Raw genomic sequence first — 60309 nt, 5'->3', positions numbered from 1 at the left:
TTTGGTCTTTATTTTTTATATACAAAAATAATTGATACTTTATTATGTTTAAAGTACGAGAGTGAGCTTAAGCAGAGAACATCATGTTTCTCCCCTTTATCCTTTTTCTTTTTGTTCTCTGGTGATGCATAACCGCCCCTACTATTATGCCACATGATTTTGTCACTCAAACCCGTACGTACGAACGTGTCAGCGTATTCTTTGTCAGGTAGCCATTTACTTCTTCGGTGCGCATGTTGACCTACTCTCTTACTTCTTGTTCTGTTATTAGACTAGACTATTGGTTAGTTCGGCCTGCTTCACGTCACCGGAATGGAATGCACGATGTTGAGCTGCTTGAGAGCTGCCTGATGGGTTTTGGATTTATATTTTTTTTAGAGTTCGGCCTCAACTCAAAACGTAAAAAATTCTGCAGTTATCACTTTAATTTTTACAATAATTATTTAACTCTTAAAAATTTAAAATGCGTGACATTCCCGAATTGAATTAAATAGTTATTAAAAATTAACGTGTATCAATTGATTATATATATATATATATATATATATATATATATATATATATATATATAATTAATCATGTATTAATTAGAGAACGTTTATAATACTTAGGTCTTTTTTTATATATAAATTTTAGATTCAATTGTGAACTAATTGGAAAATAAATGTTATAAGCATTTTTTCACTGAAATTAAATTGATAATTTTTTAACTGAAAATCACAGTGACTAAATTTTAGGTCCCTTTCATTAGATTTTCAGTTAAGTAACCGTTAGTCTAAAAATAAAAAAAAAAAAAGAAACGCGGCAGATATTGACTGATCGTACACATGGCAGATATTGTAGTGTACGAACAAACGAGGAAACAGAAGGAAGAAACGCCATGGTTCTGATCAAATGCATGCAGTTTGCTGCTAATTACATTTGCATCAGAAACACCACAAACACAGTTAGAAAGAGATGAATCCAAAGGCGGTGATGGCGATGATGGGACTTTGCCTTGCAGTGTACATTGTAGGCCCCTCATTTACTAGCACCTCTATGATATTTTAGTAGCAGCTCTTCCTTCTTCTTCCTCCTCCTTGTATTGCCCTCCCTGCTCCTGCGATTATTCTTCTCAACCCCTCCTCTCTCTCACTGACGGTACTGTATAGTGTATACAGACTTACATCTATGCGATGTATTTTTTTAGTGGTAAATCAGATGTTTTTATATTTATTGATAACCCTTAATTTTTTTGATTTTTAGACTAACGAGTGATTTAACTGAAAATCTAACGGGAGGAATCAATGGCATAGTTTTTAAAACTCATTGTGACTAAATTGACGATTTTTTAAAATAAAGGGACGAAAAATTATATTTTACTAAATTAGAGAGACTAAATTGCAGTTTATCCATATTTACATTTTATCTAAAAATTTTATTTTTTGATAAATTGAAAGTAAATTTATTAATAAATTTATATTTTTTATTATAAAAAAATTTTATAGTGATTGACATTCGAATAATGCGAATATTGATTTAAAGATTAAAAAAAGTACATAATTTGAATAAAGACAATATGGAAAAGGGTAAATAAATAGTCGTTAAATTAAAAGTGCATGTCCAATCATCAAGTACAAATGGAATTTATCATCATAATCCCAACAATTAACTGTAACCAATCAGGCTAACTTAAAATTTAAATTGAAATTTTCTTTTGAATGTAGATTTTTGTTTTGTTTTCTTTTATTATGGTTATTTATGTTCATATCGACCTTTGATACATGCATGGAAGAGATAGTTTTTTTGTTATAGGAAGGTCTCTCACTTTGTAGATTTTATTTCTTTGTATATGCTTTTTAAATGAATTCTCATCCTTTTTAATTGCGAAAGAGTTGATCATTTTATCTGATGTCGAGTTTTTTTCGGAATTATAGTACCGATATTCCTCTAAAGGTGAAAGATTCTAAAAACACGATGTTTACTGGGAGTTCTATATAGGGGTGAGCACTATTCGGTTCAAACCGAAAAAATCAATCGAATCGAATTAATTTTAAAATTCGATTTGTTTTTTATTCAATTCGGTTTGGTTCAATTTTAAGTTTCAAAAATTTCGGTTATTTTGATTCGGTTCAGTTTTAATCAGAAAAAAATTAAAAAAAATTGAACCGAACCGATTAGTGATAATAATATATTATTTTTAATAATATAGAGAAATTAAATTATATTAAAATTAAAATATTTTAATTAAATTTTAAAAAATTAAAAATAAATTCTAAAAAATAAAAAATTTATTAAAAATTAAAATTAATTAAATTAAATCGATCCGAACCGACCGAATAATCAGCCCTCGTTTAAGCGACATCCCCTTCTCCGATCCAAACGAAGGTTGAATTTTACTTTATATAGTTGGCTTATGTGGTCTTGTTCTCGAGGAGTCTCTCTTTTAGTCTCTTTGATTTTTTTTTATTGTCATTTTCCAAGCGATTGCAGGGAACACTGCTACTGTTTCTCGGCCTCGAGCGGCAATAGCATTCCAAAAGACTCCAAACTGCAAGCTACGATTTCTTGTATCGATGGGCTGGACTTCTGCATAAGCTTTAGATTGTGTTTTTCTTTTTTACTTGCTTTATTTTCTTGGACCATGAAGCTTTTCTGTTTATAAGTCAAAAGTTATATTGGACCTTGATTTTTTTTTTTTAATGAAGATCCTACCTATTAACAAAAAAAAAATTGTGGGTAAAAGCTTAAAACTGAATTTTGAAAAAACATCAATTATTTTTTATTATATTTCAGTTGTTCAATTCATTATTTTTTTATAGTTTATTATCGGTTTAAAATTCAGATTTTTATAAAAATTTAATTTTTTAAAAAAATTACTATTTAACATATATAATATGAAAAAACTTATTAGTTGATCTCTTAATTTTAAAAAATATACTAAAAAATCTAATAGTTAGTTCCTCCATCAATTTTAACTATTAAATATTTTACAATTTAATCTCTATAATTTAAAAAAAAATTATCAGTTAATTACTCAAGTTTGTAAAAAGTTAATTAATTAGTGTCTCCGTACCAATGACATTTTAAACTATTTTTATAATATTTAACTGTTAAAATTAACGAAATGACTAACTAATAGATTTTTTAAAATGCCATGGATATTTTAGTATATTTTTCAATACTGATGGATCAACTAATGTTTTTCTCCATACCGTAGGGATTAAATAGTAAATTTTTTTAATTTTTATTTTTTAACAATTTTTAGAAAATTTACTATTTCATCCTTATGTATTAATAAAACTCATTAGTTAATCCCTCAGTTTTAAAAAATATATTAAAATATCCCTCATATTTTAAACAGTTTACTAAGTACTCCCTTCATTAATTTCATTAATTATAATTATTAATTATCATAAAAAAGTTTTAAATGCTTTTGATATTTAAATTACAAGAATTAACTAGTTAAATGCTTGATGGTTAAAATTAATAAAGGGACTAATTTTAATAGATTTTTTAAAATACCAAAGACATTTTAATATATTTTTTAAAATTAAAAGACTAATTAATAGTTTTCTATAATATAAGAGTTAAATAGTCATTTATATTTTTTTATTTAAACGAAACAATTTTATTATTTTTAGAATAAATTATATTTTAGTTTTTAAATTTTAATATAATTAATGGATCGGTTCTTATATTTCTAAATTTAAATACTTAACTTTCTATATAATCAACTGTCCAAATTAAAAATCCTTCCACTCATAATTCCATTAGTGAACCGATTAAGAGGAGAATAAACATTTCAAATACCTAAAATACCCACTTTTCGATATAGGAGAAAATTTTTATATTATATAAATTATACTTTTGTCTTTAAGTTTTAGCAAAATTGACAGATCAGTCATTGTATTTTTTAAAGTAAATCCTTAAATTTCTCTATATTTAATCCGTATAAAATTATAGTTTTTCTATTCATTATAAATATCAGTTCAAATCTCCATTTCAAAAAGAAAATATTAGTTCAAATCTATAAACATTAGTTCAAATTTTCATTTCAGAAAAAAATATATTAGTTCAAATCTAGTAGATGGTCAAACTTTTTCTAAAAGTACAATTTCTTCTTAAAATATTTTTTATAAAAATTTATAATCTACATTACTTAATACCACTTAAAAATAGTTGAAATTGTAAGTATCCTTTGAAAGTTTTGAAGTATTTTAATGAATGAAAATCGAAGAAAAAAAAGTGTTAAAAATTAATTAAATGAAATATTATAAACAAAAGTTAATGGGATTTAAGTGTTTTTTCAAATAAAAAAGAATGAAGGATCAAATATTTAAATTATAATATATGAAGACATATTGATTATAAAGGGATTTAAGTGTACGATTTAAAAAATATAATGATTGATCTATTAATTATGCTAAAATTTAAGGACTCAATAGTAGTTTATCAACTTAAAAAGATAATAAAGATATTTTTATATTTTTAATAATAAAAATGGATGAAGAGACCTATAATTTGGATATACTGATTATAGAGAATTTAAATGTTCGGTTTTCAAAATATAAAAATTAATTTATTAATTATACTAAAATTTAAGGATTAAAATATAATTTATTCTTATTTTTTAACTTAAAAAATTCATTTTAAAAAAATTAAAATTTTATGTAATAATTTATTTAAATTATTTTATTTTAAAAAGAACCATGAAATATATGATATTTTGCTTTTATTTATTGGAAAAAAATTTATATTGTACCCATTAAATGAATTTGATTGCCATTTGCTATCCTTGCAGTATAGCTTAGCTTAATGATTTTATTTGGAATTCCAATCAAAAGTATTAAAAAAACAAGATATAGCATATTTAATATAAACCAAAAAATTTTTGAGCAAGAATTTTATTTTATATACTAACATGAGAAAATGATAGCAAATAAGACAAAAACAACGATTGGGCCAATAAATTAAAAGTAAAATCCAAAGAACTTAAAAAAAAAAAAAAAGAAAATAAAAAGAAAAGATGAGAAAAGTTTTAAAAAGATAGGAATGAAAGGGGAAAAAAAGGCCAAGGAGAATATTAGAGGAATTATTTTAGTGACTCATAAAGAATGTTCAATACAAAAATTTATCTTTTTAAATTATAAAAATATAATTTTAATTAATTTTTTTAAATTATCAATTAAATTTTAATTTAAAAATATAAAAATTTAAAATAATATTTAAATAAAACTTTTATGCGTAACGGCCATTTAATTCTCTCTCAGTGTGTATGCGGATAGACCCACCGGACGGACGGGTTGGCCACCTTCTTTCTTCCGGGCTGGGCTGATAGAGGAGATCAAGACTGAATCCAGAGGAGATATGATCATTGGGCTGAAAAGGCTGGACCGGTCTGATTGAGATATCTAGGTGGATCCCGGTCTTAAGGTTGAGCGGGCTGGACTTGGTTCATGCTAGAGACTTGAGGACCTCTAAGTAATGGGCTGTCGTCATGGGCCTGGCTTCAGACCGAAATGAAAAAATTCAGCGGTTATCAACAACCAATTAATTTTGATACTTAAATTTTAATTTTAATATACGTATTCAAAATTATTTAAGAAGTAATTAAAATTTTTGAGGGGTTAATTACTAAAAATTTTAAAATTTAGTATAGTTATTAAGAAATTTTTATAATTTTTTGAAGGATCAACATAATATTTAAAAAACAAATTAATTAAAAAATTTACTATTTATAAATAAAAAAAATTATTAAATCTCATAGCATAACCAGATTAATATATTTATTCTATATATTAAATCTAAACCTAAATTATTAAAGTGACAAAAACGTAATATAAATAAATCAAATCACATTATAAAACATAAAAAGCTCCAAAGCTTTATATTTTTCATCATCGTTTCTCATTATCTCTATGTTTTTTTTTCTATATCTCTATTTAATAGTTTTTGCTAAAGTGTCATAAATAGATATTCACACTTTATAATATTTATATACATATTTAATTTAATTAGTTTTTTATATTTTTAATTATCATAAAATTATCAATTTTAATATTTTTAAATAAATATGACAAAAATAGTAAAAAAATAGTAATAAACTATATATGAATATACTCTATTGTTGGATAAATTTTATCTATTTTATTTTTTATATATATTTAAAAAATAAAAAAAATTATTTTTATTTATTTTTTTACTTTAATTCATAATTTAATTCATGATATTTATTTAATTTTATATTTAAAAAGTACTTTTTGTTATTGTGTTATTCGTAAATAATAATAATTTTTAGATCCAATATTAACCTACATTCATACCACGGAAGTGGAGAATGGTTTTTTACTTGATATTATGTCATTCATAATATTACTATATTTTTCTTATTCATTGCAGGTTGGTTATTCGTCGATATGAATTTAGCTTATAGTGTATTTGGAAGTTCTCGTCTAAATGAATATTTTATCAAAAGCCGATAAGAAATTTCATTAATAATTAGCTATTTTGATTCTTTGAAACAACTCGATAAATTTAATAAATCTTTTTAGGAGGATCAATGATCATATATTTAAACTATCTTGTATTTGAAAGTTCTCATCCAAATAAGTATTTTATCGAAAGCCGACAAAAAATTTCATTAACAATTAGCCGTTTTAATTCTTTAAAACAACTCGATAAATTTAATAAATTTTTTTTATGAGGTCCAATGACCATAAATTTAACCTATTCAATTTTTACAGTAAGATAATTGATTGTTCACGAAAATTATTATTTTAACATAAAATTAAACTACATATTATAAAATAAATCATATATTATAGAGTGAAAAATTATTAAATCTTAAGATATTTTTTATATTAAAAAATAATTTTTTATTAATTTTTTAATTATATTCATATTAAAGATATTAATATTAAAAGATATTTAAAAAAATTTAAAAATAAAATAAAATATAATTATAATAATAAATTTATACTAAGGGTATAAAATAAAAATAAATAATAATTTTAAGATAATTAAAAAAAATAACAAACAGGATGAGTGAGTATTATACAATTCTCACTTTTTTTAAACTAATTTCATAAAAAGTAAATGGCTCAAAAAATCTATATTTCTAATTTTATTATAATTACATCCTTAATTTTTTTGTCAATTAAAATATAAAATTAAAATTATTCTAATCTTATCATATCATTATTTGTATCATTAAAAAATTAATAAAATTAATACATCACTTGTCATCTCCGCTATATTATCACGGCACATCAATAAAATTTAGAATTAATTATTAAAAAAATTATATATTTTATTTTTATTATAATTTCACCCTTTATTTTTATTTTTTTATCAATTACACTCTATTTTTTAAATATCTAATCAAATATATTCTATTGTTATTTGTATACTTACAAAATTATCAAAGTTATTTTTTATTATTAAATATATTTAAAAATTACTATTTATATTATTATTTAATTATTTAATTTTTATCAATAATTTTATAATAATAATTTATCTTGATATTATTTTGACTAAAATCATTATTAATCAATTTTTCTATGCTTACTATTTTAGTATTATTTTTAAAACTATAGTTAAAAATAATCTTATTAAATATATTAATTATTAAGTATTAAAAATTAATTTAAAATAATATTTAACATAATTCAATTTAAAATTATTAAAATAATTTTTTAAAATATATTAAATTATTTTTTAACTCTCAGATATAATATTAATATATTATTTTTTAAATTATACTAAAATTTAAAATAAAATTAAAAAATTAATAATATATAAATTAAATATTTAATTTTCTAATCTAACTCGGTTAAGTGTAATTCATATCAAATTATAAATTTAATTTTTATTTCTTCATATCTAAAAAAAAATATTAATAAAATAAATAATTATAAAAAATTTGTATATTTTTAATTTTGTTATAATTTTATCTTAAATTTTTAAATTATTATCAATTTTAATTTAAAATTTGTTAATGTGAGTATTAATTTTATTAATTTTTTATGGTATAAATAATAATAAAGTATAATTAGAATAATTTTAAAAATTAAATTTTAATTAATAAAAAAATAATATATAATTACAATAAAATTAAAATTACTAATGTTTTTGACAATTAACTCAATCATAAATGATTAACTAGAAAAAGAAAAAAATATAAAAAACTATATCCAATCAAACAGAGCCAGGGTTAAAAATGAAGGGGGGAAAAATCATATATGTCGCACGTAACGTGCAAGTCCTGCACTCTCTTTCTCTCGAAGTCTCAAAGTCTCAACACGTACAAACGAGGGCAAAGGCACGGGCGCGGGCACCACCATCTCTCCTCCATCACCACCACCACCACCTCTATAGATACACACCATTTCCTTTGCTTTCCTCTGTAAAACCCTAATTGTCGATTCCTCTTTTTCTCTTCCTAAATTTCCCGCTTCTCTCTCTCTCTCGCTCTCGGTTCACTTCTCGATTCTCTCGCCTGTCGATCCACTTTCATTACTATTCCCAAATCCTCACTTTCGTTGTTTAGTTCTTAGCCCTCTCTCTTTCTGAAATCAGTTGCTTATGCGCTCTTGATTACAAGATCTGTGTTGATTATTTTATTGGGTGCTTCTCTTAATCGATGTATTTTAGGGTTTCGGAATAGCATTGTTGGAGGTCCGGTCAAGGCTGGCGGGTATTCGGGTCAAGTAAATGGCGGATCCGCCGAGTATCCGCCCACTGTCAATTGCTGCGTTTTCTCATCTCTTTTATGTGGAGGAGTTGGAGTTGATAGGGTTGCATAGTGCTGAGGAGAAAGAAGAGTGAAAAAGCATGCTGAGCGTGCTACGTGTGCACCTCCCGTCGGATATACCTATTGTAGGCTGTGAGTTAACGCCGTACGTCCTTCTACGGCGACCTGACAAGACCGTCACAACTGACGATGTCCCTGAGTCGGCCCCTCTTGACGGTCATTTCTTGAGATATAAGTGGTAAGCAGCTATACTCGCTATTTAGGATTGTCATTTACCCGCAGATATTTGTTTTTAATTTTGCGAAATTCGGTGTTTTCAGTGGTTTGGGATTTTAGTGAAGATAGGAACTATTGTAGCCTGTCTTCTGTTTAGACCCTGTGGTAAGGGTTGTGGGTGTTTATCTTATTCGGGTTGTACACAGTTATAAAGAAGGGGAGCTTGTGGACATTATCGGTTGTGAGTTGTGCTCGAGTTAAATTATTAAGATCTTCTATGTAGAGCTGGTTTAGTTGCTTGCCTATTGATAGTGAATTTTGTTGATAAGTAGTGTTAGCGTTATTAATTTGTGGGGTTGCTTTACTGTGATGGCCACGAAATTTCTATGGAATGAACGATTGCAGCATTAGTAAACTTAGATGTACAAATTGGTGACGATTACTGATTATTCTTTCTTTTCTGTATTTTTTAAAGGGAAATTTACTATTTAGTCCCTTGTGGCATGGGAAAGTCATTAGTTGGTCACTTGGTTTTGAAATGTTTATAACATATCAAATTATATGTATATATTATATCAAGAAAATGGCAATCAAACCCATTTCTTGAATAATAGAAGGCCAAAGAGGAGAGTAGAATAGGGTCCCAAATAAGGACACACATATATATATATATATATGTCAAAACAGGTCTTGTTGCGCCTATTGGTTTTAAAACATCTACTAATTAGTCTTTCCATTACTTTTAGGCATCAAGTTTTACTATTCTATCCCTGCGATATGTGAAAACTCATCAGTTAATCTCTTAGATTTATAAAAATGTCTACTAATTAGTCATTCTGTATTGAGTGCATTTTAAACTTTTTTGTAACACTTAGCCGAGATTAGTTAGCAGACTTTTTAAAATTTCAGCGGTGTTTTAATATATTTTTTTAAACTGCGGGACTAACTAAAGAGTTTCTTATTGTGTCGTTGGTTTCAAATGGAGCTGAATGATGAAAAAGGATCCATATAGTTTACCCCAACTAGTCTTGAATTAAGGCTTATTATTATATTTTGACTACAATATTATTCAAAGTTAATTACAGGAATTGCCAACAGCCTATCCAGTTTTAATATTGTGTCTAGAATAATCGATGCCATACATTAATTTCTGATATGAAGACATCAAAAACATTGAACAAAATATATGAATTATTATTCCCTTGTATGCTTAAGAGTCATGAGGTCCCCAAACATGTATATGAGGAAATTAAAATGTATGGTACAAAAAGAACTTTATTTTTTAAAAAAATTGGGCTTCATTATGTTATTCGTGCTAATTTTGCAATTTACACATGAATAAGAAATAAGTTGGACAAATAAACATTTGAACTGGTGGAAAAAAATGCTAGTAATTACTATCCAACTGATCTGTGTTTTCAATCATGTATTTGGGAAGAGTAAACTTTTGTGAAATTCAAAAGTAATACTATTTAAGGTTTTATGTTTCATGTTGGATTGAATTTATGCTCATAGCAAGGGAGGTGCCAAGGACGTGGAAAATTGAGATAATAATTCATTTTGTCAGGATTTACTTGTGCATTTTTAGTCATCTCGGAGTGGCTTCTAAATTGATGAGCTTGTATATTTTGTAGAAAATGTTCTCTTGACCCTGTTATATATATCGATTGAGAGAAGTGGTCTTGCATTATTTATGGTAAAAAGCACAGCAACTAACATGATACTTTACTGTACTGTGTGTGCTACTTAATACTATCTTCTCCCTATGTCTGTTCAACTTTTGATACTGTACTGATTTGTCATGGGTAATAAATGTTAAAAAGCATCCTCATTGCCTGTTTATAAGTCGGTTCTATTTGTTAGTCGGAAGAGAAAAATTGTATATAACGTTGGCAGGAACTTTTGAAAAAATAAAAATTGTGATTTGAAGAATCTTGTCAAGCGCTTGTATGTATAATGAGTTCTGGTGCCAATTCCTGCTTCTGGGTGATATAATTGGAATAGGCAAATAGCTAATTTGCTGTAATGTTGATGCGTTAAGTTCCTATTTGATATCATATTTATAACCTAGCAGGTGCTAAGTACTCATTTATCTTATATCTAAAAATAGTTGAAGTGGTATGTTTTTGCCTACCCAATTTACGGTTGTTTGTGTAGTCCTGGAAAGTTTTCCTTAGTTGGGGTGTTTTCTACAGTTTGTTTCTGTAGTTTGAGTACCCTTTATTTTTTTTAGGTTAATGAGTGATAATTTGTTGGACATCCAAATATCTTTTAAAAGTAACATTATTACTTTAGGATGGAAACTGTTCTTTGTGCAATATAATGGAAGAAATAAGCAGGTTTGACGAGAATGATGGAGGGCAATGAAAAATGAAAGCGCTAGATGAAGTTATGAGCATACTTTGTCACATATCACGTGATAAATGCTATGAGAATAGATTGGTATTTTAGATTCTTTGTCGAAGTCCTAAGTGATTGACTGGATTGTGAAAATAAAATTGTTTTCTTCTTTCTTATGATTTATTTAAGATTGTGTTTGTAAATTCAACACAGGGAAAGTAACCTAAATAAAAGTCTGAGTATTAATTTAATATATAATACGTTAATACCTAATATATATAGTAAATATATATATATTATATTATATTTATTTAGCTTCTATTTCATATAATTGTTCTTATTATTTTATATTACCTCTGACATTGATGGTGTTGGCGTATTTTCATATCTTTTGAGGGGCTATCTACCTCTATTTCTATTATCACCATGCCCTAGCCTTGACCAGGGAAATGGACATGGTGACATATAAGGGCATGGGCATTGGCAGCCCTGTTTCTGTGCTCTGTCTTATGGGTGGCTGTCTTCACCATGTGATGTGGGCATCTTCCCTGTTAACAGCCATATAAATAGAGTAGAATAATGCTAGTTATTGCCCAATATAATGTGTAATTAGTCCTCTTACACCTAAGTTCCAGAGCACATTATATGTAAGATTTGTAATATGTTGCAATGCCCAATATGTGCTGAGATTTTTTTGCCAACATCTTAAATATGTAACTGTCAAATGATTTTGTTAGAGTTTCCTTGAAAGACTAACAACCTGGTGAATGGGAAAAGATATGTTAAAGCTACCCATTAAATACAAAAATTTATAAAAGCATAGATAAGGCATAGTCTCATATAAAATTTGCCTCATCCGTTGAATAAGAAGCTTGAATCATATTACATAAAAGTTTTTTCAGTTCCAACCGTTCTTTGCTGCTAGAGAATAGATATTTAATATGAGCAGATTGGGATCTTTTGAGGACCTTGAGTAAAAAATCAAGAATATAAATTCATAATAGGAACTTCAGACTTGCTGATTTGGAAAAAATTTGTATTCAGCGACTTGGTCTTGATAATTGGCTATGTACTTTTGGTCTTTGGATATGCTTGCACTGTTGGAACTTGTTATGTGAAACATGTTTGCTAATGGGGGGGTTTCTGTGGTTATGCAATCCAATACACTTGGAAATGGTATAATTGGGTGCATTGGTAGCGAGCTGTGTGGAACTTTATGCCTTAACATACTATGATCTTCTGAACTGTCCTGTAATGTCTGTTTAACATGCACAAGTGATTAATACAATTATGGGAGAATAGTTGTTTTGATTATTGCAAATTTGCTGCAGTCCTTAAGGTTCATACAAATTCCGTAAAAGTAATAAAACAGAGTGCAGTTCTATGAGATAAAGATTGTAACAAGATTGACTTGGATCTATTTGATTTTACAAGTGATTTTATTGTTAGTGGTAGAGTTTCACTGTTTACTATATGAATGGAAGTTGGCGCTTGGGCCTAGCCTGCTGAAAACTTGGTTGCCCTAAAATTTCATCATGAACATTTTGATGATATTGGCCTTGTGCAAGGGCTATGATTTTTTTCTTTTTTATTGTTGTTTGCTGTATGTTAATCAAAACAGTTTGAATTCTAGCCTTCAGATGGAACTTGGAAGAGTTGCCTTACGATATAATTATTTAACATATAAGTTGGTTGTTGATTTTTTTTTTTTTCCTTTTGGGGTCATTCATTTGATAGTCTCTGATTTGGCATAATGCTGCATGTCTTAATTGGTGAAATTTAGTCCATATTTGCTTATGCAGTGTGCGTGTTCTTCATTCTTGTGCTTGTTTTGCAGGTACCGGATACAAAGTGATAGAAAAGTTGCTGTATGCAGTGTACATCCATCTGAGCAAGCCACATTGCAGTGCCTAGGTTGTGTGAAAGCAAAAATACCTGTTGCCAAAAGTTATCATTGCTCTCCCAAGTGCTTCTCTGATGCATGGCAGCATCACCGAGTTCTACATGACCGTGCTGCTAGTGCTGTAAATGAAAATGGAAATGAGGAGGAAGAGTTATTTGGGCGTTTCAATAGCTCTGGATCTGGAGTTATTAATACTGGTTTGTCTGGTTCTGCATCAAGCGCTAGCTTGACTAATGGTTCTGCACCTTTATACCCTGCAGCAGTTGCACAAAGGAATGGTGGTGAAACTTGGTTTGAAGTTGGACGGTCTAAAACATATACACCATCAGCTGATGATATAGGCCATGTTCTTAAGTTTGAATGTGTTGTCGTAGATGTTGAAACTAAATCACCTATAGGACATGTGAACACCATGCTGACTTCTCGTGTCATTCCTGCTCCTTCACCTACTCCCCGTCACTTGATCCCAGTCAGTGGAGTTGATATGATGGGGCATTTAGATTCAGATGGACGTATTTCGTCATCTGGAACTTTTACTGTTCTTTCTTACAACATTTTGTCTGATGTTTACGCAACAAGTGAGACATACAGTTATTGTCCTTCATGGGCTCTTTCTTGGCCATATCGAAGGCAGAATTTGCTGCGGGAAATAGTTGGATATCGTGCAGACATTGTTTGTCTTCAGGAGGTAAAACAGGATATTTAGTATTATTTAATTTATTTACGTGGTGTTTCCAGTAAGGAGTTTCAGTGAGATCCTTTTTTTTTTCTATATATTGTACCTTAAAAATTATAGAAATTCCAGCACAAGAAAACAGTTGGAGGATTCATTATTTTTATTTTTGCTGCTACCACTGGTAGTTTTGTTTTTTTTAGTGCAACAAAGTGAAAAATGTAACTAACTCTTGCTAGTTTTATATCCTAGCGATGTTGTGAACTAAATTAACGTTAGCATTCTTATACTTCCTATTTTATGTTTTGGCCTTTTATGTTAAGCTCAAAATGATCTTCTGTATCATGGTCTTTTGAATATTATAAAGAGTTCACTACCAGTAATAAATTGCTTTGTGGTTTCAGGTTCAAAGTGATCATTATGAGGAATTTTTTGCCCCTGAGTTGGATAAACATGGTTATCAAGCTCTTTATAAGAGAAAAACCAATGAGGTTTTAGAATGTCTTGTGCCTTTGTCATAGTTAGCTATTTGCTCACTGTTGTATATATTTTTAATTCATGTTATAATTGCAGGTTTACAGTGGAAATACCCATACTATTGATGGCTGTGCTACATTTTTCCGTAGAGATAGGTTTTCACATGTCAAGAAATACGAGGTTGGAAGGCATTCTGGATGTCGAGCATATTTTTATATAATTCTCTCATGTATTAAGTTGCTGACTTGCTGTACACTTGCATGCAGGTTGAGTTTAATAAAGCTGCTCAGTCCTTGACTGAAGCTGTTGTTCCAAGTGCTCAGAGAAAAACTGCTTTAAATCGTTTGGTCAAGGTAAGTTTGCAGTTGAGCCTGTTAACATTTTGGGTTGTAGATAAGTTCTATAATGTATAGTCTCATGTAAGTTCTCTTATGTTTATAGGATAATGTTGCATTAATTGTGGTTTTGGAAGCAAAATTCAGTAATCAAGGAGCTGATAATCTCGGGAAACGACAACTTCTTTGTGTTGTGAGTGATCATGTTCTAAATATTCTGTTATTATATTGAAATTGCCTGTTTGTCTTAGTGCCCATTTCATCTCACATGAACTTGAATACTAATTCTCAAAATCCATGAGGAATTTATTGCTCTGGGGAATGACCCTCTGATGTCACTATTCCCAAGCATGTAGGCTTGAAATGAACCATAGGTCCAATGGTCATGTTAACTGTGGCTTGTTTTTCTGATAAGTATATCTGTGCTAATGATATATTTGAGATGCAATTTTTTACTGTCTGATCACTGATGGGAGTTTGCACCCCATTTACTGATGTACTTTTCACATTGTCTCTCTAGTCTCCACAATTTGATAAAGGGTGTGGATTCTGTCATAATTTGTTAATGAGGCCTGTCTTTAGGATGCTTATTCCCTGGGTTGGTTGCTATAAGTTTCTTGTGGTCATATAAATTAAATTCTTTTCTCCTTTTCAAGATAGTTTGTAAGCATGCATGGATGTCCTTTCCTTTTATTTTCTCCTAAGAACTTCCAATGTAAGTGCAAAGAATGTGGTGCTCAAGTGCCTTGGATGTATATGGTTCTACACTTAATAGTTATCTTTACCATGTTTTTATTGGTTTTCGAATGCAGGCAAACACACACGTGAATGTCCATCAAGATTTAAAGGATGTGAAGCTGTGGCAGGTTCTTATTATTCCTGAGCCTTCTGATATAAACCTATGCCTTTTCATTTGGTGAAGATTTTTATTTTTTTTATTGGTTTATTCTTTGTGAAATTAGGTTCTTACTCTTTTGAAAGGATTGGAGAAAATAGCTGCCAGTGCAGATATTCCAATGTTGGTTTGTGGAGATTTCAATTCTGTCCCTGGGAGGTCTGCTTTCTGTTCCATATTTTTAGCATAATTAGTAGATAAATAACCTTGTACCAGTATTGTTGTATTGCTTGGTTAAAGGTATTGTTGAACTTTGTTCCAGTGCTCCTCATGCTCTGCTTGCTATGGGAAAGGTGGATACATTGCATCCAGATTTGGTGGTAGATCCTCTTGGAATCTTACGTCCTCACAGCAAGCTTACACATCAGCTACCTCTGGTAACTATCTTTTGAAAATGGCAAGCCCATGATATTGTGGGCAGTGCATTCTCTCTGTGGAGGTTTTTTTTTATCCTCTTTTTTCTTATTTCCCCTTGGTAGTGGAAGTTTAAATGATATTAAAAGAAATGGACTGGGCTAGAGTGTTTTTTTTTGGCAGTAGGCTGTTTTGGGATTTCATGTTTGCTCTGGCTTTCTGTGAATTCTGCTGGTTGTGACATGCTTAGTGTTGCAGGTCAGTGCATATTCTTCCTTTGCGAGACTGGGTGTTGGTCTTGGTTTGGAACAGCAGAGGAGGAGAATGGACCCTACAACTAACGAACCCTTGTTTACAAACTGCACTAGAGATTTTATTGGCAGCCTAGATTATATATTTTACACAGGTGTTTCTCGGACTTCTTTTTTCTCATCTCTTTTCATCCATGGTTGTTTTCTTTGTCCCAGTGGTCCATGCCACGTGCTGTGCAATTCAAAATTTATTGGCAAGTGTTGGTAATTTTGAAATTGAAAATGTTTCTTGTGTTTTCAGCGGACTCTTTGACAGTTGAGTCCTTGTTAGAACTCTTGGACGAGGAAAGCTTAAGGAAAGACACAGCCCTTCCTTCTCCAGAGTGGTCCTCTGATCATATAGCACTTTTAGCGGAATTTCGTTGCAAGCCTAGACCAAGGCGTTGATAATCCTGGGTAGGCAGTAATTTTACTCTCTTCACCTGTTCGCGCACACTTTGCCCTTAACGTTTAAAATTATGTCACTTTTTTGTAACACTGGAATTTTCTAGTGTTACAAAATGGATCATGTTTGTTCATGACTGTCAAATCATTTTGGTCTTGTCATGTCAGCGCCAAATAGTGAAAGTTAGTCTTGTGCTATAGTCCAAGACTGAAAAAAGAAAGAGAGAGAGAGAGAGGAAACCACTCAGTTCCACTAAAGCATTGCAAAAAGATATTCCTTTTTAATATTATGATTTCGAATTTGAGTCTCCTTGTCTACTTATTTTGAGATATTCACCTCTATGGTGAGAAAGTGAGGAGTTGCTACCTTCTATTGTTCAGCATATTAGATGTTCTTGGTCATTGTGTGTCCATATTTAAAATTTGAAAAAAACAAAAACGGATGCATCTGAAAATGCATTTAGTTCAATAGAGATATAACACCGGAAATTCCTGTGCAGTGTTTTCCTTTAAGAGTTTTTGTTTTATGGGAGTTTCTGTTTGAATTCATAGAAGACTGGAGGAATGTTTCTTTTGCATGACGAAGGATTTGAAAGTTGGGCATTCGTTAGTTGATTGCTTGTGCTTTTTATAAGAAGTTTTGAATGTGTCCTCTCTCATGCATCACATTAGGTGGTTGTTTAATTAAGCATTATTGGAAGAATTTTGATTGTTTTAATCAATAATCATTAAATTTTGGGGCAGGTCTAATGATGCTCAAGATGATATCTGGAGAAATCAAAGGAATTTAAAGTAAAACGCAAGGAAGGGTAGATCATGGTCCATGTGTCATTTTGCAGGCATCTCATAGTAGGATCCTTTGCTATGATCTGCTTTATAGCATGCCATGTCATCTTTGTCTCATAGAAAAGATATGTTATTCAATCGCTTTAAATATATATATTTCTTTTTTTTTTTTTTTCGGCTGATAGAAAAGCCCACGGGCTTCTTGTATGTCATTTATCCTTGTACTTTAAGCTCCCCTGCTGCTATGGCAAGTGGTTAGTGGCATGCTAATGAATGTGCCTCTCTCTTAGATTTGGGTTCCAATGATCCCTTTCTTTCGCTGTTTTCTTTACCCACATTTTCTTGCTGCTCAAAAGGAATAAAAGTTTCACTAGTGTTTTAGCACTGCTTTCCAGGATGATGGAGGTCCGTAAATGCTATGAAAACGCTATAGAATCTCTGCTTGACACATAAACAAATAAATACTGGATTTTTTTTTCTTCAAATTGCGAGGTGAATGTGCAAAAAATTAATTATGAAGTAAGCTCTTCATCTGAAATAATGCAAATATATTAAAAATAATGTTCTGAAAGCGTCTAAAAAGTAAAGGTTCATTCTATTTTTCTATATTTATAATGACGTATATAATACAATATTTCTGTTAATAAGTTATTTTTTAATTAATAAAAGTGGTTCCTCTTCAGTGGAGGAAATTTAAATTAGGAATCAATCTTTGATTCAACACTGTAAATCATTAGTGGCTCCTATTACTCGGTGTAGCTGGCATTCAATGAAGTCTAAATAAAAGCTAACATGGGCACGGAAAGGAAACTACCCACTAGCAGAAGTCCTAATTTCTTTCACCCATGTTGTGGTGGTAAACGGATTGAATTTGGTGAGTTATTTGAATTCTATTACTTTATTTATATATATATACTACCAATTAAAGTATTATTAATTGTTGACATTTGTTTTTTATACATCGGAGGGGCAATCCTTTAGGCATTGGTAATCTGACGAGAATAAAATATATCTTACAAATTAATTTGTATTAATTTTGTAATAATTCTATATGGATTCGAAAATTGTCTCAAACTACTTGATCATCTAGTTCATTCACAACACAATTTGCTTGTTTATATATATGTCTAAACCTTATTTGTCAATTGAGATATAACAATTGACGATATTGATACAAAATATTAGCATAGTATAAATTTTTACATATGTCAGCTTCCATCAGAGCAAGACCAATTGTAGAGTCCATTTCAATCATTAATCGTTTGATCCCTATATTCCATCTACTCGAAAACCAAATAATACAGCATGCAACTCCACATCCATTGAGAAACAAACACCAAGACGAATGTAATAACTCTTCAATCATGCTCCACACTAATTGCGCAAGACTCTCCCCACGCACCTCCATTTCCTGGGTTCCCTTTAATTGTCTCATCTATGTTTAGTTTAACCAAATCAGGCAAGGGAGGTTGCTAAGCAATATTTACCAACATTCGGGTATGGTCTAGAGTCCTATTCTGGAACACCAAACCAGAGATTTTGTGCTAACAGCAACTTAAAACAACTGATTTGTTGGCTTAAACAGCAGCGAATGCCACAAAATACATCTTCATTCCTCCATTTCTATAGCCACCACAAACCTAAAAATAGGACCTATGCAGAAGATGAATAAAAAAATAACCTACATTCAAAATTCTGTAACCGAAAAAACCAAATAAGAATATCTATAGATAAGAAAACATGAAGAGAATCAACCCTCCAAATGCAAGACCAAAATTATTGAGTCGTCGGATAATTTCGAAAAATGTGGGATATGTCCTCTACTATTGCATCACAGAAGGTACAACTCATGTCTTGTAAAAACCCCTATTTATTTCTATTTTGGTCATAAGTTTTTCATGAATTAAAATCCAAACGAAACACCGAATATATTGATAAATCGAAATACTCCAAATTATCTTTCAAATCGAATTGGGAGCGGAGGAGGATTCATCGTACCATAAAGCATATGTCGTTTTAACGGTGAAATGACCATTACATGTGAGCTTCCATACTGTTTGATCCATAGCACAAACATCAACTATAAAAAACTTACCTTCCACCAAATTACATCCCTTATCAGACAAATATGATGTAATAATATTCCAACTCCAATCATTATTCTTCCAATATTGAGCGACCAAGTTTATTCACATGAACTTGGAAGGGACTTGATTAAAAAATCATGAAGAGGCCCCTTCCCAATGCAGGTATCATTCCAGAAATATGTACTCATTCTACTGCCTACAGCCATATATAAGTCTCTTGCAATAATGAAAAGTTGTTAAAAATACCTCTTCAAATAAAAGCGTTAGTAAGCTTAGATACAAACAGCTCCAAATTTGAATGCGAACGAAAGTACTTACCTTTTAGCACTTGTACCCATAATACATGATCTTCTTTCAAAATCTTCCATCCCATTTTGGCAAAAAATGTCGAATCCATTGACCGATAAGATTTTAACCCCAAGCCACCCTGATTCCTTGGTAGAGATTTACAAGATGAACTCTTTGCCCACCATGTATATCCCCCAAACAAAACTCTTAATCCTTTTATCAAATTTATCACATATCGATTTTGGAATATAAACTGATTACATCAAATTGTTGGGAAGTTTAAAATGGATAGATTTGGCTAATGTTACCTGACCAGCAAAAGAAAGCATTCTCATTTTTCAATCTGCTAAATAATTATCCATTTTTACTAAGAGATCATCAAAATGATGCATGTTAACATGTCCTTGCACCATTGAAATTCCTGGATACTTGCCCAAAGATTCAGTTTCTAATATCCCAGCAATAGAGCAAATATCTTAGTCTTTTAGCATCATCTACATTGGTTAAAAAAAATATTTTTGATTTTTAAAAATTCACCCTTTGTCCTAAAGCAAGACCAAATACTTCCATACATTTTAATTAACATCATTTGGTGAATATAAGTCTCTTCAAATAGTAAGAGATTGTCAGCAAAGACCATGCTGACTTATTTTGATCGAGCACCATTCACCTGAATTAACAGCTCTATTAATCAAATGGCCCAATCAGTCCATAACCAAAACAAACAAATAAGAGGATAAAGGATCCCTTTAATTATTCTAATCCGCATATAACATGACCTAAGGAGCATTTCAATAACAGATATCCAACTTACTAAAAACTGAACCTGAATAAGAGTTTTTATTAAAAAGTCTCATTGTAGTCTATCATAAGCCTTTTGCAAAGTTCACTTTAAGCACCATCCGCTGCATTCCACATTTCTTCTTTTGTATACTATGAATCATCTCTTAAAAAATAACTATATTATCATGTAATTGTCGTATACCTTATTCCTCTACTCTTTGTCTCCTTCTCTAGCTTTATTCATAAGATTATTCATTCATAATAAAAAAGTCCACGGCAATTAAAAAATTATATAATTTAATACCATATAATATAATGAGTCCGTAATCTTCGGTTATATCATTTAAATTAGAACACAGTAATAAAATGAGTAAATGGATTAATAATTATTTTTTTAATTAATTCATTTAACATATTTTAAAAATTATTAAATGATAAAAATAATAAATATTTTAATTTTTTTTATTAAAAATATTATTCATAAAATTAACGAGGCAATTATATCTCCAACTCAAAAGTGAGGGATAATTTTCACTCATTTTCACTAAATAGTCAGTGGATTTCAATTTATTTTAGAAAAGTTATCAACATTTAAATAGTTTTATAAAATAATTACACAAGTGAGATGTCGATAAATTTTCCAGTGAGATGCCGGTGAATTTTCCAATAAGACGTATATGCAGCTGTTCGACACGACTTAAAACAATAATAAAGAAATCTTTTTTTTATTTACCGTAATCTCTTAGTCTCTAAAATTTTAAACTTTGTTGACTGGTACGCCACCTAAAATCTAAATATCTTTTTATTTTGTAGTTTAAATATATTTTTATTTCGTAGTCTATATCTAAGGGATAATGGCCAAAAAAATCATGAACTATTCATGTTTTAATATATATATACTAAACTATAAAAATTAAATAATATACCCTAAACTAATTATATAAATTTATTTATACCTTATTATTAAGTTTGACAATTAAATTTAATAAAAACATCACACCATCATTTTAGTCGGTACAAAAAATTAATATTTTATATAATTTAAATATATAATTATAAAAAAAATCTAAATTTTATTAATTTTAATAAATATACCCTCGTTTTTTTTAATAAATATATTCCAAATCAGTTTTTAATTTGTTTGATTTTTAATTTTAATTCAACTTACTTATAATTTTAGATAATACATTTTTAAGAGCCAATAACTCAATTTTTTGATTTTTTTATATCGATAAATATAAATCTTTACATAGTTATCAGTTATAAGTGTTGTACTAATAATACTACTAATAAATTAAGAATCACAATTCTCACCATCTGAAAATTAATTATACTTATATATCTATTTTGGTAGAGTTGAAAGTCAACAATTAATATAATTAATCGAAAATGATAAAGTAAATTTAATTTATAACTATATTTTATATATTATATAATGTATTTATCCATTTTAGATTTATTCAATAGATTATTAACTTTTGGTCTAATCTGAATATAATAAATATAATTAATTTTTAATTGAGAAAATTGTGATTTTTAATTTATTAGAATTAATATTGTCATAACACTTATAACCTATAATTATGCAAAAAGTTATACCTGTCAATGTAAAAATAAAAAATAAAAAATGAGTTATCGACTTTTAAAAATATGTTGTAGAAAATTATAAATAAAGTAAATCAAAATTAAAAATCAAACAAAATTAAAATATTGATTTAGGATATATTTATTAAAATAAAAATTTAGTGTATAATTATTAAAATCGATAAAGTTTAAAATTTTTTTAATAATTATTAATTATATTAAAATATTAATTTTTGATACTGAGTAAAATAATGACGTGATATTTCTGTACGATCAAACTTAACATCAGGATATAAATAAATTTATGTGGTTAATTTAGGGTATATTAATTAACTTTTATGGTTTGAATTATATTTGTTAAACCATGAATAATTCATGATTTTTTTATCATTATATCTTTATCTAATAAAAAATATTAATTTTTTATATTTATTAAAATAAATTACATTTTAATCTCTCAATTTTAATATAATTAATAAATTATTCGTTATATTTATTTTTAAAACTGAACACTTAAACTTTTATATTTTTACTCCCTTAAAATTGAAATTCTTTCCGCTCTAAAATCGGATAAAAAGAAAGAGAAATAGTTTAAATTTCAAAAACAGCCTTTAAGAAAATATCACCCTCTCCCTCCTTCTCCCTTTACTTCCCTCCATTTAACTCTCTCTCTCTACAGTGGCCACATGCCCATTGTTGTTGGGGAAGATGACGACAGAGCCAAGAGTGTATCATTGAATAAAGGGATCAATTGCTGGGAAACTGTGTGGATAATGGGATTTTTTAGGGATTGCTTGATGAGTTTGCTTCCATTGAAGGGTACAATTTGAAGGATGTTCTGGGGTCTGCTTAGAAACGGCTGGAGCAGTGAAATGGAGGACTTGTATTGTGGTAATGAGCGGATCTAGCTTTGATCAGATAAATTTTCTCTCCCGTCTAATTGATGGGGATGCATGATCTCTTGTTATTGGGTACATATTTGTATTCTTTGTAATGAGAATATGATTTATTTTAAAAATAAAAAAATTAATTTATTAATTATATTAAAATTTAAAATATAATTTATTTTATTTATTATTTTAAATTATATAATTATTTTATTAAAAATAATAATTACCAATTAATTATTAAATTATAATTGATAACAAATATTATATAAAAATAAATTTTTTTAATTTAATATAATTAAAAAATTAAAAAAATATACACCTATAAATTGAATTTGATGGTAAATAAATTTTTTTATTATTTTATATAAAATAATTTATATAATTATTTTACTGAAAAATTTATTAAAATCTCATTTTAAGTGATTATTAAATGTAATTGCTTAAATATGGATGGCATTTTTAAAATAAATTGAAATTTAATTATTATAATAAATTAATGACTAAAATTTAGAAAGTTGTGAAAATTATCCGAAAAGTGAGGCCCACCACAATGGTAATATTTACCAATTAAGTAAGACCATTGGGAACCACTTTTCTCCATATACGCTACCTACGCGGACCTCAAAACTCTAAATACGGTCGCGCGTGGTGGGCCCCAATCCTTATCGCCGCGTCTGTGGTCTATTCGTAATTTTTCTAAATTGCAGCCCCCAATATGTAATTATTTCACAACTATCCGTTATAAATACCTTCATTACTCATCTGCCTTTCCACGCTCTTCCATACGAAAATTACTCGATTTACGGAGGGCCCGACTGACGGTTACAAAATGAAACCATTTTCTCTCCTTTCCGGCCTTCTCTTCTTCGCCGCCGTAGGTTCTGCTGCTCTGCTTGGCGGCTGGAAGCCTATAAAGGATTTGAATGATCCGCACATCGTAGAGATCGGGAAGTTCGCTGTAGATGAGTATAATCAGAGGTCGAAGGCCGATCTGAAGCTGGTGAAGTTGGAGAAGGGCGAACAGCAGGTGGTTTCCGGGATGAATTACCGGCTGATATTGGAAGCGAAAGATGGACAAGCCAGCAAGAAGTATCAGGCGGTGGTTTGGGAGAAGCCAGGAGGGAAATCCAGGAACCTAACATCGTTTGTCCCTGTGCAAGGGTAATTTTGTCAATTCTTGTGTAATAGAGATGTTCTGCGTTCCTGTTCAAGGGTTTCATTGTAAGAAAAGTCGAACCAAAAATAATAATATTGTTAATAAATATAATTATGTGTGATCATGTTTTTTCTTTATTTGATTTATGATATGTGCCTTTTGTTTGGATAATTAATTAATACGACTCGATTAATCTCGTCGGATCGGATTCGGTGTTAGGTACCAACACAAGAATTCGTTTATATAAATAATTAATTTAATATAAAAAATATATTTTATAATAATATTTATAAATTTTTTTATATATTTTTATTTAAAAATTTAAATTTAAATATTTTTCAAAAATATTATATTTTTAAATAAAAATTATTAATGAGAAATATTTTTTATATAAATTATTAATTAAAATATATGAAATTAAACGGATTCGAATTTTATTCGGGTAATAATAATCGGATTTGATACGGATTCAGATAGTTTAAATTAATTTTTAATCGGATTCGGAACGGATTCGAATATTACTAATATAAATCGGGTTCGGATAGTTTAATTTTCACGGGTATTCTACCCGTTTACATCCCTAATCTCGCTTGAGAAACTTACATCGATTAAAGAATAAGTATATAGTTATTTATTAACACATATACTCATTTATCCCATAATTAATTTTTTTATTTCACTTTTCATGTAGATTAATGAATGATTTTTATTTTACTTAAAAAAATATTTTTTTTTCAATTATCATTTTAATTATATTTATTTTATAAATATTAAATTTTATTAAAATAATAACGATATCAATAATATACATTTTGAATTAAATATCAAATGATAATTTAAATTTTCATTTAAAAAAAATAAATTTATCTTGAAATAAAATAATATTATAATAGATTAATCAGTAATGTAAATAAATAAAGTAGATAACATTTTAAGACATTTAAAAGTAATTAAAAAAACCATTTAAAAAAAAGTAATTAAAAAAAATAATGAACAGGTGAGAGTAGTTAATGTAATTAAATTCTTAAATTTTATTTGGTTAATTAATTTAAAAAGTCTAATATTTATATATATTTATATTTTAATATAATCCTTTTAATTTTAATTTAATTGATTTAATTTTTACATTTTCATATTATTTTAACTCCTCTTTAAATTCTTAAATTTAATATTTAATAATTTATATAGCAATTTAATAATATATATAATAATTTAGTAGTTTAAATTACATGTATTATTATTATTATTATTTTATATAAATTAATAACTAAATAATTAAAAAATTAATATTTATATTATTTTACGTTTTAATTTAAATATTTAAATTTAGTTCAACATTTGTAGTTAGTGTAATTTTAATTAATTTTTAAAATTTAAAATATAATATTTCATTTAGAATGTACATTGTAATATTTTATTTTTTTTAAATATAAATTAATTATATATATAAAATAATATTAATTTATACTTAATTATAATTAAATGATATATTTAATTTTAAAGATAATAATAATCTAATTATTAAATAGGTTTGAACAATATTTATTCAAACTCAAAAAACTGACCCAACTAAATTAATTTAAAAATTCAGTTTGATTTTTTATTTATTTCGGTTTAGTTTAATTTTTAATTTTAAAAATTTTTGTTATTTCGATTTGGTTCGATTTTAAGCAAGAAAAAATTAAAAAAATTAAATCGAACCGATTAGCGATAATAATATATTATTTTTAATAATATAGAGATTAGATCATATTATATTAAAAATATTTTAATTAAATTTTAAAATATTAAAAATAAAATATAAAAAATAAAAAAAATTAATAAAAATTTAAATCAATTAAATCAAATTGAATCGAACCTAATTAAACTGATTCAATTCGATTCAATTTTTATAAATACTAAAATTTTAATTTTTAATTTATTCGGTTCGATTTAATTTTAAATCAAATCAATCGCATGCTCACCCTACTATTAAATATATCGTTTATATATTATTAACAATAAATAAATTTTGTTTTATACCAATAATAATAAAATTTTATAATAAATATATTATTTTTAATTATTTTATACATACTCTTTATTTTAAATTTAATAACATATTTACTATAAAATATTTATAATTACTATTATAAAATAAAATTTATTACCGTTGAAAATATAAATTATATATTTAACTATTAAATTATTTATTTTGAAATTTAATTTTAGAAATTTATTAAAAATACATTAAATACAAATATTAAATTAATTTATTTAAAATTTAAACTTTTAAATTAAAATGTAAAATAATACAAGTGGTAAGTCTTTTTAATTGTTCTAAATAAGTTACAGACTAAAATTCACCTTTAAATTTTTTTCTCCTATGATCATTAATTATTATACTTTTAAATTAATAGAATAAAGAGTATTATATTTTTAAACTAATAGAATAAAAAGTATTGGTCAATATTTTTTTTAAATTACTGTTAGCATTTTTTTTATTTTTAATATAAATAAGGACATTAATTTTTACTGGGACAATAAGAACATTATAAATAACTTATAATTTAAATTAAATGCTAAAGAATGGTTTGAATTTTTATTTAAAAAATAATTAAAATAAAATTATATGTTAACTGTATTATAAAAAAGTAAAAATACAATATTTTAGAATATAAAAAATAAAAAGATGGAAAGTCTGTATGCATATACGATAATAAGAGTTATTTCTATTCCTAGCAAAAAAATTTTGTAATTTATATTTTAAGGTTCAAATAGTTATTTTTATCTTTATCTTATTATTATTTTTTCACATAGTTAGTTACTTTTTTACCTGTTTAATCCAAATTAAGACATGATTGGTTCTTTTAACCTTCCATTAAATTTCTAACTAACTCTTCAAATTCTAGGGTACTTTCTTTTTCTACATCATAATTTATTTATTATATTTCTAAATTATGTGTTTATTTAATATGCATTCAAAATAAATTTATTAATTTTAAAAATAATTTAATAATGAAATGATGTGACTGGAACGTATATTAATAAATATAATATAAAATTTTTTTCATGCAATAATTTTTTGAAAAAAACTTAGCCTGTGCCACTGTATAAGGCCAATATAAAATTGCATAGGCAATGCATGTGATTTAGGCCAAATATCAAATTGGAGCTGGGCAATCTTTTAACTTCGCTTGTGATGTTACAGACATTTCTTAAATGAAAAAGGGCAAATTGGGTATTGATTATTTTAAAAGGCGAAATTTTTTCTGACTAGAAATACTTTTTTTTTAAATTATTATATCAGAATTTAAAATTTTGAACTATGCTCTATTTAATTTTATTATAATGATTTAATTTATCAAATTTTGTTTCTTCCAATAATTCTAAGCAAATAAATTGAACAAACTAAATAATTTAAATTTAAATTTGGATAATCTGTGAACTCCCTTCTATAGTTTATTCCCTTTTTTTTTTCTTGTTAAATGATATAAAAGAATCACTTTCACATATTATATTAAATTTATTATTATTTTTAAATGTTATTTATTTCCATTCTATTCATTCATTTATTTCCTCATTCAAAGTAAGATAATATTATAGTATAGTATATATGAATATTATATTATTTACTCATTTAGTTTGGTTCAATTATTATTATTTTAAAATGGGATTGTTCAATTTAATTCAAATATTTTTATAAAAAAATTCAATTAGATTAATATTATTTATTAATTTAATTAATTTTAATTTATTTTGATTACCGAGTCCATACCCCATAAGTCAAATCAAATATTATTTCTTAATTTGATTGCTGAATTCTATTACTGAGACCAAAAAAAACAAAGTGTATAATTGATAATATAATTTTAAGGTGGAGGACAGGATTGCATGGGAATATATATATATATTTTCATTACTAGTGGGCCCACTTTGTGCTTTCATATTTGAAGACAGCTAAAACGATGTCACTTCCGTAGTTTTCTCTTACCGAAATCATTGAAATATACAATGATCGGAAGATTGTGTATTTTACGTTATCCTACTTCTTTCTTTTTCTTTTCCTTTTTCATTTTCTTATTCCATAAAATAATATTAAAAAAGACATTTTATCTCCAAATATACAAATATATAATTTTCTCTGAATATATCTTAAGCTTATGCCTTCAATGGAGCATTCCTTTATCTCTTTATCTCTCTTGTAAATAAAGAACAAGAGAGTTTTCTTTTGCATAAATAAAGAGATTTTCAAGATAAATCAAAAACAGAACTTGAATAATTTTCAAAAGAAATAATAAGTTGTATGTTAAATCCCCCAATTTAATACTTGTCATAATTAAATTCCTTTTCTTGAGCTATTGAGCATGTAAACTTTTAATTTAGCGACCTTCTCTTTTTTTTAAAAATTTTTTGCTAACTCCACTGTAATAACGTCGAGATTATTTATTTTTTTTAGAATATCAAATTAACCACCTTTACTCATAAAGTGCTTATTAAGTATAGAAACATTAACAAAAAATGTTACTTATCAGTTTGAAGCAGGTTGTGTAATCGAGTTAAGTGCAGCTAATCAGTAATCATTTCAATGCTAGTTTACACAAGATAAATTAGGCAAATTTACCACCAACTACCATAACGATAGCACCCATTAGTCAAAAGACCATATTTGTTCCTTCATATCATATATACTTTAGAAATATATAAATTTAAATAGAAAAATATCCTTCATATCTAGATGAGGAAAAATAAACCATGTATCATTGCTGATATATAAATCTGAAAATATTCCTTTAAAATTAACAATTTTAAAAGGACTCGTATAAATAATCTAAATCTAGTCAACTAAAGTTGGGAACACAAGCCAAATGAGATCGCACACCCAATAACCACTGTTGGGATCATTAACAATAGCAGGGGATGGAGGGTTTCCAATCATGCACCCTTTATCATAAAACTGAGTCTTACTTTAGCTCTTGCCTTGAAAAAATTATTTTATATGACCATTGATTATAATGAGATCTAAAAAAAATCCACCATGATCAATAACTATAATATAATCATTGTACATACAATGGTTGTATTATAAAATTTCTTCTTGTCTTGCCTTCTGCCTTCAATACAGCATTCTTTGATCTCTTATCTCTTTTATAAATAAAGAACAATAGAAATTTCTTTCACATAAATACAAAAGATTTCCGATACCAATCAAAGACAGAGCTTGAATAATTTTCAAAAAGAGCATAATAAGTTGGATGTTAGATCCCCCAACTCACTTTGTGAAATACTTGTCATAATTAACCAAAAGATCGTACTCTTCCTTACAAGGCCTAAAGAATAGCTCTAGTTCTAGCACTAGAGTCTCTCAAAGTTTTTTGAGAGTTTTTTTTCGCTATATTGTTTGTATTTATGTTTTAGTTTTCTCCAAATTTATGGTATTCAAGGCTGAAGTCCAATAACAAAAGACCAACGGTTGATTTTCACCTTTTAAGTCTAAAATCGGCGATGTATATGCATATTATGTTGTCGGCGTCTCATTATCATTTCTGGAAAGCCTTTGGTTTCTATTGCTGATGTGGTGGCTCCTCCATCCCTCAATATATTTCACTTTGGCTACTATTGTATGAATCAACCTCTTCCGTTATGTTTCACTTTGGCTACTATCGTATGAATCAACCTCCTCTATTGGTGCCAAAAAGTTGATAAATGAGAGCGGCGCTTTCCAAAGATTTTTCTAGTTCTGGAATATGGGTCATATTCATTCTGGCCTTCAAGACTCTGATGTTCATTGGGCTAGATTTTTAGTTTTGGTATATTGGGACGCTTCTATTCTCTGCGGTTTAATGTGCAGGACATGGACCTGAGTTATATCTCTTTAAACCTTCAGAGGTATTGAAAGATTTCTTAAAATTTAAAAACATTGAGCTTGTATTCAGGAGAGGGTAAAGATTTTTAAAATAAGTTTTTCAAAAAATTTTAAAAATCAACAAAAACCTTATCATTTCAACCTACTAAATACTAAATTAGTGAATTGAAAATATTCTCTTAAAAATTTTAAAATATTTTTACAAACCTCATTTTCTTTCCAAAAACCATATGCTACTCTACCTCTTTACCTCTCCTCAAACAAAGTGTTAATGACATCTTAATAGGAAAAGGAAGAAAAAGGGTTTGCATTATGTTGAAATGCATAATAAACAGCAATAAATATAATCCTTCATTTGGCATAATTTTTACAAAATTATGCATAATTTCATTTTTTTAAATAAAAATTTTATTAACTTAAAATAAAAAAATAAATTCTTTACATTCCAAACATGAAATTTGATAGAAAAAAAATGAATTGAATAGCATTCTTTTAAAATTTTTGATCCCAAACAATGGGCAAGAGAAATGAAATCAAACTTCCACAAGCCTACACTTCTTTCTACTCCAAAGCTTATCTATGTTATGCTATTTTCTATAATGTATACAACAAAACTGTTCAACAATAAAAAAATTAATGGAACATGAATAAAAATTCAAATAGAAACGCATTCTTTATATCTAAATGTGTAAATGAAATAAACCATAAATCATTGCTGATGTAGAAATCTCAAAATGCCTCTTCAAAACTGAAGATATTTAAAACACTCATGTAAATAAGCTATCCAACCAACAAGGTTTGCAACACAAGCCCAACACCATGAACAAAACCTAGAATCACAGACCTAATAACCACCCTTGAGATCGTTAACAACATCATAGGGGATGGGCGTAACGGTTTCCAATAGTGTACCCTCAACCATGAAACCAGGTTTAGGGCCTTCTGGCTGCCTCTTAGTGCTAATAACCTCACCTCTTGCCTTGGCTTCTGCCTTCAAGGCATCATTCTTCTTCTTCCTTAGGCGAAACTCTTCTGTGCATCTGGACTGCTGCAAATGCTCCACGCGGACATGGATCCTCTTCTTGATAATCCTATTACCCACCTATAATAGGCAAATAATATCCATCATTATAGTTCGCAGCTTAAACACTCAATCAAAGAATGCAAATACACAGGTCAGTGTGAAACAGAGCACACATGAAGCAATAACCTAAGGTTAAAAACTGATTCAGTTAAAAATTAAGCCATTTACTTGATTGCTCTCTAATGTCAAGCAAATCCTTTAGTCTCAGACGCTGTAAATAATCATCCATGACAATTAACAACAGAACTGAAAACTATAAACCAAACATAAGAACACCAAGGCAAAATTTCAAAAGTCTACGAGTTAAACTAGCATTAACTGAGACGGATGAAACCAGACAACAGCACCCATAAAATCTGAACATTTGTACCAGGGGCAGAATAATCAGAACACGCCGGTCGAGTGCATGCCTTCTAAAGAAAGAAAACAAGGGTTCAGTAACCTCTTCCCCTCACATAGTGTCTAAAGCTGAAACCATTCAGTTGCACAATACCAAACAAAATGAAGTAAATCGAAGTCAGAGCCCAAACCCAACAACCAAAGAGCTACAACCAGTCCATATAATAGCAAGCACATGAACATTCAACCAAATTCCTTAATCAAAGTAGCATCATCACCCACATGATCAAAATAACTAGATTCTCACAAATTAGCTATCATCTCCCCTGAAAAAAGGAGTGAAAAACTATTACATAATGTATGATACATACATCGGAAACCTAATGATCAAACACACACCAATCAAAATGACAATGAAAACCCAGGAAAAAAAGAGATAGAAAACCCCAATTCATAAGCATAAAATACATATAAGTTAATAACCAATCTTCATTGCTTTCAAGAAGCAAAACACCAAATCAAGAAAAATTTTCCATATTTATACCTGCTTGTTGACCTCAACACCGACAGCCCGCTTGGTGACATTCCAGACACGACCAGTGCGGCCATGGTAGAATTTGTGAGGCATACCCTTGTGAACAGCGCCGTTCACCTTGACGTCAACATAGTCACCGATCTTGTAGGTCCTGAGATATACACTCAAGGGAATGTAACCCTTCTTCCTGAAGGGCCTTGCGAACAAATCCCGAGTTCGAGAACGAAGACCATGACCGGCCGGCATCTTCACTCGCCCACTATCTCCCTGTGTGCTGGTGCCTCCAAAGATAGAAGAGGGAAATGCGGAACAAAACCCTGAAAGGCATTTATAGTGATTGGGAACTAGGGTTTGTGCTAGTCAATTTGCGTTTTGTGAATTTGGGCTTTTCTTCCAGCCCCAACTTCATTATTAAGCCCAAGTCATCTGAATCTTCTTGTTTGAATCTTGAGACTGAACCGCGGTTCAACCCAAATCTGCCCCACTTGCTCAGTTGCTCTTCATCCTTAATACAAATATGGGTTAGGCTTAGATGAATTTATCCTTAATATTAATTAAAATTCTTGAGAGTGAAGTAGTATTGCATCAGAATTTAGTTAAAATATATATTTTTTCAATTATTTTTTAGAAAAGCCATTATATCTCTCTGAATTTTCTTTTTCAGCCACCAGCTTTGATGTCTCGTGAGTAGCTGATTCCTTGGAATTTTCCAAAAGAATTTTATCCATTGTTTCTTCCTTTATAGAAAAGATGGGAAATCCATCTGCTCATGCTATAGAGAAGAAGTTTGTCCGTGATTAATTCATTTTAGATGTAACTTTTGGTCCGATATGGGTTTTACTTTTTTAGATATAAATTCAATTAACTCCTTCTATACATTTACTCAAAATAAAATAAATTTAATTTAAAATTTAAAATTATAAAAATATATAATTACTAGCATAATCGTAAATTCATTTAAATAAATATCTAATTCTCAATTTTCATTTTAAAAATATATATATATACATATATAATTTCCACAATTTCCAATTTTCATTTGAAATATATATATAATTGACTGAATTATAAATATTTGGATGCTACTCGAAATTTTTTATTTTTTCGGTCAGGCCGCTTGACTTCAAACTTTACCCATTGCGAGGGCAAAGAATTACTCTTTCCTACTTGTAGGACGGGCATCGAATAATTAAATGACTATATTAAAAAAATATATAATTAAACTTTATATTTTTTTAATAGAATAATTAAATACTATAAAAATATAAAGACGTTTTCATTAAATAATTAAATAATTTTCAAATAAAAATAAAATAATAAATTTTAAAGTATTTTTTAAAATCAAAAAGGTCAATTAATTAATTTTCACATTTTTTAAAAATGAAAATATGGCAGGAAGTTAAGGGAATAAAACTCAATATAAATTATATAGGCGAGTGGTCCGTTCATCACTTCATCTTCTTCATCAAAATCCTACATCTTATATTCTTCCCTTTACTGCTATGGCCAAAACTCTTCCGAACTTTCGTTTTCTCCTCCTTTCTTCCATTTTTCTGCTCTCTTATTCAACTCTTGCTACAGCAAAATCCAACGGTTTTTCAAGAATCTTATCTCCGGCGACGCTAGGCCTCAAGAAAGAGAAACTAACCCACCTTCGCTTCTACTTCCACGACATAGTTAGTGGCCGAAACGCCACCGCTGTTCCAGTCGCTAAAGCAGCCATGACCAACACCTCCTTATCGGCATTTGGACTTGTCACGATGATGGATGACCCCTTGACCCTCGAGCCCCATCGCAGCTCCAAGCTTATTGGAAAAGCGCAAGGGATTTACGCATCAGCATCGCAAACCGAACTCAGTTTTTTAATGGTCTTGAACTTTGCCTTCACCGAAGGGAAATATAATGGGAGCAACCTTAGTGTTTTGGGACGGAATAGTATATTTTCCGGCGTTAGAGAGATGCCGATCGTGGGTGGGAGCGGGCTTTTCCGGTTCGCTCGCGGCTACGCTCAGGCGAAGACTCATGATCTCGACTTTAAAACCGGGGATGCAGTGGTGGAGTATAACGTTTATGTCTTCCATTATTGAGTTGTTTTTTTAATTAGCTAGTATTTGTGTATTTATTTTTCTCATAAACTGCTGGTGCTATGAATTCAACCCTAAATGATCGATAATCTTTTATAATTTTTTTTTCTATCTTTTTATCTCTCTCTCTTTTTAATTATTCTAAAATTATTATTTTTTTATACATTATAATAACATATTTAATTATTATAATTTTATTTTATTTTATTACAAAATTATAAAAAATTATTTTTTTAATATGTTGAAAATAATAAAACGAACAAAATTTATAATAGTACAATTTTTGCTTTTAAAAAGATTTATTAATTATTCATGTGCATTAAAACTTTCCATATTATATAAAATTATTTTTATATTAATTAAATAAATATACACCGACACATATAAAAATTTTATATGCGTGTATTATAACAAGAATCATGTGTTAAATCATCTAATATATATGTTTATATAATTAGTAGACATCATTTTACCCTTTCAATTTTAAATTTACATTATTTATTCTTTATTCATTCGATTTTTAAATAGTAAAATAATTTAATTTCTATATAACTACAACTCCTATATAATATTCATATGTTATCACGAATTAAATTATTCAATAATTAAAAATTAAAGAATTAATATGTACACTCTTTTATTTTATAAAAAATAAATTATTCAAAAATTAAAAATTAAAAAAATAAATAAAATAAAAATAAAATTGATGAATGATATTACTGAAAATAAATTGATAACGTGGCCGGAATGAAATTATGGTGTAATCAGTAGATTGAAGAAAATAGTAAACGAAGAATCTTAGAGTATTTATACAGAACAATAGTTTATATTTATCTCTGTAGTTATTTTTCTTTTATATTATAAAAAGATATAATAAATATAATACTTTTTTATAATCCGATAATAATGTAATAAACATTATTGGTTTATTGATAAAGGATTTGATCGTTTAATTGATCGAAAATTTTATGATCGAAAGTGTAAAAGAGATATGTTAGTTTACAACTAATGGTAACTTTCTTATGAAATCTCATTCTGAAATTAAAAGGGTAAGTTTTCTCCGATCTGAAATTGATATATCTTAAAGTGTTCGTTTTTTTTTTATTTTGGACATTCTAGTCGTTTAAATTTTTTTTTATAAGTGAAAGCGTATATTAATTTATCATATTCTTATTACATGATTCAATTTTACTATGTATTTTGAGTGAGTTTTATGTATCATTAATAAATAAAATAATTTAAAAAAATAAAAAATAAATTATGTATTTAGTCTAATTAGTATTTCTAAAATGGTAAAGTATGCTTCTCAAAAATAAAAAAAAAGAAAAAAGAATGGTAAAGTATGATCGGCATTAATTTTAATGAGAATTAAATGAAAACAAAAACTTATTTATAAATTAATTGTTAACGGTGGGGTCAGGCAGGTCTGAAGGAGAAGACGTGATAGACATGGCTGATTTATTTTGGTTTAGCTTTTGGACTTATAGTCCCCATTGCTCCTCGAATTTAGTGCTTTCCGGTCCCACTGCTATTACTATAAACTTTTTAAAAAGTTTATTATTTAATTCGTAATTATAGCCATGCTCGTTAGTTTTATTCTTTGTTTAAAGAAAATTAATTTTTTTATATATTTTTAAAAAATTATTAACTAATTTTAATTATTAAATATTATAAAAAAATTTAAAATATTTTTAATACGAGAAAATTAATTAATTAATTTTTTATAAATTTAAAAAATTAATTAATAAATTTTTAAATTATAAAAATTAAATAATAAAATACGTAAAAGTTAAAATGGGAGATTAATTAGTATATTTTTTAAAATATAATATTATAATATATTTTTTAAAGATAATAGATCAATTAATAATTTTTTTTATGATATAAATATTAAATAGTAATTTTTTTATTTTTATAAATAAAAATATATAATTATAAACAAAGTACAATAAACAAAAATACAGATCTTTACGTGGTAATTTACACTCTCTCCGATCCATAGTGTGAGATTTTTCTCTTGGTTATGAGACATCTTCTAAGGCAAAGACTTTTCAATGTCAGCTATGTGGCTGCCCTTATCCTTTACGAGTAGAGGCAGCTCCTCCCTTCTCTCATATGGCTATGAGCCTTTTTTTTTTGTTTCTCTGGATTAGATTTGTACATATTTATAATGGTTTTTTATAATCGCTCTTGTCGATCTAAAAGTTAGTTTGACTCTGAAAAGAATTGATTTTGTACGATTCTAGAATCTCCCTAAATCGTTTAGCGTCTGTTCTTTATTTGATTTAGTGTAAAAATTTATATATTTTTATTGTCACATTTAGTTTTTTGGATGTTATATTTTTATATAATATTAAATTTGAATTAAATTTAACTCGTCTTAAAAATCAATTTAAAAGAAAAGAGTGTCTATAATTCTTATAAATGACATATAATTTTTATTTTAAATTAATGTAAAATTCAATAAAAAAAATAGATGCATATACTTATAATTGCAATACTAAAAGAAAAAAAAAAATATGATATCGTAAGATAAAAGATATAATATAATTTTTCACAACTTCTCGATAAAAAATTTTTTTTGCATATTTCTCAAAATCTTATTCTAATATATTTTTGAAATCTCACATAATACAAAAAAGAAAAAATACAATTATTTATGGCTTTTGTTACCACATAAAACTTCGCCTTCCATACATAAAATTCAAGTCACATAATTAACACATATAGAAATATATGTATGATGTTCGCATCAATGTGTATAATAGTTATACTTAAAATTTTTCATGATTTTGATCCTATTCTTTTAAAAGAAATTTTGAAATATTAAAAAATTATTTTAAGGATTTTTTTAACCAAGGGCATCAATGGAGATGCACATTACAAAACTATTAAGAGCTTGGAGTTGATGGGACCTTAAAAAATAGCATCAAAAGACACCATTAAGCTACCATAAATTATTAACCTTGCATGAATTAATAGGGTAAGGGATAAGCAAGCAGCAGAAAATGGACTAGTAGAGGCAAACCCTACCTGATATTAATAATTAGGTCAAATAACAATATCAAATTTAGACAAAAATGGACTTAATAGATTCACTCTCCCATATGTCTTATTTTGTTTGTGCTATGAATTGATTGACTAAATGATCACTTATTAAATTAGGTTAAAAACTTGTACTCACGATCGCTCATCTATCATACGAATATTCTTAATATGGTAACACGATTTATGATATGAATATTCTTAATATGATAACACGATCTATCATACGAATATTCTTAATTCGATAATACGATCTACCATACAAATATTCTTAATACGATAAGATGATATAGGGTTGTATTAAAAGTTTTATACTATGGAGTCCGTATTTTAGTAAAATTAATTATTTAATTTTTATTACTTATTTATTAAAAAGATAACTATATTTTCTAAAATTAAATTATTTGGATTTTTTTAAAGTAAATATTAGTTAGTGTATTTTAATTTTAAATATTTATATTGTTAAATTTATATATTTTAATTAAATATTTTATTTTGGATTTCGTTTATTTACAAAAAAAATTTGTATTTAGAAAATATTTTATATAAATAACATTTTATATGAAAAATATTCATGAAAAATATTTTTCAAAAAAGTAACTTATTTTTCACGGATTAATTTTAATTTAAAACGTAAAATATATTAATAAATTTATATATAGATATATTAATAAAATTTTTAAAATGAAGAAATTTAAAAGAGAAACTCATTTTTCTTAAAATGATTTATTTTTTTAATTAGAACAATATTTTCTATTAATTAATTTTCATAAGCACTCTCAAACATTAAAAAATATATACAAAATTTTTTTTTTTAAATTTTTTTTATGAAATAAATGAAGTCTTAACCTCTGTAATTTTAACTATTTATATTATTTAGTCTTTTTAATAAATATTAAATGGCTAAGTTGTATTTGATAGAGGCATTTTTATTACATAAACTAATTAGAGAGTTTAATTTAAAAAATAGAGGGATGTCTAATTAAGTCGTTAACAAAATAATAAGGATTAAATAGTTAATTTTAATAAAATACATGCATGGACTTTGTAGTAATTTACCATAAATAAATCAAACCAATATTAATGAGGTTCAAATTCTGAACCAAATCATAAAAAAATATTTATTTTCTTTTCTTTATTAGTCTTATTGTCTACATAAATAATTATTTTAATTTTTGCCTTTAATCAATGGTGAAAAAGTCTATACAGGCCTTGCAGTTAAGCTCTTATAATTTGATCCAACAGTAAAATAAGCTCTTTTTTTTTTTTTTAAATTCAAGCAAGCCCATAAAAAATATTTAGAAAGATGAAATAAATCTTTTAAATTTTAATAATGTAAATTAAATAAGTTTCTTTTTATTAAATAAATCCTTTAAACTGTATAAATAAATAAGTTCCTTTTTAATTTATATTTATATTTATGTTCTATTTAGTGTTTTTTTTTATTATAACTTTCGTGGATTAAGATTGTCTAGCTTATTTATAAATTGAAGTTAACATGGCAAATAGTTTAGGTTAGACTATCTCTTCTGAAATTAAATTAAATCTTATGTGGCAAAGAGTTTAGGTTAGTTGTCCTATCTCTCATTATATGAACTTAATATAAGTTTGATCTCATATTAAAATAAATTTTATATTGAGATGAAAAAATTATTTTTTAGTCCCTGAGGTTTAACGTATTTAATACTTCTGTCCCTCTATTTTGGCGACCCAACACTTAAGTCCCTCACTTTCTTTTCTGTCCAAATTCGTAGTCCTTCCGTCCAAAATAGCCGTTTGGAACACATGAATTGACAAAATTAACCCTCACTAAAAATCCCGCTATTTCAAAATCACAAAATTCAAACCCAAATGCCTCTTCTTCTTCTTCTTCTTCTTCTTCTTCCTACCCTTTCTACAACTTTTTCTTCTTCTTCTTCTTCTTCTTCTTCTTTTTTCTTCTTCTTCCTATCCTTTCTGCAACTTCTTCTTCTTCTTCTTCTTCTTTCTTCTTCTTCTTCCTACCCTTTCTGCAACTTCTGCTTCTTCTTCTTCTTCTTTCTTCTTCTTCTTCTTCTTCTTCTTCTTCTTCTTCTTCCTACCCCTTCTGCAACTTCTTCTTCTTCCTACCCCTTCTGCAACTTCTTCTTTTTCTTCTTCTTCCTACCCTTTCTGCAACTGGAGAAAACATGAAAGAGAAAAAAATTAGGGATTTCATATTGAGAGAAGGGTATTTTTGAAAAAAATTATCACCTCTCACCTTTGACTCTTTGACCAAACGGTTTAAATGGATGGAATGACTACGAATTTGGATGGAAAAGAAAGTGAGGGACTTAAGTGTTGGGTCGCCAAAATAGAGGGACAGAAGTGTTAATTGCATTAAACCTCAGGGACTAAAAAATAATTTTTTCTATTGAGATTGGTAAAGAATTAATTAAAGGATATTAATAAATATATGAATGTATATATAATGTGGTCGAAAATGATGTGTCACCAACAAAGAAAGGGAGCGAGGTGGTTAGCGTCTATAGACAGTCAGTCCGACATTCAAGTTAACAATTTTATAGAGATGGCTAGTAAGTAGATTGCTTGAGCTAAAAAATAGCGTGTAAAAATATTTATTTTGAATTTTATAGTTGCTTTGCATTTATACTATGTACAAAAAATAAGGTTAGTTAGTGATTTTTCTGAAAATTCAACTAGTATCGATTAGTAAATAAGAAATTCTATATTTATAGGTCTCATGGAGATCTATTATATAATATCTTTTAAGAGTAACTTAAACCTTATGAAAAGGTTCATCATTTATAAAAGGATGAATCTTTTGTCGTTACTGACTATCATAATGATCGGGCCTCCCTTCTCATGGATGAGACTTGCATGATTGAGTTTCACAATTTATTAAAACTTTACTATATAACTCCGCCGTATAATGACAACATATGATATATTTTGATCGAATATTGTGTCATATTAATATACATAAATATTAAATTTAATTATTATTAAAATTGGTTCAAAACTCTCCACAACATATTCAGTATGATTTTTTTTTTTAAATAGATAAACGATCTGTTAAATTAATGGATAAATTCATGTTAAATTCTTAAGCAATTATTTGCTTAGCTTAGCTTAGCTTGATATGGTAAGAAAAATCACTAATGAAAAATAGTAAGTAAATTTTGAGATGTAAAAAGGAAATTTGCAAATCTCATTTCCATGACACCATTTAGGGGAAAATAAATTAGTTCAATATAAATAATCTAATCTTAATAGTTCGGAAGGAGACCTATGAAGGTTGTTTTTTTTTTTTACTTTGTTGTAGGTATTTCAAATATACCTCCATACTTGTTGATGTGGTTGAAAATGAGTTAAAAATGACCGGTTACTCTACTAAAAATAAAAAGTGAAGTGGATGGCCTTACATGCAATCACTCCGACAATCAAATCAACAAAATATGAATGAAAGTCGGTTTAATTATATTGTTTAAATTTAAAAAGAGTGTGTAAAAATTCATATATTGAACTGCTAGTTAGTTATTTTTCTGTCAATTCAACTAGTACCGATTACGGTTACCGGATAAAAAATCCCGTGATTGTAGGTGCAAAGGGGATATGTTTTATAATATATTTTAACAGTAACTTAAATGTCACAAAGAGACTCAAACAAATACAAAAAGGCGAGTTTTCTACTGTTTCAAATATTGACCATTATGATGACCAAATTTTTTTTTTATAAATGAGATTTATATGATCGAGTGTCACATATTATTAAAATTTTGCGATATAATTCTGTCGTATGACGATAAGACATGACATATTTTGAACGCGTATTATATTATATCACTTAACCCCTACTAAATGAATTGAAAAAATATATCTAAAAATGTTTTAATAATTAGGGTAGAATTTTTGTGGTGATTTACCTTCACTCAACTTCTGACTCCAATTCATATTTATGCTTCTTCACCAAACTCATAAGTCAAGTTTATGGAGAAAAGAAAAAAAAATATTATATTACAATTGTACCATCCATGTAACACACATGGCCAAGCTCTGAAAAATAAATATGTAGGTAAATACAATTATTAAAAAAATTACTTGATATATTTTTAGAGTTATTTATTTAAATTTTAGATTTTTTTTTAAATAATTGTTTAAGTTTTAGTGGTTGCCATTTCATATAGGACACATTATATAGAATTACTGTTCCACCTTAAAATATCTTTGAGAAAAGGGGAGGGAGGCATCAAGAATTTATTAATGATTTTGCCCTTTGTTTGGATTTTGAGAAATTGAGAAGAGATACAAGAATTTTTTTAATTTTTTTATTTAAATATTAAATATAGAGTAAAGAAAAAAAAGGAAAAATTACATTTATCATCTCATTGCATTTAATAATTTTTTTTTTCAAAATATTGAAGAACTAATCAGTAGATTTTTTAAAATTTTAAAAATATTTTAATATATTTTTTTAAAATTAAGAGAATAATGAATGAATTTTTTATATTATAAAAATTAAATTATAAATAAAAAAGGAGAGGAGAATAATGGATTTTAATGAAAACATTTTACTCCTCTAAAAGAATTGTTTCATAGGAACTTAAATTAATGGATTTTAAATATTATATAGTATACATATAAAAAAGAATAATAGCAAGAAAAATATAAATTATTCACGTTTTAGCATATATATATTTAAATTATAAAAATTAATTAATATTCTCTATACTAATTAATTAAATTTATTTATATCTTACAATTAATTTGAATTATTAATGCAACACAAATATCATGTCAATTATCCTATTTTGTATCTAAAATTATTATTTTAATCTAACAAAATTACAAATTTCAACCATTAATATTATATTTTTTTTCTTAAAAAATATACCTAAAGTTAATTTTTTTAATTTAATTTAATTTTTAATTTTAATTCAGTTTACTTATAATTTTGAAAAATATATTTCTAAAGGTCGGTAAAATCAGTAAATATAATAATGTGCTATTTACATTTCTAAAAGCTAGTAACTCATATATAAAATAACTTATGACATATATTATATAAAAAACTATATCGAGAAATAAGTTATTGATTTCTAAAATGAAGTTGATGACTTTTGAATTCACCTCACTCCAGTCTAGGGTCAGACCCAAGAGAATAGCCCATTACTTAGAGATTCTCAAGCCACTCACGCCAACTGGGTTTAGTCCGCTCAGCCTCACAACCGAGCCTCATCCGGCCTTCTCCACCAGGCCGGCCTCGTCTTCACTGCACCTCGGACTGATCCCATTTGGGCCCGGCTTTGTTCCTATCCTCCGGCCCAGTCCGGAACCCGAAGGAGGATTCATCCATCCGTTTTGCAGACCCGCCTATCCGCGCACAGAGAGAATCAGAGGCCGTTGCGCATGGGACAAAGATCTGATTCCCTCGTACGTCCTTATCAGCGTAACAGGGATAGGTGGCCTAATGATACTCGTTCTGTTGGCACGTCACTAGCAGACAAAAGGAAACCTATAAAAGGAAAAATTCTCTCCCCTAGGTTTAAGCTTTTTCTAAGTTTTACAGAACCCATTGTAAAAATCATATTTTTTGGATCTTAGATCATCAGAAGTTATAAGTAAATTAAATTAAATTAAAAAATTAATTTTAGGATATAATTATTAAAATTGATAAATTTTAATTTTTTTATAATTATTTTTTTTGAGTTATATTAAAATATAAATTTAAAGTAGGGGCTAAAATGATAATATGACATTTCTGTAAATTGTAATGGTCCAACTTAATAGTATGTTATAAATAAGCTTAAATGGTTAATATATGCATATAAGTTCATTTTTGTAGTTTTATGTATATCCACTAAAACGCAAACAGTTCAACATTTTCTTATCATTATTCCCATAGAAAAGGTAAAAGGACTAAAATTGCCCTTGTATTATACAATAAAGCTAAAGGTGTTAAAATTTATTCTTAAGCTAAATAAATAAGCATAAAGTTAAATAAATTAAGTAGAGCGTAGCTTATATATTTAAATATTGAGAAAATTATTTTTTAGTCTCTGAGATTTAACGTAATTAATACTTCTGTCCCTCTATTTTGGCGACCCAACACTTAAGTCCCTCACTTTCTTTTCTGTCCAAATTCGTAGTCCTTCCGTCCAAAATAGACGTTTGGGACACGTGAATTGACAAAATTAACCCTCACTAAAAATCCCGTTATTTCAAAATCACAAAACCCAAACTCAAATACCTCATCTTCTTCTTCTTCTTACCCTTTCTGCAACTTTTTCTTCTTCTTCTTCTTCCTACTATTTCTGCAACTTCTTCTTCTTCTTCTTCTTCTTCTTCTTCTTCTTTCTACCATTTCTGCAACTTTTTCTTCTTCTTCTTCTTCTTCAACTGGAGAAAACATTAAAGAGAAAAAAAAATAGAAATTTCACATTGAGAGAATGATATTTTTGGAAAAAATTATCACCTCTCACCTTTGACCAAACGGTTTAAATGGACAGAAAGACTACGAATTTGGACGAAAGAGAAAGTGAGGGACTTAAGTGTTGGGTTGCCAAAATAGAGGGACAAAAATGTTAATTACGTTAAATCTCAGGGACTAAGAAGTAATTTTCTCTTAAATATATATAAGTGATAATTTGATCTATTAATGATAATTTAGAAACAAATTTAGATTGAATTAAAATTTTATATTTTTGGTGTTATAAAATTAAAAAAAAAATTATTATTTAATTCGTATAATTTAATCCAATCATTTTATTTTAAAAAATATATTTAAAATTTTAAAATTTATTAATTAATCATTCTATTAATTTTAATTATTAAATATTTTATTATTTAATTTATATAATATAATAAAATTATTAGTTAATTATTTAATTTTATAAAAATATTTATTAATTAATATTTTTATATTAAAAATATTTTATATTTTAAATATTATAATTAATAAAAAATTAATTAATAATTAATAAACTTTTTAAAAATTTATGCACAAATTTATATTTTTAAACTGGAGAAATGACTGATAAATTTTTTTATACTGTTACAAGGATAAAAAGTAATTTCCCCCAGATTAACATTTTACTTTGTTTTAATTAAGTCTCTAGGTTAATTTTTTTACATATTATATTTGTAGCCAAGTTAAATTTTCAGGCTGCTGCCGGTACCGACAACAGGCCGGCGACGTTCCATCAAATTTGAAGCGTTTAGTTCAGTCGCTAAGTTGCCGTTGGAGTTGGACTGCTACAAGTCTATAACAGAGCAAGAAGAGCAGAAACTGAAAGCCAGTATACGAAGATGGGGACCCGGGAGGTGTACGAGCAGAAATTAAGGACCGGGAATCTGCATCACGATCCTACCATCAACCCTGGCCTCGGTTCCCCTCGCTGCCCTCGCTGCCTCTCTCTCTTAATCCCTAATTCTATATGTTTTTCTTCTTTAATTTCCATCTCTCTCTCCCCCTGCGCATCATGATTTTAATTCTCTGATTTTTTCCTTCTATTTTTCCAGGGAAAGGGAGAATGGGCTATTACTTCTGTTTTACATGATGCCACTGCCGTGGTCAGTTTTCCTTGCTTTTCCTTTGTGTTTCTTGCATTGGGATTTTTAGCTCTTGAATTTAAGCTAAATTTCAAGTGTTCTCATTCTTGTTTGATAACTAAAGAAACTACTGTGTGCTATTTGCTGCATTTATTAATTTGATGCCGTTGCTTATAATGGTTTTTTTTTTTTTTGTTAATTTTTTAAATTATGTTGAGTTCATGTTGTGAATGTATACTTTTAGACCGTATGGGCCAAGAGCTTCAGTAATTATTAAAAGATTGAAACTATATTGTGGTATATTGCATACCAGACATAAGATACTGGTGTTCTGATAGAAGTGTATATGTTCAGTTTTTCTCTGTTTACTGTTGATCTAATTTGTTAGCATTCATTTTTGTTATTAAATAGGCTGGGTCTGGTATTGCTGGAATGCTTAGCGCTGTTCATGGTTTTAATATAGGTATTAATGAGATTCACTGTTCTTGTTGTCTGTCGAACTATTTATGACTTGTATTTGCACATTGTTAAACATTCTTCTATTTCAGGGATTCCATTCCTTCAAAATCGTCTCAAGGGGCCAAAATGGATGCCTTTTGTAGTTGGGGTATGTCTCCTATCCTTGTTAATTTTAATTTTTAAATCTTTTAAGCAACAAAGGCTTTCTACTTTTTATGGGATTAAATGTTGATGATTGTTTTTCACTTGGTCTTAACTGTTACTTTTGTTGACAGCTTCCTCCCCTGTTAGTGGTTTCAAGTGTAAGTGCTGCATTTGGAGGTAAGAGTTGAGTCTCTCGATTATTCTGATTAAAGTAGTGCAATGTCATTCTTGGCATGCAATGTATGTATGACAGGGTTTTATCTTGATTTCTCTCTTGTGTGATTAAAAATAGTACGATGCCATTCTTGGCATGACAGGTTTTATCTTGATTTTACAAGTAGCTTTTTGTCTTGTTGCTCATTCTAAGCTTTGGAAACCTTGTTTAAAGGTGCTACCAACTATGGCCTCTTTTTTATTCAGGGAGAGAATTGAAGTCCATGATATGCACTACGACCTAAATATGTTTTGGAACTATTTCAAGCATTTTCAACTTAAATTTTCTTTTTTCCATCCATCTTTGGGTTGGTATGGTTTATTGTGTAGGGTGAGTGAGCCTGTACTGTTTATGATTCTTAGGTCGCAAAAAGCACCCCATATCATGTGGTCATTGAAAAAAAAGTAATATGGTGGATCAGTGTTATTAAGGTGCCAAAAGGCATTAGGCAAGGCGAGCGCCTTTCTTCGTCTGGCTCAAGGTGCGAGGCGAGGCGATATGTTGCCACTTGAAAATAACATGCATGGCTTTTTTCTTTTTAAAGACTAAATCCTAATACATATTTCATTTTGAAGCAGCTGATTGGAGAGCTAATGTGTATATATATATTACTAATTAGGAAAAAAATAATATAATATCTACATAATTGACTTCCAATATTTAAGTATATTCCAATATTGAAAAATATTACATATTTACATATTCAACTTAACTAATTAGGAATTATATCTTTATAATTATGCTAACTAATTAATTAATTAAAAAAGAATTAATATAATATCTATACATATATGTATATCACTGTATATACAATGTATTACACATATTATATGATATATATAAGTATGGTGCCTTACTTTAAAGCCTCTCGCTTAAGGCGATAGGGGACCTGTCACCTTTCGCCTTGATAATATTGTAGTGATGTAGTTCAGCAATTTTGAAAAAGTAATATTTATTTCTTTCTGGATTAGATTTAGAATGTGATTTTGGGAACTATTGCTGTGTTGTATTTCTCCAAGTTCCTGGAAGAAAGCTAATATATGTATCCGTATTTGTAATATGACCTTAACTTACTATATCCTTGCAAAATGACCTTGCCTTTTAGAGTTTCAATGATTTTCTCACTGCTAAATGTTAGACTTCAGCCGTTAGTTTGGTAGTGAATGAGGAAATTTGACATTCTTTGGTGATATAGTTTTCCTTAGTCTTTTCTCCCCTCATTCTGAGAGTACAGAGCTGGACATAGTTCTTGCTTCTTAGGGAACACAAGACTTTTATGATATCTTGGATAGGAGGTGGGATGTGAGGGCCTTTTTGAAGTGAGGTACCATAGTCAATATATATATAGATGTAAATTGGCAATTGTCTGCTGCTTGAAGGAGATGGAGAGAGATTACGAGTTTATCCTTTGCCGTTTAAAAGCATTAGAAAAAAAAACCTATTGTTGCTTCAGTTGGGTGTTGCCTGTGGTGCCTCCCTTCACGCCTAGTGCCTCAGTGGTCTGAGGCAGCGCCTCTATGCATAGAGCCTTACCTTAGTCAACCGAGGTGAGCCTGGTTTTAAATAATGGCCGTTAGGTATGTGTGCAAATGTGCACTAACGGAATGACTAATTTTTCTCATGGTTTATTTATTTTCTAATTCATTTCAATTCAGTTTCTATATTGTGTGCAAATGTGCACTTATAGGGCGTTATAGCAGTATTATTGGTATGTGAGAGTGGTAGCAGCTGTGGGTCTCAACTTCCAAACTATTGACACCATACTGGTCTACTAGTATCAATTTTGTCCTATCCTCTCCAAGCCCGGTGAGTCAAACGCCTTGTGAATCTGGATGGCCTGTTAGCAGACTTCACCCTTCAGTGATTCCCGACAAAGGTGGGCACTGATCCTCAGACGGCAATGTATGTAGGGTAAGTTGCACAAACTGAGCAGTTGATACTCTATTCTTCAGCTTTGTCATTGTATGGTAGTCAGCACTGCACTGAGTTGGCTTCTTTTGGCACAAAATTAAGTTCTGAGCTGCAGTAGCCAGTGGATGCTTGATACTGGTGTCTGAGGTCAGAGTTTGACAATTCAGGTTTTATAAGTTCTATGACTTGAGAGTGTTTTGGAGGTAAAGGCACGAATTTTTAAGTAACAGGTTTTATAAGAAGGGGGAAGCTTCGGAAGTTTCACATTTTCAAAACCTTTAAAATTTTAAAATTTTCAACCCATTAGCTAAGAGTTATTATTCATTTCCTTTCATTATTTTACCTCATTTTACTTTGAAAATACTTTCATTCCTTCCATCCAAACATCCTGTAAGTTTTAGGTCAGAGTTTGACAATTCAGCTGGTATATGACTTATTCCCTGTTCGGTTGGCCAGTTGGAGAGCCCTTTTTAGCATTGTAGTTTATAATAATTTTAAAAGAAAAGTATATAAAAAAAATGCCATCTGATTTTACTTATTTTCATTTTAAGATTCGTCATTTAATTTATATTAAACTTGTAGTTCATGATATTGTACAGTTTGCTGTTATGAAATACTCACTTGACAAGCAAAATATGATTTTCAATTACAAAATATGATTCTTAATTACTGATGACAGCCGGGCTTCCTCTACCCTGGGCGAGGCCGGACTTCCTCTACCTTGAGCGGGGCCGGACTCAAGAGGAGAATAATGGCCCAAAGGCCATCAAACCCTCCTTAGGCTTACCAACTCAGCATCTCGGGTCTCGACCCAGACACGCCGGGCTGGATGGGTTACCCGTGAGCCCAGATTCAGCAGGAAGAAGTCCAGCCTGGTGATGTGATGTGAAGAAGTAGGGGAGCAGGCCCAGTCACCTCACAGTCCTGCCCGCATGCGCGCCGGGAAAAATTAAATGAATGCCTGGCATGGAGAGGAACCTTGACACATCCGTACGTACGGAGCTGAGTGACAGAGACTAGCATTGTAAGTAGATATACATCACGAGCAGAGCAAAAGGGGGTCCTTCCTTCTTTCTTCTTGTTCGGCTCCATATTTTTTACTATTATTCTTTTCTGCAACTCTTGTCTATCCATACTACACTAGTTCATGAGCCACTTGAACGTCGTAGGGTCTCCACCAGGGCATTCCGGTAGATCCCTGACCATCTTTCCTTATTTTGCAGTCCTTTCATCAAATCGAATATTGAGAGACCCATATGATGGACCCACATAATGGACCAAGAAGAAAACCAGATCTATCATGGAGTAAGAGGAAAAGAAAGATTTATCAAATGGCGCTGCTTGTGGAAACAAAAGAGATTTTTACTATCTCTAAAGTTCATAAATTCACCCATTGAAATCCACGTGAAGGTATGAAAGTTTATACAAAAAGGAAACAGAGCTTTACAATAACGTAGTTGAAAAGAAAGATTAATTATGTTCAAGAATATTTTGATAGTATTTCAGATAATTTATTTTAATATTTATTGATTTTTATTACTACTGACTTTTTATTTGAAACCTGGTGAAGTGAAACTTCAGATCGAAATATTTATTTATGAGTATAAAATTTTAATATTTTTTATAGGAAGAAAAAAAAAAGTGATGTATATATTTATTAAAATTGTGAGGTCAGCCGTATATATGTTGTAAAGGTTAGATAAAATCAATTTAAAAAATAAGAAGATACCAGAATACTAACAAACTAACCAGTTAATTACTAAATAATCACGAACTTGTTTTTTTAAAAGATGAAACTACGTCAACACTTGACCTGTAATCATTTGATATCAAAATCAAACCTTATTACGTGAATGGAAATGCTTCCCAACCAAAGGCCTATGGCATAAAAATTATGCCAAATCTCGAAGCTCAGTTGTATTCCTTTCCAAATACTCATTTCATGGTACTGGCAAAAGGAGCCCTTGATTATTTCACCAATTCTCTTATAAAGGTAAGCCATTTCAAAATCACAGGCAAGGCGCAATATCAAAATGTTTATGATGACGAGCATAAAAAACATTACAAAGAAAAAAAACTCTTAAAAATCTCTGAAACTTCTATAAAGTGTAGAACAAGCATAACCCAATTACTTTGTAGAAGACAAGTTGTAATCTAATCTTATGAATTGCTGGATCAAAAAACGTAAACCAAATCAACCCACATAGATTCAATGAGCTAGAATCACATCAACAGTATGTCATTACCTCCAGATGCGAAGATTACTTGATGTGCTGTGCGCCGCTAAGAGCAAAACAGGTTTAGCTAGGCGTTTGATATTGTTCTCCAATTAGGTTCAACGGCTGCGATTAGCGTCCATTGGGTATTATCATCCGTTGGATGGTTAATTGGGATTAGGGTTAGGGCTCCAGTAGCCATGGAAAGGAATATATGGGCTTAGAATAAAGAAAACCCACTAGACCCCTCTTTAGTCCAGTCCAATACTCAAAATTGGGCTGACTTTTTGTAAATTAATTGAACCACTTGGATTTTTTTTTGGATGTATAATCTCTAGATTCTTTTAATAAGTTGTTCATCATTAGATTCGCAAGCAAAGAATCACAATTTGTGCTATAAAATGAATTAAGACTTTTCACTATCTAGAAAAGTTCTTATAATTTGTGCTATAAGAACAGTATGTTAAAAACTCGAAACTCATCCAAACAGGTTCATAACAAAGGTAAACTAGTTCTGATGTTCATCTATCCTTTCCCTTGCTTAACTAAAGCTCAAGCCTTGACCCTACCATAGAACTTTGCTTTCTCCTGTGTTGTCTGGAATCTACCATGGCCAAACTTGGAGGATGTATCAATAAACTTGAGCTTAATCTCCTCCAAAGCAACCCTAGATGTCTGGTTCAACAGTGATTGTCTCAAGGTCACAACTCGCTTCTTTGGTCCCACGCAGCATCCTTTTATCATCAGATAATCTTCCTTCACCACACCATAGTGGGGGAATCCTCCCATTGGTGTGATATCCTTTTCAGTCCTATTATTTGTGAAAGAGATGAGCCAATATTGAAAGGGCAAATTTACAAAAAAAAAAAAAAAAAAAACTACCAAAATCTCTATGAATTGCTAGAGTACTATCAAGATGCATAGTATAAATATAGGACTGTAAAGGGAACCATTAGGAATGTTAACCTGTCATATTCAGTAATTGCAGTATGCGACTCTTGGCCAGACTTCCCAAGCTTATAGATTTTCTTGTTCATCTCAGTACGGTGATGGTAACCATTCTGCCCAGCCCTAGCAACAGTAAATGACACCCTAGCTGGATGCCAAGCACCAATACATGCAACCTTCCTAAGACCACGATGGGTCTTGCGGGGCAGTCGGGTGACACCCCAACGAGTAACCACACCTTCATAGCCCTTCCCCTTGGTCACACCAATAATATCAATCATCTCATCCTTTTGGAAAACAGCATCAATGGGTATCTGCTTCTCAAAGAAACTGTAGGCAAAGTCGACCTTCTTGGCAACATCCCCCCCATTTACCTGAATCTCCATCAGATGGGCCTTCTTCTGCTTCAACCCTTTCATCTTTCTGATCTGCAGGGTCAATCATGCAACAAAGGTGAAGAATAAGGAATAAAGAAGAGCACTACATGTCATTTTCGAAAGACCAAAACCATGAATCTCTCCAAGAATCAGAAATCCAGCAGTGAATCATAAGGTTCCAATAAATTGTTGGCTAAAGATACCTCATTAACAAATACAGAACTGAATGCACTAGGGAAATTACCTGTGTGTGTGCCAAGACTCGAATGACAGAACAATGCTTCTTTAGTTTCTCCAATTGAGCTTGAATATCTTTCTTCCCTTCTTCAGATTCAAACTTTTTAGAGTACTTGGTGAATGCCTTCTTCTTGGACTTGCACCAGTTCTTGTAGAATCTCCTTTTCACATCCTCACTCAAATGCTGGGCCCAGACAGTGTTAAGTGACCGGAGACCACGTGGTGTTTTCATATAACCCACAACCCCAACCACCACCATAGGTGGTGTCTCTACGATAGTAACTGCTTCACATGTTTCTTTCTTGTGGAGCTCTGAAAGTCAAGGGTGCAGAAATTACATAATTAAAACACAAATGAGACAACGAGGACAGTATAGCACTCTGCATATGATACACTTAAACAAATCGAGAAAAGAAAACTGAATGTGCTACCATAGATATATCACAATGTCATCCAGATAAGTAGAGTTGTGACTAATTGCTAAAAGATATCCCACTATTGATAGCAAACCATGTAGAATAATAGCATACTCTCATTGATTAATAAAATACCAAGCGTAGAGACAAAGGAGACCTACTTGACCCTGGCTTTTCAACTTCTCTGACAATGTGGGTCATCCCTGCTTTGTAACCCAGAAAAGCAGTCAATCTGCAAGGTTTTGTTGGATCATCTTTTGGAAATGCCTTCACTGTGAACATCACAGAAGAGAGTAAAATGTCAACAATTGCAAATACTAACCAATATAAGAATTGCAAAACACAAGTCATAATAAACAATGCACAAGAGAGTAAGAAATCAAAATCTGAAATGGCATTAACAAATATTGACATAATTTAATTTCAGGGCACTAGCACAGATCAATGCAAATACTAATACTCTGCAAAAATACCATAGGTGAAAAAAACAAATCTTGAATTAAAATCCACAACTGTTAGGCAGCATGAAAATTCATTTCCAATAACAAACCAACTAGCAAGGCTAGGCCATCAACCCAAAAGTCATGCAGCACAGAAAGGAGGTTAATAGTGAAATATCAAGGGCCCATTTACTTCCAAAAAACAGTTTTTTTCTTTTTCTAAGAAAACTGTAGACTTCATTATATAAAGAAAACAAAGGAAACATGGAAATCATGGCAAATGAGTAAAATTGTCAATTATAGAAAATAGTTTTCTATTTTATTTTTTTTATAAAATACTTTATCCATTCATAATTAAAAAAATGAATCAGCACAAATACATTTTACATTTAATTTTAAAATGTGTTATCCATTTATTTTATAATAAAATAATTAATTTTCATTACTGCAAATAGATATTTTTTTCCAATTCAGTTACAACAAAGTTTTAGAATAATTTTATTTATAAAGAAAAACAGTTGAAAACAGAAACTTTTATTATAAAGAGAACCAGTGGAAAACAGAAGTTTTATTTTAAAGGAAAAAAGGGGAAAACAACACAAAGCTGTTTTCAAAATCTTAGTTAAGTTTTGGAAACTTGAAAAACTAAGTTTTCAATTTCCAATTTGGAAAATTGGACCATATGCACTCAACTCCATTTTCCAATTTACTTAGAACAATTTTCCCCAAAGCTGCTCCAATTTTCTACAAGTAAGCAGGTCCAAAAGGTGCTGATCTTCATCATGCCAAGGAAGAAATGAGATACAAAAGGATAAACTATACATTAAATTTCCTTTAAAAAGACCCTATTTTCACGTCCAAAAAAGCCCAAAGAGAACATGAAATGTTGAGCACCTAGCTAATACTAGAAAAACACCATAGTATGATCAAAACTAAACAATAATCTCTTTAGGAAACATCAAATTTTGATAATGAAAATGATCAATGCATAAATCAAAATGCATATCATGCAACATTATGAACAACTTCAGCAATAATGAGATTCAAACAAGTATTAGAAACCTTTTCCTCTGTGGCGCGAGGCTCTCTTTCTTGGAAGAAATCCCAAAGAGCCATGTCGGGGGTGTTCAAACTTGCGATGAGACATGCTTCAACCCAGGATACCACTGCAACACTATGAATTTCGAACTTGTTTTCCTTGAAAGACAGAAATGCATAACAAAAAGATTTTTTTTTCAAATTATATTCAGTTAGTTTCCAATGCTACTACATATCAATCTGCCTGTGCACCAAAACCAGAGAAATAATATTCTCTCTCAATGAAAAGGACCAACACAGGTATTACCACATAAAGGAGCTGAAATAAGGTTTCTGGATAAAATCATAACGACTCAATATTCTCTCTCAATCAAAAGGAGAGAAACAGGAATAATCACATAAAAGAGCTGAAAATTGAAATAAAGTTTCTGCCTTTCTGGATAAAATCATGACTCAAAACACAGATACAAGTCCAGAGAACATTCAATTCAATTAAAAGTATCTAACATTCTCAAAAAGAAGCGCAAGTTCTTAATATTAGAATATTAACTTTTTTTTTTTAAAAAAAAAGTTAATCTATTTCATTGGAATACTATGTTGTCAGACAAAAGTTTCCTGCAGTTGCTTAATAAAAATATAAGTGTAAATAATCACGAGAAACCATCAAATTACCTGAATGGACTCCTCAAAACGGAACATACGTTTCAACTTCTAAAATCAATTTAAAAAATAAGACGACACCAGAATACTAACAAACTAACCAGTTAATTACTAAATAATCACGAACTTGTTTTTTTAAAAAATGAAATTACATCAACACTTGACCTGTAATCATTTGATATCAAAACCAAACCTTAGTACGTGAAAGGAAATGCTTCCCAACCAAAGGCCTATGGCATAAAAATTATGCCAAATCTCGAAGCTCAGTTGTATTCCTTTCCAAATACTCATTTCATGGTACTGGCAAAAGGAGCCCTTCCGAGACTCCAGCCTTGATTATTTCACCAATTCTCTTACAAAGGGAAGCCATTTCAAAATCACCACCAGGCAAGGCGCAATATCAAAATGTTTATGATGACAAGAGCATAAAAAACATTACAAAGAAAAAAATCTCTTAAAAATCTCCGAAACTTCTATAAAGTGTAGAACAAGCATAACCCAATTACTTTGTAGAAGACAAGTTGTAATCTAATCTTATGAATTGCTGGATCAAAAAACGTAAACCAAATCAACCCACATAGATTCAATGAGCTAGAATCACATCAACAGTATGTCATTACCTCCAGATGCGAAGATTACTTGATGTGCTGTGCGCCGCTAAGAGCAAAACAGGTTTAGCTAGGCGTTTTATATTGTTCTCCAATTAGGTTCAACGGCTGCGATTAGCGTCCATTGGGTATTATCATCCGTTGGATGGTTAATTGGGATTAGGGTTAGGGCTCCAGTAGCCATGGAAAGGAATATATGGGCTTAGAATAAAGAAAGCCCACTAGACCCCTCTTGAGCCCAGTCCAATACTCAAAATTGGGCTGACTTTTTGTAAATTAATGGAACCACTTGGATGTTTTTTTTTGGATGTATAATCTCTAGATTCTTTTAATAAGTTATTCATCATTAGATTCGCAAGCAAAGAATCACAATACACATGTTCACATTCATTTACATGAAGAAAGGATCTTCATTGGGGGTTTCCATAATGCAAAACCACAAATTCAGGGGAGTAGAATTAAAGAAAAACAAGTCTACTCAATTTTTCTAATAAAATATGAAAAGCACCCATACAATCAGTCATGTGTATGCTAGCTTGGTCCTCGAGATCTGCAAATACAGCAAGCCAATTAGTAATAGCTTCAACTGGTTTCCACCATTGAAAATTTTACACCTCACTATATATAATCATTCAAAAAGATGGCTTTGATACACATCCTTAGCTTGATAGAAAAAGGCAGAGATGGCAACAATTTTCTGGCATTCGCTTTTGCTTCGCCGTCCATGTATAAAGCATTTCAGCCATTCCCACCCCTTGCGTCCAGTCGATGTGAAAGAAGAAGAGGAACTCGTTTGCTCAGGATGTGAGCTAGACCTTTCAGGTTCAGCTTACAAGTGTAGCAAGTCCAACTGTGAATTCTCCCTTCACAAATCTTGCTTTGAGCTTCCTGGTGAGCTTGAACACAATACTCACTCTCAGCACTTGCTCACCCTTCTCCCCTCCCCACCTAAGCATGATTCCAAGTTCACTTGTGATGCCTGTGGAGATTATGGCACTGTTTTTACTTACCATGCCAATTCAATCTCCATGTTGGATGTGCTTTCTTGCCCAACACCATCAAACATGTGGATCATGATCACCCACTTACACTCTTCTATTCCTCCTCCATGGGAAAAGGCTGCACAACCTTCACTTGTGATGCTTGTAAGAAAGATGTTCCTCAAAGCCATTGGATCTACTATTGCCCAGATTGCGATTATGGCACCAATCTAGCTTGCGCAATTTCTCAATGCTGAACACGCCCGATAAATCACTTGCTATGTCCGTTTTCTGATGTTGTTTATCATATGTCTCACTATGATGAACAATGTCATTGTAATACCCGGCTAGACCCCGGCACCGAAATTTCTACCTTTCGGCGGAATCTCCGTTGGAATCCGAAATTTCTCGGATGTCGGAGCCTTCTAAAAGGGTAAAATAAAGGTTTTCTAAAATGTTTTTACATGTTTGATGGTTTTAATAAAGAAAGAAATTGAGTTTTGAAAGAAAAAGACCAATGAATAAAACCCAGGTTCGGCCGCCGAACCTCAGGTTCGGCCGCCGAACCTCAAGTTCGGCCGCCGAACATGGAGAGTTTGCGGAAGCACCTTTGGCCCCCGAAGGTGGTCTGGCCAGCCACCTATAAAAGACCCCTTGTTCGAAAATGGACGAATTTTCTCTCTCTATTTTCGGGCATAGGTGAGATTTCGCCCTTCCATGGTCGATTTGTTGTTTTCCTTCAATCCCTTCAAGTTTTAATAAGTTTTTTCTTGGTTTTGAAGATTTTTGAGCTCAAGATCAAGTTTTGAAGCTTAGAGACCCCCGAAACTCGTTTCTCCACACCTCCAAGTTTGGGATCACATCTCTTCTCGATCTTCAAGAGATAAGTGTAGATCCTTCTCTTCTTTCATGTTTTAAGTAAGTTTTAAGAAGGGGTTAAGGGTTTTGATGCATGCTTTAGAGTAGATGTAGAATGTTAGGGTTTATGTTAGTTCTATGCTCAAATGTATGCTATGTAATGCTTGTTGGGGTATAGGCTAGTTTTATGCCCCTATATGCTTGAAAATATGTTTATGCATGCTTTTGTGTGTGCTCGTGTGAGTTGAGAGGTTTTGGGGTGGCTGGATGTGCTTGTGAGGCTTGGGTTCTGCCCTTTGGAAGAGTTCAGGTTCGGCCGCCGAAACCAGGTTCGGCCGCTGAAGCCAGTTTCGGCCGCCGAACCTGCCTGGAGGCAGCTTTAGGCCGCCTAAACTCTCCGAGTTTCGGCCGCCGAGCCTGCCCTCGAAAGTGCCTGAGTTTCGGCTCTAGAAGGACTTTCGGCCGCCGAACCCTGCCCCTGAAAGTGTATGACTTTCAGCTCTTGAGGGACCTTCGGCCGCCAAACCTGCCGCCGAAGTCCCCTGTCCAGCCTTCCTTTGCCTGTTTTGCATGCATGTTTTATGCTGTTTTAGGGAATTTTTTGGGAGATGTTTAGAGTCGTGTTAGAGTATGTTTGGTCTCTCATTTGAGTCCACCTGTGTAGGATCGGACCTGAGGAACCGAGGTGATCGGCAGTGAGATAGCTGCTTCAGAGTTAGTTCAAAGTCAGTCAGAGGTGAGTGGAACTAAACTAATCCTTTATTTCAAGAAAGCAAATGTTTTAAACATGTTCATGCATCATGATATATAATAGGTTGTTGGCATTAGAATTCACGAATATGACGCATTGCATTATTCATTGTGAGTGTGGATGGACAACAGGACGATCCATTAGCCCTCTAGATTTTATGCTATGTAACAGAAGTCCTGAGGAGCCCCACCGAGAGCCGGGCACAGAGCTTATGTATGTAACAGAAGTCCTGAGGAGCTCCACCGAGGGCCGGGCACAGAGTAGATGGATTTTTGGGTCAGTCCATCCGTGATGTGAATTGTTTGTGTTGTGACGCATTCATAAAAGCATATGTTTATTATGATGTTTTTATAGTTCTGCTCACTGGGCTGTTGTAGCTCACCTCTCTCCCCTAACCCCCAGGTTTGCAGGAGCACAGGTATAAAGTTCTGTCTTGATGATGATGTGAAATGTCATGACTATATGCATGTGCATTAATAATATGCTGACCATCTTTTCTTATTTTGCAGGTTCTTTAATCAAATCAAATATTGAAAGACTCATATAGACCCATATGATGGATCAAGAAAAAATCCAGATCTATCATGGAGTAAGAGAAAAAGAAATATTTATCAATTACAATAGGATAATATAAAAAATTATTCCGTGGTTTTATTTAATTTTTACTTTAGATTATACTGTTTAAATTATATTAAATTATTATTTTGTACTCCTTTAGTTTTATAATTTTTATCTTTTTTTTGTTATTTTAAAATGATTGTTGACTTTTTTTTATATTATAGTAATATATAAATTGATTATTATTATCTTATTTAATTTTTTAATTTTAAAATAAATTTATTTTAATTATTATTTTTCTAAATAAATATTTAAAATATTTTTTAATATTTAATATTTTTAAAATAAATATAATTAAAAAAATTAATAAAAAAATTATTTTTTTAATATATATAAAAATAAAATGAATAAAAAATATAAGATGGAGAGAGTAATATAATTTCAGTTTTTGTATTTCTAATGATTTTTTAAGTTGCTATTATGTTTTTTATAAGTATTACAAAATACAAATTGAATTATTAAAACTTGTATTATATTTTTCTATTTTTTATTTCTTTTCTCAATTTTAAACATAGGCCAAGTTTATCAAACTCCCTTTACTAGGGATGCACCAAAACATGTACTTCAACTGCTCAACCGAATAGGTGGGTGGGCAAATCGGGTTGGTGGGGTGTATTTGTATCCGCATAAAATTAATAATTAGGGCCAAAAGCAACATGATTTTTTATTATATTGAGTTATACAACAAAATACGATTAATATTAAATTATATTGAGTTAATATTATATAATTTATTTAACATAATTAGATATGAGTAAAGTTATTTAAAACGTTTTTATATTTTTTTATTTTTTTATATTTTGGCACTATCACATGGAATTTTATATTAATTTTAATAATACATAAAAAATTTTGATAATATATAAATTTAATAATATATATTTAGCGTTATAATTCCATTGTTTTCACAAATCGGCGTCTAAAATTTTCACCCATACAAGTAGTTATTTTTTTTTTTTTTTTGAATTTTACAAATAGGTATCTAATTTTAGGTGTGAGCGGTATTCGATTTAAATCGAAAAAACTGATCGAATCGAATCGATTTGAAAATTTAGTTCGGTTTTTTATATATTTCGGTTCGGTTCAGTTTTCAATTTTAAAAATTTTGGTTATTTCGGTTCGGTTCGGTTTTAATCAGAAAAAAACCGAACCGAACCGATTAGTAATAATAATATGTTTTTTTAATAATATATAAAAATTAAATCATATTAAAATTAAAATATTTTAATTAAATTTTAAAATATTAAAAATAAAGTGTAAAAAATAAAAAAATTATTAAAAATCGAAACCGATCAAACCGAACCGACCGAATGCTCACCCCTATCTAATTCTTAATGTTTAATTATTAACTTTACATTTGTTAAATAAATGGTATGTATAAAAAATGATCTTATTTTAAATCAGTAAGCTTTATTTCAATAGTAACGGAGTTGTCGTTAAGAATATAGGGTTTGAAATATAATTGCTCAAGAAATAATAAAAATATTTTTAAAAATAAATTACTTTTTGGTTCATAGGCTAAAATTGATACAATTTTATTAAATTTAAAAATACTGTTTTTAAATATGATAAAATGCTAAATAATTGAAATTTAAAAATTAAAATATATATATATATGTTAAATTTGGTAATTGATGGACAAATGAATAATGATAAAATTTAGAAATTGAATTTTGATACCTAACCTGAGTGGTTCGTAACAGGCAGTTCAGAAGGTGGGTTTCCAGCTCATATTGGGACCCATTTACCTTTAATTACTCATTACATCCAAACGCAGCATTTTGATTTTTGAAATCGAAAGGGTGGATTTTTGCTATGTACTTCCCTTAGCAAAAAAGACCTTATATCAATATCATAATAAAAGTTCAGGGTGGACTGGATTTACAGGCCCACTTTCTCTGGCCCAACTCTTAAATTTCTCACATTTAATAGGTGGTTACTGCTAAATGGACTTGATTTGATAATTAAATTCACATAATAAATTTAAATTCGACGCTTTAATTTTCTCCAAAAAATACAAAAAAGTCGGATAGCTACTCCATCAAAGATATTATAGCTTACTATAAATTCAAATTAAATTATAATAACATGTAATTAGATATAAAAATATTTTTAAAAAGAAAATTTAATGATTATTTTATGTGATGTGACGTGAGAGAAAATAGCTGATTTAATTATTTTGCAGTTTTAATTATACGGACGTGGAAAAGGGTCTAACACATCCGTACGTAAGAATCTAAATACAAATACAGACAGATAGCACCATAGTAAAAAAGTGATTAAAAATTATTAATAAAAAAAAAATAAAAGAGAGAATCTATCTCTTTTCTTAGCAAAGTTTTACACATTCACCCATTGTAACCCATTACATTTTCCTACTTTTTGAATCTCTACACATCATAACTGTTTAATCCTATAATTATTTTTTAAAATGAAATTAATATTTTTTTATGTTTAACCCTATAATTATTTTTTAAAATAAAATTAATATTTTTTTTTACCTTGATCCATTTATTATAATCATAATAAAAAATATTTATAGATATAATTATTTATTTATAATATTTGAATATAAAAAAACAATTCTTTAAATAATTTATTTTATTTATTTTATTTATTTTATTTATTTTATATACAATAAATAATTGAAAAGTTAATATTTATAAAAATACGTGTTGAATAGATAGGTTAATTATTTGAAATAAAGGAGAGAATAGATAAAAACAAAAATAAAGAACGAGAGCCATACAAATTACAAAACCTATTGAACCGA

General features: G+C 29.4%; 5 protein-coding genes, 2 long non-coding RNA genes and 1 pseudogene across 13 annotated transcripts; 5 read left to right on the top strand and 3 right to left on the bottom strand.

Annotated features, from left to right (window-relative positions):
• The first annotated feature begins 8241 nt into the window (after window positions 1-8241).
• Window positions 8242-17712, top strand: LOC110622721 (carbon catabolite repressor protein 4 homolog 1). The gene is made up of 12 exons (XM_021767322.2): window positions 8242-8975; window positions 13131-13884; window positions 14274-14360; window positions 14443-14526; window positions 14613-14699; window positions 14788-14874; window positions 15494-15547; window positions 15644-15735; window positions 15839-15953; window positions 16189-16336; window positions 16483-16637; window positions 17370-17712. The coding sequence occupies exons 1-11, from the start codon at window positions 8818-8820 to the stop codon at window positions 16626-16628; spliced, it is 1812 nt and encodes a 603-aa protein (XP_021623014.1). The 5' UTR covers window positions 8242-8817; the 3' UTR covers window positions 16629-16637; window positions 17370-17712.
• Window positions 17713-23803: 6091 nt separating this feature from the next.
• Window positions 23804-24323, top strand: LOC110622368 (cysteine proteinase inhibitor 5). Its single transcript, XM_021766852.2, has one exon. It carries the CDS (start codon window positions 23873-23875, stop codon window positions 24206-24208), a length of 336 nt encoding a protein of 111 aa, XP_021622544.1. The 5' UTR covers window positions 23804-23872; the 3' UTR covers window positions 24209-24323.
• Window positions 24324-30779: 6456 nt separating this feature from the next.
• On the bottom strand, window positions 30780-32317 carry LOC110621975 (60S ribosomal protein L21-2). Its single transcript, XM_021766295.2, has 2 exons — window positions 32012-32317; window positions 30780-31146 (listed from the first exon to the last, which is right to left on the bottom strand). Exons 1-2 carry the CDS (start codon window positions 32246-32248, stop codon window positions 30889-30891), a joined length of 495 nt encoding a protein of 164 aa, XP_021621987.1. The 5' UTR covers window positions 32249-32317; the 3' UTR covers window positions 30780-30888.
• Window positions 32318-33440: 1123 nt separating this feature from the next.
• LOC110623549 (dirigent protein 22) lies at window positions 33441-34197 on the top strand. Its single transcript, XM_021768536.2, has one exon. It carries the CDS (start codon window positions 33505-33507, stop codon window positions 34087-34089), a length of 585 nt encoding a protein of 194 aa, XP_021624228.1. The 5' UTR covers window positions 33441-33504; the 3' UTR covers window positions 34090-34197.
• Window positions 34198-44234: 10037 nt separating this feature from the next.
• Window positions 44235-48933, top strand: LOC110622725. Of its 5 annotated transcripts, none has more exons than XR_006352111.1 (6): window positions 44235-44497; window positions 44632-44682; window positions 45073-45124; window positions 45210-45268; window positions 45396-47389; window positions 48069-48933. It is a non-coding gene; the product is annotated as an uncharacterized LOC110622725 (long non-coding RNA). The 5 variants fall into 5 exon arrangements; XR_006352114.1 differs by having other exon boundaries at window positions 44235-44682; window positions 45396-47025; window positions 47166-47389; XR_006352113.1 differs by having other exon boundaries at window positions 44235-44682; window positions 45396-47025; window positions 47134-47389.
• Window positions 47900-49673, bottom strand: LOC122724666. Its single transcript, XR_006352115.1, has 2 exons — window positions 49636-49673; window positions 47900-48684 (listed from the first exon to the last, which is right to left on the bottom strand). It is a non-coding gene; the product is annotated as an uncharacterized LOC122724666 (long non-coding RNA).
• Window positions 49674-50046: 373 nt separating this feature from the next.
• LOC110621939 (60S ribosomal protein L3-2) lies at window positions 50047-54470 on the bottom strand. 3 transcript variants are annotated; one of them, XM_043959475.1, is made up of 6 exons: window positions 54342-54470; window positions 53086-53220; window positions 51745-51855; window positions 51175-51479; window positions 50572-50981; window positions 50047-50416 (listed from the first exon to the last, which is right to left on the bottom strand). In XM_043959475.1, exons 2-6 carry the CDS (start codon window positions 53168-53170, stop codon window positions 50158-50160), a joined length of 1170 nt encoding a protein of 389 aa, XP_043815410.1. In that variant the 5' UTR covers window positions 53171-53220; window positions 54342-54470; the 3' UTR covers window positions 50047-50157. The 3 variants fall into 3 exon arrangements, with proteins under 3 accessions (XP_043815410.1, XP_043815409.1, XP_043815411.1); XM_043959474.1 differs by having other exon boundaries at window positions 53086-53197; window positions 54342-54390; XM_043959476.1 differs by having other exon boundaries at window positions 53086-53189; window positions 54342-54385.
• A 141-nt stretch (window positions 54471-54611) lies between these two features.
• LOC110621863 lies at window positions 54612-55735 on the top strand (annotated as a pseudogene).
• The last annotated feature ends 4574 nt before the right edge of the window (window positions 55736-60309 follow it).

Source organism: Manihot esculenta, chromosome 9, assembly GCF_001659605.2.
Source record: "Manihot esculenta cultivar AM560-2 chromosome 9, M.esculenta_v8, whole genome shotgun sequence".
Taxonomy (NCBI): Eukaryota; Viridiplantae; Streptophyta; class Magnoliopsida; order Malpighiales; family Euphorbiaceae; genus Manihot; species Manihot esculenta.
This window is presented reverse-complemented; position numbering and strand designations above follow the sequence as displayed.

What these genes read in the sequence shown, in the direction of transcription:
- LOC110621975 (XM_021766295.2), bottom strand. Translation starts at nt 32,248, where the DNA reads ATGCCGGCCGGTCATGGTCTTCGTTCTCGAACTCGGGATTTGTTCGCA. An exon ending in GTGTTGAGGTCAACAAGCAG is followed by an intron (nt 31,147 to 32,011) that starts GTATAAATATGG and finishes TGCCTATTATAG; the next exon opens with GTGGGTAATAGGATTATCAA.
- LOC110621939 (XM_043959475.1), bottom strand. Translation starts at nt 53,170, where the DNA reads ATGTCTCATCGCAAGTTTGAACACCCCCGACATGGCTCTTTGGGATTT. An exon ending in CTCGCGCCACAGAGGAAAAG is followed by an intron (nt 51,856 to 53,085) that starts GTTTCTAATACT and finishes TGATGTTCACAG; the next exon opens with TGAAGGCATTTCCAAAAGAT. An exon ending in GAGTCTTGGCACACACACAG is followed by an intron (nt 50,982 to 51,174) that starts GTAATTTCCCTA and finishes TTGACCCTGCAG; the next exon opens with ATCAGAAAGATGAAAGGGTT.
- LOC110622368 (XM_021766852.2), top strand. Translation starts at nt 23,873, where the DNA reads ATGAAACCATTTTCTCTCCTTTCCGGCCTTCTCTTCTTCGCCGCCGTA.
- LOC110622721 (XM_021767322.2), top strand. Translation starts at nt 8,818, where the DNA reads ATGCTGAGCGTGCTACGTGTGCACCTCCCGTCGGATATACCTATTGTA. An exon ending in TTCAATTCTGTCCCTGGGAG is followed by an intron (nt 15,736 to 15,838) that starts GTCTGCTTTCTG and finishes ACTTTGTTCCAG; the next exon opens with TGCTCCTCATGCTCTGCTTG. An exon ending in TTACACATCAGCTACCTCTG is followed by an intron (nt 15,954 to 16,188) that starts GTAACTATCTTT and finishes TTAGTGTTGCAG; the next exon opens with GTCAGTGCATATTCTTCCTT.
- LOC110623549 (XM_021768536.2), top strand. Translation starts at nt 33,505, where the DNA reads ATGGCCAAAACTCTTCCGAACTTTCGTTTTCTCCTCCTTTCTTCCATT.